At 37.9% G+C, this 72,089-nt stretch overlaps 2 protein-coding genes across 2 annotated transcripts in view; both read right to left on the bottom strand.

Annotated features, from left to right (window-relative positions):
* LOC101141448 (membrane-spanning 4-domains subfamily A member 6A) overlaps positions 1 to 3,975 on the bottom strand; it is a 10,699-nt gene extending 6,724 nt beyond the window's left edge. The window contains exons 1-2 of the mRNA XM_031015974.3: positions 3,821 to 3,975; positions 1,754 to 1,888 (exon numbers count right to left, since the gene is read on the bottom strand). Coding sequence (XP_030871834.3) covers positions 1,754 to 1,888; positions 3,821 to 3,967 — 282 coding nt within the window. The 5' untranslated portion in view covers positions 3,968 to 3,975. The remainder of the gene's footprint in view (positions 1 to 1,753; positions 1,889 to 3,820) is intronic.
* A 28,241-nt stretch (positions 3,976 to 32,216) lies between these two features.
* On the bottom strand, positions 32,217 to 60,622 carry MS4A4A (membrane spanning 4-domains A4A). Its single transcript, XM_004051267.5, has 7 exons — positions 60,444 to 60,622; positions 48,789 to 48,948; positions 43,858 to 43,986; positions 40,133 to 40,189; positions 38,465 to 38,623; positions 34,954 to 35,055; positions 32,217 to 33,067 (listed from the first exon to the last, which is right to left on the bottom strand). The coding sequence occupies exons 1-7, from the start codon at positions 60,482 to 60,484 to the stop codon at positions 32,996 to 32,998; spliced, it is 720 nt and encodes a 239-aa protein (XP_004051315.1). The 5' UTR covers positions 60,485 to 60,622; the 3' UTR covers positions 32,217 to 32,995.
* Between the last annotated feature and the right edge of the window lie 11,467 nt (positions 60,623 to 72,089).

Genomic DNA, 72,089 nt, shown 5'->3' with positions numbered 1-72,089 from the left:
AAAATGAGTTTGGAAGTATTCCCTCCTCTTCCATTTTTTGGAAGGGCAGAAAAGTGTTGTTACTAGATTTTCTTTAAAAAGAAAATAAAAGATGGGAAAAGCTGAGACGTGGATCTTACATTGCTGGCTCCCCAGGCTACGGTAAAATGGTCAATGAGAACAGAAGGAAAGACAAGAAGGGATGGCAGAAAACTTTCAAGGGTGTGTTTACAAAATGAAAGAAATTTTTTTCATCCTCTAGAGTATTCATGACCTACAGATTTGGAGCCATTAAGGAAAGAAAATTATTTGACAGTTAGAAGAAAGGGGGACAAATACCAAAGAAAAACTGTGATTCCTGTAACCCAGGCATTTAGTTATTTGTCTGTATAAACAAATGCGAAGTCTGTAAACATATGGACTAGATGTCCCTTCAAAGGTTGACTGTGCTTAGTGACTTGCTTTTAAAGAATAGATTATAGAAACAGGAGGGAAAGAAGTAGTAACTTTACAGAGGAGAAAGACGAAGTAACTTTAGTAGTTAGTAGTAGTAACTTTACAGAGGAGAAACCAACAGTGGTCTGTTGACTGTCTTTCCTCCCACAACCTTCCTTTCTTTTCCATTTTGGATTCAGTAAGCTCTAAACACACTACCCCAAACACATGATCAAGGTAAATTGTGTCAGTGACAGTATGTTGGTAGCATCACCCTTGATATGACTTGATGAAAATGTTGCTTTACCTCTGTTATCATCAGCCAAAAATTCCCCCAAATCTAAACATCAGAAAAATATGAGACAAACCCCAATTTAGGAACATTCTATAAAAATCTCAGCCAGTACTACTTCAAAGTACTGAAGTCCTCAAGGAAAAGGAAAATCTGAGAAAGTCTAGAGGAGCCTGAGACATCATGACCAAATGTAATGTAGTGTAATGTAGTAGCCTTGCATGGATCTTGACACAGAAAAAGGTCATTTGGGGAAAACCAGTGAGATCCAAAATCAGATGAAACTTTAGTTAATAAAAGAAGAAAAATGGACATGATAGACAAATCGGTGAACTTCTTGATGCATCAAATAAACAAATGTAAAACAAGAGCTAATAACAGGTACTGAGGTGCAGGAAGTTGAAGGAAAAACATCTATAAAAGAGAAGCTTAATTATGAGAAAGCTCAATCTAAGAGACAGCAGTTCTTTGGGAAAAGGACTGCTAAGTCCTTTTGAAACCCCAGAGCTGCAGCTATTTCAGAGGAATTTCTAGTCCATCACTGGGACATAGACATCTGCTCAGCCTTCCCTGGCAATCCATCAATGCAGTAAAAGCATTTTCAAAAAAGCTCAGAGGTATAAGTTCCCCTTCCTCCATGATCCCCACAAGCATCTGTGTGGTTTCTCTGTGAGTTTATGATGTTTTCCATTGATGCTCATTTTTTTAATATTCTTCCCAACCTTATCCTAACTCATGGATGTTTTGCCTAAACCCGGAAAGAAGTCAGTAGCTTCATCATAGCTCAAGATGACAAGGTGAAAAATAAGATGATCTTCAAAAGAAATGCATATTTGAGTCTGATGAGAAATTGATCTAAAATCAGGAACCCCCTGCCATCCTACCCCACTCAATCCTCCCTGAACTACACACACAAGAGAAAAAGTTTCACCATTGACTCATTGCTGCTGGCAGATCAAACATAGCAAGGTGGCAGGTGGAAAGTTTAAGCTATTGGCATCTCCCTCCCCTTATCGCCCCATGCTTCCCTCCTCAGAAACTACTCACCAACAAGGGTCCTATGAATGGGTAAGCAGACTTCAACAGCATAGAAATCACTTGGGTAAAATTTGGAGAGAAGGAAGCAGATGCGAAAATGATTCCCATGCTCAATACCTTCACACCACACAAGATCTGGATAATCTGTGGGAAGAGAAAGGAAGATTGAGGATTAAAACCAGCATTTGTAAACACAGGGCCAGGCTGGGCATGGTGGCTCACACCTGTAATCCCAGCACTTTGGGAGGCCAAGGTGGGTGGATCACCTGAGGTCAGGAGTTCCAGACCAGCCTGGCCAACATGGTGAAACCCCATCTCTACTAAAAATACAAAAAATCAGCTGGGCGTGGTGGTGTGCACCTGTAATCTCAGCTACTCTGGAGCCTGAGACAGGAGAATTGCTTGAACTCGGGAGATGGAGGTTGCAGTGAGCCGAGATTGTGGCATTGCACTCCAGCCTGGGTGACAGAGCAAGACTCCATGTCAAAAACAAACAAGCAAATAAACAAACAAAAAAAACCCAGGGCCTTTTTTGCCTCTCCCATGGTGCTAATGCATTATCGCCTTCTGCAAGATCCCAGTGAGGATAAAAACCCTGTGGAAACTCTAGAGTGAGAAATATGAAAAGAAATCCTGGAGGGTGTGTGGCTCTGCCACAGAAGCCACAGTCTCGGGTGTCTGGCAGGTGCTCAGGAAGGCTTCTGCATTTCTGCCTCTCAGGCCCTGGTCTGCTCATGGCCCCTGCTTCCAGCTCACAGTGGCTGCTGGGATCTGCTTTCCCAACTCTCAGGACTCCTGAGTCCATGACTAGTAACTCTCTTTCTACCTCTCTGAGAACGGGGGCACCTGGAAGCCCTCACTTTCTCTGGAGGATTGGTGGTGTAGAAATCCCTCCCCTCATCTCCCAGATTCCAGTGGACACAGCTTGGCCTTCTCTGTTCAGCTCCTTGGAAACTGCAGCCCACAATCCTATAGCTAAGGTTCTGGAAGCTCATTTTATTAACTTTCATTTTAAGTTCAAGGGTACAAGTGCATGTCTGTTACATAGGTAAACTTGTGTCATGGGGGTTTGCTGTACAGATTATTTCATCACCCAGGTATTAAGCCTAGTATCCGTTAGTTATTTTTCCTGATCCTCTCCCTCCTCCCACCCTCCACCCTCCGAAAGGCCCCAGTGTGCATTGTTCCCTTCTACGTGTCCATGTGTTCTCATCATTTAGAGGCCACCACCCTTAGCAAACTAACAAAACCAAATACTGCATGTTCTCATGTATAACTGAAGCTCTGTCTTAGGAGGTAGTTTTCCTTCCTGACATCCACCTCAAAGATTCACAGCTCTATTATCATTTACCAAGAAGTTTTCTAGACCTTATGTCACCTGAGCCTCATAGAAACCCATGTGATTGTACATGAGGCAAGGAAACCAGTCCCACCAGGTCCTGAAATCCAGTCAAACAGAGTGCCTCACCTCAGATCACATAAGTGCAGAGGCAAGTCTAGAAACCAAAACTCTGTGTTTCCCTCCCAATCCAAGATAGATCCCTTATTTCTCTCCTCCCTTCATGCAATACAGCTTCTTTAATAAACTCTGGATGAGAGGAGAAACAGACAAACAAAAGGTAAATATCATTTCCATTCTCAAAAAGGTAAGAAGAAAACAGGGAGAGGAGGTATATTTTTTCTGTAATTTGCAGTAAGGGAAAAATTCCTTGCAAAGAATCAGTGTGGATTATTAAGCATGCAGTTGTGAAATACAGAAAAATGTATATACAATATGTAATTATTTACCACCATTACTTTTGTAAAAGAAAATATAGAGAAGTACTGTATTGCAAAAATACAAAGATAACAACAGAAAATCAACTCCTCGTATTCAGAATAAGGGAAAAAACATTTCTAAGACAATCTCTTGTGGAAAAGTTCTGGAACAGTTTTCTCCAAGTGGCTTCTACCCCAAAGTCCCTCCAGCAAAACTTAAGGGTCTCCACACTCACAACGGATGACCAGTCCCAAAACATACATCATCTCTTCCCACTTCCCCTAACCCCTCTCCAACATGTTCTGAATTAGATTTACCCCAATAACTTTGACTTTTGCCTGTAGACGCTTCTTCAGGCTATCCTGCCCCTGGTTGGTGGGTTCAGGTTTCTCTGCTTGGGAGAAGTTGATGACATTTGATGGGAGCATTATGATGGTCTCATTGGGAACATGTTGTGATGTCATAATGGTGTTGCCAACTACGGAAGAAAAAATAGATTTAGCTCTTAAAAAGTACAGAGCTCCCAAGTTCTGGCTGCAAAACTGGTAAGTCAGTTTCTGCCAATTAGTCCAGACTTGGCCTGTGTGTTAGAGAAAGAAACTGATATTATGGAGCAGTGAAAACCACACAACCTTGGTATCATGAGGATTTTTCCATAATGTTTGACACAGTCCATTATAGATAATAAACACATCACAGGGTGGCAGCAGCATGAATCTTGAGAGGTCCCAATATCCAGAGGCAAAGGGTCACACAAAATTTGCAATATGCAGCAATGTCCCTTTGCCCAGTCCTACTGACAACAACTGTATTGCCATATATTTGATGAATTTTTTAGACAAATGCACTCTAATCATTTATTTTTTGTCTATTAGCATGCATCTTAGATATGTTTATCATATTTTACTAGACATGCTCTTAGTTTTTATCCTGCAGTGCTTTTAATATTTGAAAAATACACCCAACCTCCTCCAGTCATTGCAGATTGGCTTCATACATTGGAAGACCTTTATTGGTTAGCATAGCTAGAGATTCTAGGGGCCCTTCAAGCTTTTTATGGGCTTGTGTGTGTAATTTCCCAGTTAAAGAGGTTTGCTTGTTTCTTGTCTGGAGCCTGTAACCTCTTTCTCCCCCTGGTGTCCGCCTTCAGTACTACAATCTCCCTAGTGCTGAAACAGGGTGCTTGCCTTTGTTCTCAGAAGCCCCCAACATGGCATCCAAACTCTGCACTCTGAGTCATGTAAGACAGAAACCAGTGCCTTGGGCAACCCCGCTGGAAACCCAGAATGCTGGACTCATGGCCCACTCCTCTTGCTTCCCTAAGGGAGAAGCTGGGACTTCAGGGTTTTCTCCAGATCGAGTCTCACTGTATCAGGGTGAGAGAGGCCAGGACGAGTAAAATGCCACGACTTTTTCTACTCATTTTGATGCATCTTTTCCTGGCTCTGCACTCACCTGAAGTGCTCCCAAGTTCCCGTGGCAGAGCTCAGAAACAGATATTTATGTTTGACAACAAAGGAGTTGGAGATAAATTTTGGTGTTTCTCTAACAATATATACAACTCTCTGTGCACATTCTCCATAAAATATCTCTTGTTCCTGCAGGTCCGTGGGCAAAACTGTCTCCCTGGCATTTCTAGTTCTAGGGATCCCTCCTTAGAGAATAAGAAGGCCTTAACTCTTTGGACCCAAAACAACTACCTGAGTTTTTGTTTCTCAGCTAGCCCTGTTTCCCAGGTCCCATCTGCATCTCAGCTTTCATTTCCCACTCTCCAACCCTCTCCTTCAGGACCAGGGGAATCTTCTATTCCCTAAGGACATGTGTCCTTCTCTTATTTATCGTGTTTCCCCCTCCATTCCATGATACCTCTCATACCCTGTACTCTAGGAACTCTTCTCTTTTGATATATCTTTCTGAAGCATGTATCATAAACTTTTTAGTGAGATATTGTTCTTTGGATTGCTGGAAAACAAAAGCTAGAAACTAGTAAGCAAAATCTCCTTCTCCTTCCTCCATTACTATATTCCTCTAACTCCTCCACTTATCTCTCCCTTTGCGTATATTATCTTAAGAAAAGTACTAAGAAAGTCTTAAATGCTTGGGATAGAAAGAAAAAATATTCGTGTGTTTGCAAGGCTTTTAATCTTTCTTGTAATCTCCATTGGATACATTAGTATTGGGCAACAGGAAGTCCTCAATTGAAAACACAGCCTGGCAACTATTCCAGCATTCAAGGGATCCGGAGAAGGAAGGGCTAATGTTCAGCATAAGCTATTTCACAGAAGTGACTGTGATTTCTCATATGTAAGTGAGAAGTTTCTTCCTATAATGAAGGAAAAGAGGGAAGTGTGAAGGAAAGAAAGGAAGAAACATTTTCCCCAAAGTGATAATTAAGCAAAATGAAGCGTGTGGGCTCTTTGTGAGGAGGAGGAATCAACAGCTAGAAAGAGTCATCTGGTTCTGACTGATTTCTGCGGGCATGCGGGTGTTTTAACAAGATAAAATCTTATTTGTTATATACATAGTAGCCTCAGATCAATTGCTTTCTCTTTGTGTCTTACATATATTATTTGGTATATTTGTTTTATCGTTTATATCTGAAAATGTCTTGAAATATCTCTGTCCAAATTATGACTTTGGGTCAACTAATAAAGAGCAGTTTTATGGTTTTGACAAGGTTGATAGTTCTCTGAATCAGTTAATATTTGCACTTAGCACCTTAGCTACATGGGAAAACATTGACTTAAACCATGCCATGTCAAACTGACATAAGATCAAATAAGAGAAGGACAGATGTCCTTAGGGAATAGAAGAGTCCCCTGGTCGTGAAGGAGAGAGTTGGAGAGTGGGAAATGAAAGCTGAGATGCAGATGGGACCTGGGAAACAGGACTAGCTGAGAAACAAAAACTCAGATAGTTGTTTTGGGTCCAAAGAGTTAAGGCCTTCTTATTCTCTAACTTCCTCATGAATAATGAGCATTGACACATAATTAGGATCAATTTATCTAAGAGTTTACTACAATTATGTGTTCCCAGGAAATGCAAAACTTTTATACCTTGATATCCGAGTTTCCGTCTTTCAGTTGTAACTTGAGTAATAAAGTAGACTAATACATTTAGGCTGAGAATAGAGGATGAGATGACAAATTTAATGGATGCTAACACCATTCAGTGAAAATATTTTTTGAAACATAATATTCACTTTGTCTTAAAAGCATAAGCCTACTGATTCCTTTTTAGTTACGAAGTTAAAAATATACCTTTAAAATGAAAATAGCATGTGAATACCACCTGTCTTTGTCTGTTCAGACTGTTATAACAAAAATACAATAATCTAGGTGGCTGAAAAAACAAACATTTATTTCTCACGATTTTGGAGGCCAGGACATCTGATGTCAAATTGCTGGCTATCCTCAAGTGTGATGAAGGCCAACTTTCTGGTTCAAGGATGTCTGTCTTCTTGCTGTGTCCTCTCATGGTCGAAAGGAGCAAGAGAGCTCTGTGGGGTCTCTTTTATAAGAGCACCAATCCCATTCATGAGGACTCCACCTTTGTTACCTTATCGCCTTGCAAAGGCCCCACTTTTTAATACCATCACTTTAGGGGTTGGAATTTTAACATATGAATTTTGGGAAGACATAAACATTCAATTGATAACACCACCCGAATCAATTGATTAAAGTAACCACCACCAAAATTGAAATAAACTGTTATTATGTTCATCCTTGTGTGATGCAACGAAAAGTTGGTAAGTCACATCATCTATGTTGTGTTTTTATTAAAATTATTAACTTGAACTCATGGAAAACAAGAAGAAATGTCCAAGATATGGGGCATTATATGAAACAAATACTCCAGACTAAAAAAACAAAAACAAAAGTCAGTGTCATAAAAGACTAAAATAAATGCAAAATCAAACAAACAAAAAATGGTGAGAAACTGCTCTATGAGTAGATTATGAAAGACTGAAAGGACAAGAGAACCAAATGTATGAGTGGACCATAATTTATGTGTTTATTTGTATATAAACACATAAGCCCCTCCATTATCCTCATATTTTTATAAATATAATTAGGGAATAATGGAGGAAATTGTAATAAGAACTATATATTGGATTATTATATTAATAAATTTTGGGATGTAATAATTGTATTAAAGCTATATAGTAGAATATTATTCTTAGGGGACATGTCTTTAAGTATTTAGACATTAAGTATCAGGATATCAAGCACTTACATTTTGTAAAATAAATTTCATTGTACATATTTAAAGTATACAACATGATATTATGAGATACATATAGAGAATAAAATGGTTACTACTGACTTCAAACTATATTACAAGGCTACAGTAACCAAAACAGCATGGTACTGGTACCAAAAAAGATATATAGACCAATGGAACAGAACAGAGTCCTCAGAAATAACACCACACATTTACTGCCATCTGATCTTTGACAAACCTGACAAAGACAAGCAATCAGGAAAGTGTTCCATATTTAATAAATGACGTTGGGAAAACTGACTAGCCATATGCAGAAAACTAAAACTGGGCCACTTCCTTACAGCTTATTCAAAAATTAACTCAAGATGGATTAAAGATTTAAACATAAGACCTAAAACCATAAAAACCATAGAAGAAAACCTAGGCAATACCATTCAGGACATAGGCATAGGCAAAGACTTCATGAATAAAACCAAAAGCAATTGCAACAAAAGCCAAAATTGGCCAGGCGCGGTGGCTTATGCCTGTAATCCCAGCACTTTTGGGAGGCCGAGGCAGGCGGATCACGAGGTCAGATCGAGACCATCCTGGCTAACACGGTGAAACCCCGTCTCTACTAAAAATACAAAAGAAATTAGCTGGGCGTGGTGGCGGGTGCCTGTAGTCCCAGCTACTCGGGAGGCTGAGGCAGGAGAATGGTGTCAACCCGGGAGGCAGAGCTTGCAGTGAGCCGAGATCACGCCACTGCACTCCAGCCTGGGTGAAAGAGTGAGACTCCGCCTAAAAAAAAAAAAAAAAAAAAGAGCCAAAATTAACAAATGGGATCTAATTAAACAAAACAGCTTCTACACAGCAAAAGAAACTATCATCAGAGTGAACAGGTGACCTACAGAATGGGAGAAAATTTTTGCAATCTATCCATCTGACAAAGGGCTAATATCCAGAATCTACAAGGAACTTAAACAAACTTAACAAGAAAAAAACAAACAACCCCATCAAAAAGTGGGCGAAGGAGGCTGGGCGTGGTGGCTCATGCCTGTAATCCCAGCACTTTGGGAGGCCAAGACGGATGGATCATGAGGTCAGGAGATCAAAACCAGCCTGGCTAACACGGTGAAACCCCATCTCTACTAAAAATACAACAAATTAGCCAGGCGTGGTGGTATGCACCTGTAGTCTCAGCTACTCAGGAGGCTGAGGCAGGAGAATCACTTGAACCCAGCAGGCAGAGGTAGCAATGAGCTGAGATTGCGCCACAGCAGTCCAGCCTGGGTGACTGAACGATATTCTATCTCAAAAAAAAAAAAAAAGTGGGTGAAGGATATGAACAGACAATTCTCATAAGAAGAAATTTATATGGCTAACAAACATAGGAAAAAAAGCTCATCATCACTGGTCATTAGAGAAATGCAAATCAAAACCACAATAGATACCATCTCATGCCAATTAGAATAGTGATCATTAAAAAGTCAGGAAACAGCAGGTGCTGGAGAGGATGTGGAGAAATAGGAATAGTTTTACACTGTTGGTGGGAGTGTAAATTAATTCAACCATTGTGGAAGACAGTGTGGTGATTCCTCAAGGATCTAGAACTTGAAATACCATTTGACCCAGCAATCCCATTACTGGGTATATACCGAAAGGATTATAAATCATTCTACTATATAGACACATACACACATATGTTTATTGCAGCACTATTCACAATAGCAAAGACTTCAACCAACCCAAATGCCCATCAATGATAGACTGGATAAAGAAAATGTGGCACATATATACTATGGAATACTATGCAGCCATAAAAAAGAATGAGTTCATGTCCTTTTCAGGGACATGGATGAAGCTGGAAACCATCATTCTCAGCAAACTAACACAGGAACAGAAAACCAAACACTGCATGGTCTCACTCATAAGTGGGAGTTGAACAACGAGAATATATGGGCACAGGGAGGGGAACATCACACACCGAGGCCTGTCGGGGGGTTGGGGGGGCAAGGGGAGGGATAGCATTAGGAGAAATACCTAATGTAGACGACGGGTTGATGGGTGCAGCAAACCACCATGGCACGCGTATACCTGTGTAACAAACCTGCACGTTCTGCACATGTATCCCAGAACTTAAAGTATAATAATAAACATTTAAAAATTAACATATCTATTATTTCAAATAGTCACTCGTTTGTATTTCTATGTGTGGCAAGAGCAGCTAAAATCTAGTCATTTAGCAAAAATGCCAAGTACAATACCTTGTTATTAACTATGGTCTTTGTACTGTACATTAGAACTCTAGATTTGCTCATCCTACTTATCTTTCACTTTGTATCTTTTGACCTGCTGCTCTCCCCTACCAGTTTTCTCTCTCTCTCTTCTTCTACCCCTGGTAACCACAGTTTCACTCTGTATCTCTCTGAATTCTATATTGTTAGTTGTTTTGTTGTTATTTTAGATTCCACATATAAATGAGATTGTGCAATATGTCTCTGTGTCTGGGTAAGTTTACTTAGCATAAGTTTCTCCAGTTTTTTCCATGTTGTGGCAAATGGCAAGATCTCCTTTTTTAAGTCTGAATTATATGAGTGTGTGTGTGTGTGTGTGTGTGTATCTCACAGTTTATCCATTCATCTGTCAATAAAAACTTAGCACTTGGCACCTGTAATGGGAGTGGGAGCCACAAAGATCTTCCAAATATCACTTGGATCATCCCTCCACTGTTCTAGTGAATAGTATCTGGCTTCTACCTACACATATATATTTCTTATTTAAACAGTAGCTTGGCCATACCTTTAATTTTCTTTCTTGAACAGCCTTTTATCTTCACATGGCCAAGCTGATAATTTTCTAAATCTTTAAATTTCACTTACTTTTTGATTATTCATTTTTTCTTTTAATTCATTTCTCTCTTCCCATATTTTATTATAAGCAGTCAGTTCCCTGAACACTTCACTTAGATATTTATTTCACCAAACATCCTAGTTCATTGCCTTTAAGTTCTGCCTTCCACAAAACCCTGGGACATAGACACAATTCAGCCACATTCTTTGCCACTTGATAACAAGGATGGCCTTTGATCCACTTTTTTTTTTTTTTTTTTTTTTGAGATGGAGTCTCACTTTGTCACCCAGGCTGGAGTGTAGTGATGCGATCTTGGCTCATGGCAACTTCCGCCTCCCAGGTTCAAGCAATTCTACAGCCTCAGCCTCCCGAGTAGCTGGGATTATAGGTGTTCACCACCATGACCGGCTAATTTTTGTATTTTTGGTAGAGACGGGTTTCACCATGTCAGCCAAGCTGGTCTTGGACTCCTGACCTCCAGTGATCTGCCCACCTCAGCCTCCCAAAGTGAATGGGATTACAGGCATTGAACCACTGCGCCTGGCCCCCTCCAGTTTTTAATTATTTCTCATTTTCATCTGACACCACATCAGAATGGCACTCACTGCCCACATTTTAATCAATATTGTAATTACAACCACTTAAATAATCTCTAAGACTGAGGTTCTGTCTACAGCTCTCTTCTTCTTAGTCCTTACCAGAATCGTCTGTTAGAGACTAGCCTCTACCCATTACCCAGTTCCAATGCCACTTCCACATTTTTAGGTATTCAATACAGCAGTACTGCACTTATTGGTACCAGTTTCTTTCTTAGTCCATTTGTGCTGCTATAACAGAATACCACAAACTGGGTAATTATAAAAAATAGAAAATTATTTCTCACAGTTTTGGAACTGAGAAGTCCACGATCAAGGTGCCACAGGTTCAGCATCTACTTAGGGTCACATTGCTTGCTTCCAAGATGGTATCTTGTTACTGCATCTTCCAGATAGGACAAACTGTGTCCTCACATGGTGGAATGAATGGAAGGGTGAAATAGTCCAAATGTCTTGTGAAGCCTCTTTTATAAGGACCTTAATTCCATCCATGAGGGAGGAGTCATCATGACCTAACTTCCTCCTAAAGGCCCAAACTATTGCATTTGAGATTAAGTTTCAACATGCATTTTGGACAGGACACAAACATTCAAGCCTTCAAACCATAGAAACCATATATATCTGGGCTTATTTCTGGGTTGTATATTTTTGTCCCACTGGTTTATATGTCTGCTTTTATGCCAGTATCATACTGTTTTGATTACTATAACTTTATAATATACTTTTAAATAAAGACGCATAATGCTTCCAACTTTGTTCTTGTTTCTCAGAATTACTTTGGCTATTCAGGGTCTTCTGTGATTACACGTGGATTTTAGCATTTCATTTTATATTTCTGTGAAGATGGATTGTGTTGAATCCTTATACTGCTTTTAGTAGCATTGATAAGTATAGGAGGCAGGGAAATTCTGTGCAGAAGAAGGCAGGTCCCCAGCAAGGGCCCCACCGTCAAGCCAAAAATCCTGATAACTCAGCCCAAAGTGAGAACATACATCCCTGTTTTCCTACTTGAATGTCGCCTTTTCCAAAACCACCCATATCCGGCCCCACCCTCCATCCTATGCTCATAAACACCCCAGGCTCAGCCAGCAGAGAGAGGAGATGCAGCTGGATGTTGAAGACTATGGTTGTACGGCAGACAGAAGCAGCTTGACATGAGAGGGACAGCTTGATGGTGTAGCATCTAGTCCTCGGCCTGACTCCAGGGGAAGATTACCTTCCTGCTCCATCCCCTTTACATATCCCCTTACCACTGAAAGCCACTTTCACCAGCACTAAAATCTCTTGCATTTACCGTCTTCAGTTCGTTCATGCAACCTCATTCCTCCTGGATGCTGAACAAGAACTTGGGTGCCATGAGTGTAGGTGCAAAATGCTGTCACACTGACCCTCCACTGAGCTATTAACACTTAAGCTATCCTTGGATGGCAAAGCTAAAATGGGCAGTGTAACACTTCTGGGTCTTCAGAGATCACGGTCACCCTCTCCGTAGATGCTGCCATGGGACTGGTATGGAGTTCGCTCTTGCCGGCACCCAAAAGTGCTTGCCCTGAGTCCTGCACCTGCTCACCTGTGCTCCCCCTCCAGCAAAGGGTGGAGCAGCAAGTGAGTTAAATTTGCCTCTGCTGGCACTCGTGGAGTGCAGTTCCCACCTGTGTAGGTGTCAGGGAAACTTCAGCATAGTCATTTTAACAATATTTCTTCTAATGTGTGTACACAGGATATCTGTCCATTTATTTGTGTCTTCAATTTCTTTCATCAATGTTTTATAGTTTTTACTATACAGATCTTTCAATTCCTTGGTTAAAATTATTCCTATATATTTTTGATGCTAATATAAATAGGATTGTTTTCTTTATTTCTTTTCAGCTAAGTTTTTAATCGTGTGCAAACATTTAGCTAATTTTTGTTTGTTGATTTTGTATCCTGCAACTTTAGTCAACTAATTTATTATTTCTAACAGTGCTAGTGGGTGGAGGGTGGTTTTTGAGGTTTTCTACATATAGGATCATGCCATAGGCAAATAGAAATAATTTTACTTCTTTTCTGATTTGGATAGCTTTTAATTTTTCTCTTTTCTGATTACATTGACTAGAACTTCTAATACAATATTGAATAGAAATGGTGAAAGTGGTTATGCTTGCCCTGAACTAAATATTAGAGAAAAATATTTCAGTTTTTCTATATTAATTATAATGATAGCTGTGGGTTTTTATAGTCTTTACTATATTGAGGAAGTTTCTTTTTATACATAAACTGCTGAGTATTTTTAACAAAAAAGGACGTTGAACTTTGTCAAATGCTTTTTCAGTATCTGTTGTAATGATCATGTGGTTTTATCTTTCATTCTGTTAATGTGATATATCACACTGATTGATTTGCATACATTAAACCAGCTCTGCATGCCAGGGATAAATCCTACTTGGTCATGATATATAACATTTTTGATGTGTTGTTGAATTTAGTTTTCTAATATTTTGAGGATTTCTGCATCAATATTCTTCAGATATACTGGTCTCAACTTTCATTTTTTATGGTGTCTTTGTCTAGTTTGGAATAGTTTAAGAAGTATTAACTCTTTATTTATTTATTTATTTATTTATTTTAGAATTTAGCAATAAAGCCATCTGGTCCTGAGATTTTCTTTGTTGAGAAATTTTAAATTACTACTTCCATCTTTTTATTTGTTATCAGTCTGCACAGTCTTTCTATTTCTTCCTCATTCTATCTTGGTAGATCGTATGTTCCAAAGATTTATCAATTTCCACTAGGTTATCTCATTATTGGCCTGTAATTATTCATTATAGTCCCTTATTATCCTTTTTATTTCTGAGGCATCTGTTGTAATGTCTCTACCTTCATTTCCGATTTTATTTATTTGAGTCTTCTCTCTTTTTTTATTAGTTCTGCTAAAGATTTGTCAGTTGTGTTTATTTTTTAAAAATCAAATCCTAGTTTACTAATTTTTTCTTTGTATTTTTTAATCATCTCTTTATTTCTCATCTTTGTTTTCTCTTTTTGTTTCCTGCTAACATTGTGTTCATTTTGACCTTTTTAAATCTGTTTTCCTGAGGCATAATGTTAGACTATTTATTTTGAATCTTTCTTTTTTAAATACTGGCATTTATTGCTATAAAATTTCCTCTTAGAACTTTCTTTTTTTTTGCATTCCATAGGTTTTAATTGTGTTTTCATTGCCATTAATCTCAAGATATTTTTAAATTTCTCTTTTAATTTCTTCTTTGGTTGTTCAGGAGCATGTTGTTTAATTTCTACATATTTGTGAATTTGTGGAGGAGGAATATTCCTCCAGTTATTGCTTTCTAGTTAAGTATCAGTATAGTCAGAAATTATACTGGATAGAATTTCAATCTTTTTAATGATGAACACTTATTTTGTGGCCTAACATATAATCTGTCTTAGTGAATGTTTCATATGCACCTGAAAAGAATGAATATTCTGTTGCTTTAGGATGGAATGTTCTATATATGTCCATTAGGTCCATTTGGTGGACAATTCAAGTTCTGAATTTCCTGATTAATTTTCTGTCTGGTTAATCTATCTATTTTTAAGGTATTGAAGATGCCTATATTATTGTATTGCTATCTGTTTCTCCCTTCATGTCCGTTAATATGTGCTTTATATATTTAGTTGCTCCAAAGTTTGGTGCATATATATTTATAATTGTTATGTCCTCCTGATTAATTGAACTCTTTATCACTAAATAATAACATTCTTTGTCTTGTGACAATTTTTGACATAAAGTCTATTTTATCTGATAAAAGCATAACCACCTCTGACCTCCTTTGGTTTCTATTTGCATAAAATATCTTTTTCCATTCCTCCACTTTTAGCCTTGTGTGTCTTTAAAGCTAAAGTAGGTCTCTTGCCAGAAACACATACTTGGATCTTGTTTCTTATTGATTCAGCCATGCTGACTTTTAAGTGAAAAATTTAATTTACTTAAATTCAAGGATATTAGTGATAAACAAAGACTTGTGATTGTCATATTGCTAATTGTTTTCTGGTTCTCTTGCAAATCCAATTTTCTTTTCTTCTCTTGTCTGCCTTTGTTATTTGGTTATTTTCTTTAGTACTAAGGTTTGATTCTTTTTTATTTCTTTCTGTTTTTTATTATACTTTAAGTTCTGGGATACATGTGCAGAACGTGCAGGTTTGTTACATAGGTATACACATGCCATGGTGGTTTGCTGCACCCTTCAACTCGTCATCTACATTAGGTATTTCTCATAATGCTATCCTTCCCCTAGCCCCCCACCCCCAAACAGGCCCTGGTGTGTGATGTTCTGAACATGCAGTGTTTGGTTTTCTGTTCCTGTGTTAGTTTGCTGAGAATGATGGTTTCCAGCTTTATCGTCCCTGCATAGGATATGAACTAATCCTTTTTTATGGCTGCATAGTATTCCATGGTGTGTATGTGTCACATTTTTTTTATCCAGTCTATCATTGATGGTCATTTGGGTTGGTTCCAAGTCTTTGCTATTGTGAATAGTGCTGCAATAAACATATGTGTGCATGTGTCTTTATAGTAGAATAATTTATAATCCTTTGGGTATATATCCAGTAATGGGATTGCTGGGTCAAATGGTATTTCTGGTTCTAGATCCTTGAGGAATCATCACGTTGTCTTTCACAATGGTTTTCTCTGTATCATTTGTGTATCTTCAATAGCTTTGTGTTATGTAGTTACCATAATCTTACATAAAACATCTTAAAGCTGGAATACTTTATTTTAAGCTACGATATAGTTTCAGTGTGTTCCCACCCAAATCTCATCTTGAATTGTAGCTCCCATAATTCCCACGTGTTGTGGGAGGGACCTGTTGAGAGATAATTGAATCACTGGGGCAGTTTCTCTTATACTATTCTCATGGTAGTAAATAAGTCTCACAAGATCTGATGGTTTTATAAGGGGTTTCCCCTTTCACTGGGCTCTCATTCTTTCTTGCCTGATACCATGTAAGACATGATTTTCACCTTCCACCATGATTGTGAGACTTTCACAGCTAGTTCTCCCAGCATTTATTTATTAAACAGGGAATCATTTCCCCATTGCTTGTTTTTGTCAAGTTTGTCAAAGATCAGATGGTTGTAGGTGTGAGGGCTTATTTCTGAGTTCTCCATTCTGTTCCATTCATCTGTGTTCCTGTTTTCATATCAGTATCATGCGTTTCTGGTTACTGAAGCCTTGTAGTATAGTTTGAAGTCAGGTAGCATGATGCCTCCAGCTGTGTTCTTTTTGCTTAGGATTGTCTTGGCCATACAGGCTCTTTTTTATTCCATATGAATTTTAAAATAGTTTTTTCTAAATATGTGAAGAATGTCAATGGTAATTTGATGGAAATAGCATTGACTCTATAAATTACTTTGGGTAGTATGGTAATTTTCATGATATTGATTCTTCCTATCCCTGAGCATGGAATGTTTTTCCATTTGTTTGGCTTCTCACAGATTTTCTTGAGCAGTGGCTTGTAGTTCTCCTTGAAGAGGTCCTTTACTTCCCTTGTTAGCTGTATTCCTAGGTACTTTATTCCTTTTGTAGCAATTGTAAATGGGAGTTCATTCATGATTTGGCTGTCTGCCTGTCTATTGTTGTTGTATAGGGATGCTGTTGATTTTTGCCATTGATTTTGCATCCTGAGACTTTGCTGAAGTTGCTTATCAGCTTAAGAAGCTTTTGGATGACCCATTTCTTATACCTTATACAAATATTAACTCAAGAAGAATTAAAGACTTAAATATAAAACTGAAAACTACAAAAACCCTCTTAGAAAATCTAGGCAATACCATTCAGGACATAGGCATGGGCAAAGATATCATGACGAAAATGTCAAAAGCAATTGCAACAAAAGCAAAAATTGACAAATGGGATCTAATTAAATTAAAGATTTTCTGCACAGCAGAAGAAACTATCATCAGAGTGAACAGACAACCTACAGAATGGGAGATAATTTTTGCAACTATCTATCTGACTAAGATCTAATATCCAGTGTCTATAAGGAACTTACACAAATTTATAAGAAAAAAAAACCAAACAACCCCATTAAAAAGTGGACAAAGGGCACAAACAGACACTTCTCAAAAGAAGACATCTATGCAGGCAACAAATGTATGAAAAAAAGCTAAACTTCACTGATCATTAGAGAAATGCAAATCAAAGCCACAGTGAGATACCATCTCACACCAGTCAGAATGGTGATTATTAAAAAGTCAAGAAACAACAGATGCTGGCAATGCTGCATAGAGATAGGAATGCTTTTACACTGTTGGTAGAAATGTAAATTAGTTCAATCATTTTGAAAGACAGTGTGGTGATTTCTCAAAGACCTAGAACAAGAAATGCCATTTGATCCAGTAATCCTATTACTGGGTAAACACCCCAAAGAATGTAAATCATTCTATTTTAAAGACACATACAAGCTTATGTTCATTGCAGCACTATGCACAATAACAAAGACGTGTAATCAACCCAAATACCCATCAATGATAGACTGGATAAAGGCAATGTAGTACATATACACCATAGAATACAATGTAGCCATAAAAAGGAATGAGATCATGTCCTTTGCAGGATATGAATAGAGCTGGAAGCCATTATCCTTAGCAAACTAATGAAGGAACAGAAAACCAAACACTGCAGCATGTTCTCACTCATAAGTAGGAACTGAACTGTAGGGGTGGGTTGCCCCTACACACCTGTGGGTCTCTCTCGTAAGGTGGAACGAGAGACTTAGGAAAGAAAAAGACACAGAGACAAAGTATAGAGAAAGAAATAAGGGGACCCGGGGGACCAGCGTTCAGCATAGGGAGGATCCCGCCAGCCTCTGAGTTCCCTTAGTATTTATTGATCATTCGTGGGTGCTTCTCGAAAAGGGGGTTGTGTCAGGGTCCCAAGACAATAGTGGGGAGAGGGTCAGCAGACAAACACGTGAACAAAGGTCTTTGCATCATAGACAATGTAAAGGATTAAGTGCTGTGCTTTTAGATATGCATACACATAAACATCTCAATGCTTTACAAAGCAGTATTGCTGCCCGCAGGTCCCACCTCCAGCCCTAAGGCGGTTTTTCCCTATCTCAGTAGATGGAGCATACAATCGGGTTTTATACCGAGACATTCCATTGCCCAGGGACAGGCAGGAGACAGATGCCTTCCTCTTGTCTCAACTGCAAGAGGCATGCCTTCCTCTTATACTAATCCTCCTCAGCACAGACCCTTTACGGGTGTCGGGCTGGGGGACAGTCAGGTCTTTCCCTTCCCACGAGGCCATATTTCAGACTATCACATGGGGAGAAACCTTGGACAATACCTGGCTTTCCTAGGCAGAGGTCCCTGCGGCCTTCCGCAGTTTTTGTGTCCCTGGGTACTTGAGATTAGGGAGTGGTGATGACTCTTAAGGAGCATGCTGCCTTCAAGCATCTGTTTAACAAAGCACATCTTGCACCGCCCTTAATCCATTTAACTCTGAGTTGACACAGCACATGTTTCAGAGAGCAGGGGGTTGGGGGTAAGGTTATAGATTAACAGAATCTCAAGGCAGAGGAATTTTTCTTAGTACAGAACAAAATGGAGTCTCCTATGTCTACATCTTTCTGTACAGACACAGCAACAATCTGATCTCTCTTGCTTTTCCCCACACTGAACAATGAGAAAATACGGACCCAGGGAGGGGAACAACACACACTGGGGTCTGCTGGTGGGCATAGGGGGGTGGGGGAAGGGAGAACATCAGGAAAAATAGCTAATGCATGTGGGGCTTAATACTTAGTTGATGGGTTGATAGGTGCAGCAAACCACCATGTCACACATTTACCTATGTGACAAACCTGCACATGTACCCTGGGACCAAAAAAAAAAAAAAAAAAGATTGCCATGTTGGGTAAAATATTCTTTGCTGGCAAGTCTTGGTTTTTCTTCAATTTCTTTTTATATAGCATCCCATTCTCCCCTACCCTGCAACTTTCTATTAAAAAATCCTCTGATAGCATAATAGAAATCCCCTTGTATTTAAAAATCTCACTTTTTTCTTGCTACTTTCAAAATTCTCTTTGATATTGACTTTTGACAATTTGATTATAATGTGAGAACCTATAAGATTTAAACCTTATTGGTCATCTTTGAGCTTCATGGATCTGGATGTCTATATCTCTTCCAAGAGCTATAAAGTTTTCAGCAGTTATTTCATTAAGTATGCTTTTTGGTCCTTTCTCTGTTTTATCTCCTTTTGGAACTTTCAAATGCAAAAATTTATTTGATTAATAGTGTCTCATTGGTCCTGTAGGTTTTCTTCACTTTTTTTCACTGCTTTTTCCTTTTTTCCCCTTTGCCTGGGTAATTTTAAATGACCTCCTTTTAAGTTACTGGATTCTTTTTTCTGTTTGATCTAATCTCCTTTCAAGTTCTGTTGTATTTTTTATTTTACTCATTGAATTCTTCAGCTTCATGATTTCTGTTTAATTATTTTCAATAATTTCTATTTCTGAATCTCATTCATATAATATTTTTTTCTGATTTTGTTGAATCGCCTATATATATTCTCTTGTATCTTACTGAGTTTTCTTAGATTGTTAATTTGAATTTCTTTTCAGGCAATTTGTATATATCCATTTCATTGAGGCCAGTTGCTTGAGAATTATTGTATTTCTTTGGTGGTTTTATATTTTCTTGCCTTTTCACATTTCTTGGATGCCGGTGGTCATGTCAATACATCTGATGGAGCAATCACCTCTTTCAAACTTTACAGGTTCGATTTTATAGGGAGAGACTCACTTGCAAATGCGTCCAAGGCTGCCAGTTGGGCAGGATGTGGTGGCTCTGGTTCCAGTTGTGCACAGGGGTGCAGGCATCATGCAGCTTCTTCATCTGTGATCCATGTCAGTGATGACTGCAGGTGTCAAAGTGGCCTAAGCTTCAGGAGTTGGTGGCAGCTATGGTGACAGCATTGGTTATTTGGGTCCTCAGTGACAGGGCTTTTGGTGTCCTCTTTTACTCATTTTCCTCACACTAGAGAATCTTAGCTGAGGGGATCTCTTTCAGTATTGGGTCTAACACAGCCCACAGGTGGCCACACGGCGTTGGGATATGAGGTACAGCCTCTTAGAGTGGCTTTGGAGCCAGGGTCCTGGACCCATAGTCTATGAAAGTACTTCCACCTAAGTCTTGGGGCACTCGTTCACTCTCCAGGTCATGGTGAATGTAGATTACCCACAAAGCTGAGGTCTGTGACTCTGGAGTACCGCAGCAGCTCAGGCGCAAGAGCCGGGGATGGAGCTATGACTATGACTTTCGGGGGTAGAGTGAAGTATCACCATACTTCTGGAGAATGATGGGTGGTCCAGAGGCTCAGGCCCTGGATAACAGGAGGATGTATCTGCAATTCAGGTCCTGGAGTCAACAATGTGCAATACCAACTCAGACCTCATGGGATGAGGCACCATTTAATTATGACTCTGTACTCTGGGTTTATGGAACATGGCAGTAGCCCAGGCTCAGTGAAGGGAAGTGCAGTGGCAGCAAAGATACAAGAATGGTGAGATGCATCTGTGGCTTGGGTCCTGGTAGGCAGAGAGTAGTGCAGCAATGGCTGCATTCTCTAGGAGGCAGCATACCTCAGCAGCTCAAATTCCAAGTGACTAGTTCCAGGGAGGCAGAGAACTGTAGATATTTGGCCGTTTGTGTGGGGTGGCACAGCTCAGTGAAGGTTTTGGTTTCCTAGGAGGTGAGGCACCACGTCAGCTTAGGCCTTGCAGGCATGGCTGCTTGAAATGACTAATATTCTATTTCTTCTGAAAGGAGGGCCTTGCATTAGCTCAGGTGTCAGGAGGCATGACTGTTTGGCTAGGTCAAGACAATAGTAACCCAGAAGTGGGACACTGCATTAGCTCAGGCCCTGAGAGGTGGGACTGCTTGACTCAACCATTATTTTATTTCCCATAGAAGCCACTGTTTCAGCTCAAGTACCCTCTGTGGCTATTTGGCTTGGCTAAAATGTTGTGTTTCCAGGACACAAAATGTAGCCATCTGGATTTCTGTGCTCTATAGGATTTTTGCTATTGTTTCCTTTTACTCCTGGGCTTTTGTTTGGTTATTTTTTTTCAAAATGTAGTCGTTTTTTCATTGTTTTGGTTAATAGTGGTGGGGATGAGCACTAAGAACTTCTTTTGGTCATCTTGCTGATGTCGCTGCACTTACTTTCAAAATGTCAGGAATATATGCATGTGGGCTGTGTGTGTGTGTGTTTGTGTGTGTATGTATGTTTAGCAAAACAAAATATTATCTACATATGATAATGTCCATCTAATAAACACCACTAGAGACAAACATGTAGTCGAACACAATAGATTTATTGACTTGTTTTCATAAGTGATAACGCACCCTAGGAGAACCAAGAGGCATCTAATCAACCAAAAGAAGAGATGAAGTTATTTCATTATTTGGGAGAAGGGTGGAGTTTGGGTAACATTAAATTTGTAGTGTTTTATTGGCTCCAAGAAAAGCAGACCTGTCTATAAAGGGCTTAACAGCAAGCCTCATACGGAGTCCTGTTTCCTTGGAACTACAAAGTAAAGAAAAAACTGTGTAATGTTGAATTTTGAAATCTATCATGTAAAGCTCTGCATTGGAAATTTCTCTCTTTCCTTCCTTCCTTCTTTCTTTCCTTCTCTTCTCTTCTCTTTCTTTCTTTTTCTTTCTTTCTCCTTTCTTTCTTTTCTTCTTTCTTTCTTTCTTTCTCTTGAAACGAAAACTTGAATGCTGGCATAATGTTTTATTTTCCCCTGCATAGATAGCATGGCAAAAATGATTAATGCGTAGATAAATCTCTATATATACTACACATAAATAAATGTCTTCATGTATAATCTATTTACATAAGAATGTGGAAAACCTTTTTCTAAATTAATTTTCATTGTGTTAGCCTGGGTTCACTAGAAAATAGAGCCTGAGACAGGGATTTAGTGCCAGTGTTTTTATTGGGAGAACACATAAAGTACATAAATCATAAATGTCCAGCTCGATAAATAATTATCATAAAATAAAGACACGTGTGTTCTTACCTCCCAATTAAAAATTAGAAAATAGCTTGTATGAAGAAGGTACAGAGCCCTTTTGCTCCTTTCCAGCCAATACACCCCCAAGAGTAATTACTGTCTCTGTTTGTAATGCCCATGATTAGTTTTGTTGGTTTTGGCGTTTTAATTAATGGAATCATATGGCATGTATTTTCGTGTGTGTTTGACTTCTCTTCAGTATTATTGTATTACATTGCTGGGCAACACACAACCAAAAAACTCAGGGATTAAATTAAATCTGTATTATTCCTCTTAAGTTTGTAGGTCAGTGAGGTTTCATTATGGTGAAAAGAGGCTAACAATAAGGAAAAAAAATAAAGTTTAGGGACTATGCCAACTTTTCATTTTCACTATTAACTCAAAACTCACATTGAATGTGCCAAAACTGCCTCCTAAATGGCAACTCTAGAATGAAGCTAGAATGTCAGCTCCATGAGGTCACAGATAGCCCAATTAGTTCACTCTATACTTCCAGTAGTGCCTGGAATATAGTAGATGTCAGCTCAAGCACCCTCTGTCTGGGTTCACTAGAAAACAGAATCTGAGACAGGGATTTAGTGCCAATGTTTTAGTTGGAAGAGCACATAAAGGGCATAAATCATAAATGTACAGCTCAATGAATTATCAAAAAGTAAAGACGTGTGTTCCTATTTCCTAATTAAAAATTGGAAAATAGCAAGTACTAAGAAGGTATACAGCCCCTTTGCTCCCTTCCAGCCACTATACCCCAAAAGTAATCACCATCTCGACCTCTAATACCTGTGATTAGTTTCATTGGCATGATCTTTTAATTAATGAAATCATATGGCATGCATTTTTTGTAAGTTTGACTTCTCTTCAGTTTTGTGTTATTTTGCTAATTAACACACAACCAAAAAACTCAGAGATTAAATTAAATGTGTATATTTCCTCTCAAGTTTGCAAGTCAGTGAGGTTTCAGTATGATGAGAAGAGGCTAATTATAAAAAAATTAAAGTTTAGAAACTATGCCAAGTTTTCATTTTCACTTTTAACTGAGAACTCACATTGAATGTGCTAAAACTGCCTCCTAAAGGATAACTGTAGAACGAAACTAGAATGTCCGCTCCATGAGGTCATAGACAGTTCAGTTAGTTCACCCTATATTCCCAGTAGTACCTGGAATGTAGTAGATGCTCAATAAATATTTGTTGAATGAAGATATTGTGAGATAGAGTTAATTTACAGAGGTACTTAAGAGCTCTGTCTTAATCCTGGGGATGCCTGAATGTGTGAATTTTGGCTCTTGGTCAAGATAAGACCATTAGAATTTATAATGTGCAGTTTAGAATAATTTTAAACTCTCTTGGCAAGCCCCAAGGTCAGTTTCTTTGCTAATGACTTGCAAATAGCCTAATGAGTTTGACAAGCTTGACTACTACTTAATGGGATATATAGAGTTTCTTGCATAGATCTGGGCAGTTCAAGTCAGAAACTGGCATGGTTTATGTGTCTGGTTAGGTCTATGGGGAGCTTGTACTATCTGGAATGTCTTGTACTGCTTGGAATGTCTCCAGTGCTTGCCCTCTCTCTCTTGCTGCATTGTACTCTCTGCCTTTAGATAAAAGCCTTATGTGAGTACCTTCTGTGGTATTTGTTAAGTCCTTTCAAATATCTGCCTGTGGAAAATAATAGACTCTAACTTGGGCAATACAATTGGGAAAAGAGAATATATCAGATTTACAAAGACTTCGAACTGATTTTCTTCTTAAATCAAATATCTTTTATATAGAAAAATAAAAAGGGAAATATAAGCCCTCCATTTTCTAGGTCAGCTAAAACAAATTTATGCATATGATACATTTCTAAGAAAAATTTGCAGAATTTGCAGGCTAATTTCTGTTCCAAAATAAATTAAATCAAAATATTGAAATAATAACAACCAAATACTAAATAACTAAATTTTCTAATCCAGATTCTGGGAAAGATAATCTTTGTCAGCAAAACAAATAAAGACTCATATGTTACATGCAGATGTTGCCAGAGTTTTATAATGTATGAGAAAAAGTATATGCATATATGGATATGAAATATATATAAATTTATATGTAATATACAAGTTATTTAAATATATTTTCAAATAATATACAAACTTATATATATTCCATACACATGTGTGTTTGTGTATATATATTTGCATATATGTCATTTAGGCCATTTAGTGACCCTGTTATGGGCACAGTTTCTGTGGCTTCAGAGTTGGAGGTAAAACGGGAATGCTTTCAGTATTCTCTAAATATGGGAGAGAATACTAAGTAGAAAAAAAACAAGACAAAAGAATCAGTTACTGAAAGTAATTGACAAGGGTTGAAGCATTTTGCTGCCGGCTTAAGGGGAAAAGAACCCCCCTAGATGATAGCTGGCTTATACAGCAGTGTGAGGTTCCTGAGCCCCATCCAGACTGTGACTCTCCTCCTTTTGATGTCCAGCTCCTCCTGGCCAAGCTGAAAGCATGCATTCAAGAGATGGGAGCAAGTTACAGGCTATATCTGGTTAAGCTGTACCTGGAGTCTGAGAAGGATTAAAACAAGCGGTCTTGACCTTTTCTTAAAAGAAAAATACCACCTTTTGCTGAAATTGATGATAAAAAGATCCAGAGGGGAAACCACAAAGAACTTTCTGAACTGCTTCCTCTGCTGGAAAGAGTGTACTTACTGAAGATGAATTTTTTTAAATCTAGTGTTATCAGCCTCACACAGTTACTCGAAAGTACTTAAGTTCCTGGGAATCATATGAGCAGTAGCAATCTGAACAAACCTTAGTCAGTAAAAAAACAAATTGCTGATCTTGAGGAGATTCAAACAGGAAAACAAATGCATCATCAGCTCTGTTCAAACCATATCTCAAATTTAGTTGTTTTTTGTTTTTCTATCCACCAGGCAATCAAAAGGAAGTTACTTTACACATCATTTCTGTGTTTTCCTACAGTAAACTCAAAATTCAAACTGAGAGGCATATTTTAATAAATTCAAAGATTTAAATATTTTCCCTGGAATTTGTATAGCTTTGTCTCATTGTGTTTCCTATATTTATGTTGTGTGAAAACAAAACTTTTGAGTGTATATTAAAACTATCTGGATATTACTATATAAAACATTGCAAAATAACACGAATTAATTTAAATAAAAAATAATTGCAATATGCTAGTGTCTTTTAATAGTTGCTTCTTATGAAACCCAATTAAGGTGACTAAAATATCAGCATATGAAAAGGACAATACTTCAATTTTCTGCTTGAATATTTTAAATTATAAGTATTAATTTTATTGTTACATATGTTGACATGCTTAAATCGATTTTAAATATAAACAAATGAAATAAAAATGCTGACATCTGTGTTCATGAGCTTTTTTTTTTGAGATGGAGTCTCACTCTGTGGCCCAGGCTGGAATGCAGTGGCATAATCTTGGCTCGCTACAACCTCCTCCTCCCGGGTTCAAGCAATTCTCCTGCCAAGCCTCCCAAGTAGCTGGGATTACAGGCGCGCACCACCATGCTCAACTAAGTTTTGTATTTTTTAGTAGAGACGAGGTTTCACCATGTTGGGCAGGCTGGTCTTGAACTCCTGACCTCAAGTGATCCGCCCCCCTCGACTTCCCAAAGTGCTGGGATTACAGGCGTGAGCCACCATGCCCAGCCTATGATCATCTTTTTAAAGTTGAAACTCAGCTCTTCCAATTATGATAGAACCAGACTTAATCTTCCACTCTGTTCAGTTAGAAAACTGCGTTGGTCACAGTGGCTCATACCTTTAATCCCAGCACTTTGGGAGGCTGAAGTCGGAGAATCTCTTGAGCTCAGTATTTTGAGGCTGCAGTGAGCTATGATTGCACCATTGCACTCAAACCTGGGTGTCAGAGTTAGAGCTTGTCTCAAAAATTTTTTTATATGATAAATAAAACCGGAAAAAAATTAAGCACAACTGCTTCCAGACATTGGGAAACAGTTAGTGCCGGACTTTCAACACTGAAAAAATGAAAACAAATGTGAATATAATAATTGCTCTGGTTTTCTGCATGAAGAAACTTTCCAGACCATGGTCAGGGAGAGGGATCCATTCTGATATTGCCAAATTCAGAAGACAAAAACCAGAATTTGAGGGCAGTGAGACAGCTATAATTAGTGAGAAGAGAACCATAAAGGGGATAGCTATGCAGAGACAGAGGTCCAGAAATCTGCAGGGAAGTATTCTAAATTTGTTTTCTAACACTAGGCTGTGCATTTACGGAGTTCAAGACTAGCCTGGTTAACATGGTGAAACCCCATCTCTACTAAAAGAATGCAAAAAAATTAGCCTAGCGTGGTGGCGCGTGCCTGTAATCCCAGGTACCTGGAGGCTGAGGTGAGAGAATCACTGGAACCCAGGAGGTAGGGGTTGTAGTAAGCCAAGATTACACCATTGCACTACAGCCTGGGTGACAGAGCGAGACTCCATCTCAAAAAAATATAAATAAATAAAAATAATAAATAAATAAAGGAAAAGGTATATTCTGTTAATGGATTAGAAAACTCAATATTGTTAAGTTGGCAATTTTCCCTTATAGACCTGTAGACTCAATACCTTCTTAGTCAAAATCCAAGAAGGTCTTTTTGGATTGCATAAAGTTGATGAAGTAATTCCAAAATTTACATGAAATAATTAAAGACTTTGACTAAATCAATTTTGTTAATGAAGAAAAATAATATGAGACATATGCTACCTGATTTCAAGACCTACCATAGAGCTATCATACATTTTAATGATGAAGATTCATAATAAGATACAAAATGAAGATACAGGAAATTTGTAGTCAAGTATTAAGATAAAATGCATCTATTACTTCAGCAGCCACAGCAGTGGCCTTCAACTCTTTATTTCCTTCCTGCTGGTTTAATTCATGGTTTTATTAAAGATAAAAGTATGTCTCTCTTGAAATCCTTTCCATAGAGTATTGCAAGTTTGTGGGATCAGGACTCAGAATCAGGAAAAGTAAGAGTTGTGGAAAATGGCAGATTTTAAAAATAGTTAATTTAAGATAAACTACAGATTTCTAATGGTCAGTGGGAACACCCGAGATGATTCTTCCCCAAACTGTTCCATGCTCTATAATCCAATTTACTGAGTAATGTAAGCGTAACACATCACTGTTAGAACTGTTGATTTGCCTCTAACTTTGCATACAGTATTATCATTTTACAACCTCAAATGTAAAAGTACCTGTTATAACTGTTATAACAATGAGCCCTTTGAGACTTCTCTTACATTTACGAGTGGGTTTAATTTGATTTTATAAATATAAATTGCTTTTAATAGTTGGATGCATGTTTTCTCAATAGATAGCAGTTTTTGTAGCAATGCTGATTATAGTACACTTACCAGTTGCTTATTATTGATTGCCCATTTCTTTATCATTGACTGAAAAAATACACAAGCCTCAATATTCTTTAATCCTTAATTATCCTTACTTTTCTTATAATCTTTGATATTTAGGACTGGTAGAGAAGAAAAATTAGATTTTAGAGGAGAAAGGGGACAGAAATATATGATAACACAAATTTAACTTAGCGTGAAGCCTTCATTTTGCCTCAGTGAGTCTAAGACAAAAAAACCCCAAAAATACTGGATTCAAATTTTTTTAAAAAAAATCATTTTTAGTCACAAATATCTTGCATCTACCTGAAGAGCTTGGACTACTTATAGTTAGAAGTTATCAATAATATCACTTTATATACTCAAGACCTTATAACTTTGTTTTCCCAATTATTTACAAGGCGAAGTGCGGTCCCAAGATGCTTCCCTCAACAATGAGTTCAACTTTAACCATACCATCCCAACCGTACCAACCACTACAAAGGCAATTCTTGGCCCAACTTTAACCCAGCAGGGGAGCCTCTTGCAATCATTAAGCAGACAGGGAATCGACTGGGCAACATGGTGAAACACTGTCTCTACAAAAAATAGAAAAAGTAGCTGGTGTGGTGGTGCACACCTGTAGTCCCATTTACTTAGGAGGCTGAGGTGGGAGGATGGCTTGAGTCCAGGAGGCAGAGGTTCTAATGCACTCCAGCCTGTGCAACAGAGCCAGACCCTCTCTCAAAAAAAAAAAAAAAAAAAAAAAACAACCTATGAAACAACAATTATTTTTATTGTAAAAGTAGCAAAAGGAGACAAAGTCTCATGGACATTTTCCTACTGCTTTCTAATCACATGTAGATAAAACCAAGAATAACCAAATGAAGAATAAATTTCAAATCACATGACATGAAACAAGTGCAGGTAGTCTTGTCTAAAAGTTGGAATCATAATATCTTGCACTAATAGCACAAAATATTTGCATGAACTTTTTACAACTAAAAATGCACTAATCTTAGGTTGCTTATATAAGTGTTAAACTTAAAAAAATTATGTATGCACTAATTATCACCAAGAGAAGGCACTCTCTGACCATTTTAAACAATCTCAAAGCAATATATCAGGATATAAGTCAGGATATTTTAAAAATCCAAGAAACAACAAAGAATCACGTGATGTAAGGACTATGTAGGATTTATATGAGCTTTGGCTTTTATTCTGAATTAGAGAGGAAGCCATTGAAGGATTTTGCCCAGTTATTGCACTATCTGAATAAATCTCTTTCCTTGTCTTTATATGTTTAAAACCCCAGGGGTTGGGCCAACTCCAGGTAAAACTTGACTTGGAGACTCAAAAGAATTACATTAGGGTCTGATCTTTCACTTGGAACTTCTCAGTTCTGCTTTTGTCTGTGAGCATCTGTCTGTCACGGGGCTGCTGATGGCAGCAAACTTACCTCCTCACAGCTCCAAACCCAACAGGAAAGAGGAAAGATGGGGAGACCATTTCTTGGTCTGTGAAGTGAAAATGATGAGATTAATTTTGATTGGAAACGTGTCAGTCATTCACACAATTGTTTTTTCTAGGTCACAAGGCTACCAAAGAACTTCACTGTAGCTGAGTTGATGCAATTCTGCCATTTCCCAGATGTAGGACACAGGTCAACTCCTGAAATTGGGGGTTGGGTGAGCTCCACCCTTGTACATAAATTAAGAGTTAGATAATGGTGATTTTTTGGAGGAAATCAGGCCATCATTGTCAGAACAAATGGGGAATAAATGCCGAGTACAAAATCTGCCAAGTATTAATACAATATTGGAGAAATAAAACAAGTAGGATATCAGTACGTACACAATAATTAAAAGATTGGAATTAGGTACATACATAGACCAATATCTCTTTATGATACGGTAAAATATTAACAGTTGGCCGGGCGCGGTGGCTCACGCCTGTAATCCCAGCACTTTGGGAGGCCAAGGCGGGTGGATCACGAGGTCAGGAGATCGAGACACCATCCTGGCTAACACGGTGAAACCCCGTCTCTACTAAAAATACAAAAAATTAGCCGGGCGTGGTGGCGGGCGCCTGTAGTCCCAGCTACTCTGGAGACTGAGGCAGGAGAATGGCGTGAACCCGGGAGGCGGAGCTTGCAGTGAGCCGAGATAGCGCCACTGCACTCCAACCTGGGCGACAGAGCGAGACTCCATCTCAAAAAAAAACCAAAAAAAAACAAAAAAAAAAACAAATATTAACAGTTAATGTCAGTGAGGTGATGAGGGGCTCTGCATTAAGTACTATAGGCTTAATTGCCAAGAATATGAAAAATATGTTCGATGTACAATATTAAACAATACTAATAAAAATAAATGCCAGAGACAAAATTGTTAAGCAAGGGAAGAAAATACAAAATAATATGTTTAAAAGTTGGAATAAGAAAAACTTTTCCAAGCAATTAAAAATATGATGTCATAAATACAGTTATGAGATGACATTAAAATAAAACATAATTTTATAGCAAGAAACACCAAAAATAAATCTAAATAAAAAAATAGGTGACTGAAAAAAATTTAATTGTGCTATATAGCATGTAGATTATGGTTTAGTATTCCTAATATGAACATACCTATACATAATAAGTAAAAGGGGCCTGGTGTGGTGGCTCATGCCTGTAATCTCATCACTTTGGGAGGCTGAGGCAGGTAGATCATGTAAGGTCAGGAGTTCGAGACCAGCCTGGCCAACACAGTGAAATCCCATCTGTACTAAAAATACAAAAATTACCCAGGCATGGTGGCACATGCCTGTAATCCCAGCTATTTGGGAGGCTGAGGCAGGAGAATCACTTGAACATGGGAGGCGGAAGTTGCAGTGAACTGAGATCACATCACTGCACTCCAGCCTTGGCAACAAGAGTAAAACTCCGTCAAAAAAAAAAAAAAAAAAGGAAAAGGAAAATAGCTAAAGAATAGGAACAGTTAAACAACTCACAGAAAATGAAAATGGGAAAACTATGTGCTTTAATTATAAGAAACTCAACTGAAATAGCTCATACCATGATATTTATTAAATATCAGAGTTAGGACAAGTTTCAGGACCTACCTTCTCATGGAATCAAGGATTCATTTTATTTCCATTTATTGCTATTTCTGCTTATTTGATTTTCTCCTAAAGCTACTTCCTTTATAGATATACACATATGCCAGTAATAAAGCAGGCTACATGTATTCTTACTGATGTCCAATAAGAGCTATAGAACACCTACATTGAAATAAAAGCAATAGGCCAGGCGCGGTGGCTCACGCCTGTAATCCCAGCACTTTGGGAGGCCAAGGCGGGTGGATCACGAGGTCAGGAGATCGAGACACCAATCTGGCTAACACAGTGAAACCCGGTCTCTACTAAAAATACAAAAAATTAGCCGGGCGTAGTGGCGGGCGCCTGTATACAGTCCCAGCTACTCCGGAGGCTGAGGCAGGAGAATGGCGTGAACCCGGGAGGCGGAGCTTGCAGTGAGCCGAGATAGCGCCACTGCACTCCAGCCTGGGCGACAGAGCGAGACTCCGTCTCAAAAAAAAAAAAAAAAAAAAAATTAAAAAAAAAGAAAGAAAGAAAAGCAATAGTATTAAGTTCTATTTGGTGGTTCTTGCTAATTACCTTCTAACTTTCAACCAAGAAGATAGAATGTCTTAACTGACTTTTACCACACCTTGTCCATCCCTGGAGCTGGAGAAAGTAGACAGGTTAGCACTGATAGAAGGAGGGCCCTACATTCCCATGAAAAGTGTGCATGGAGAAAGGTGGATATAATAGATATGTGAGTGTAGGGCAGAATGAGAAATCTAGAAATACTATATACTGAATTGGAAAATATGAATGTCCATGCAAATTTAGTAATTTTTATCTTATCATAATGAAAATATCACTTCCTCAAAAAAAAACTTTCCTGGGTACATTCTAATGACTTATCTCTCACCACCACTACAGCAGCCACTCTCTAGCACATTAATTCTTCCAGTTAGCTTCTAACAACATATAAAAAGGTTTTGATTGTTTGTATGTTAATCTATGTCCTGTCCCATAAAAGTTTTAACCTACAAGAGAGGAAGGATGTTATCTCTCTGATTCACCACTATTATCTTATATATATAAGATATTATCTCTCTTACCACTATTTTCTTATATGCTTAAAACAATGTCTGCCTCATTATAGATACTTTACAGATAATGCTGAATAAAATGATAAATTGATATATATATCTAATACATATCTATTTACATATATACATGTATATATATTAATTAAAACTTTCATGGCTCCATATGTACCAGTCAGAGTCCTGGTTTTTCTACCTTTGTTATACCAAGTAATTATCATAGTTGTATGGGCCAGACAATATTATTACTACCTTCCTAAAAAGAAATATGAAGCACAGAGAAATTTTGTGGCATCTTCATAGCTACATAAGTAGTAAACAACAAAGATGGGATAGCAAGATGAAAACCCAGGGTTGTCTGTTTAGAAAACCCACATTATTTACCACCATACTGTATTTTTGACATCAACACTTAGTCTCTTTCCACCATATTGCATCTGAAAAGGAAGTAGGTAGCACATGAAAGTATTGCTTCTAATTTGATTTATTTTTGCTCTGCAATAAAAACAAATGTATTTAACAAATACCATATGTTGCACAGTTCCACATATGATTAAGATATAATTATGCCCAGTAGAAGGTGGGAGAAGGGAAAGGAAGAAGATGAAATAGAAAATATAAGTTGAATCTGATGCTTAATATGATTTTTACTCCATGTATACTTTTACTCAAATGATAGCTTGTGCACATGCAAGGACGGACTGTGCTATTTCAAGGTACTTTCTATGGGGAAAGAAAAGCAGGAGAAGGAAAAAAGGGAGGGGGAGATGGCCACGCATCTCCACTTCCTGAAGGAAAAAGCACTTTGGTCCCCATAGGTAAGAGAAAAAACAGTTAAATAAATGGGAGGGAAGTATGTGTTTTGCATGGAGGCCTCATTTTAACAATACCTTTTTTTTTGCTCTTCTGCTTCCAAATCTTATTTGCCAATGTAATGCCTTTATATAAAGTTCTTATGATGAATGAAAAACTTTCAAGTGCTGTTGCCTCATTAAATGCATTATTTATTAATTTAACTTCTAGTACTCTCGATAAAGAGCCAGTGAAATGAGTTATTGAGTTCCAGGGAAAAAATGAGAACATAATTTTGAATTTATTATCACAGTTCATAATTGGATTACATATAATAATAATATCAACAAGTCTATCAGTATCGAAGTTGGATTCTGGTACTTTCTCATGTGAGGCTCTTGTGTCACAGTCAGCATAGATTTCTGGAGCATTTGTCTGTTGATCTTTTGGTGGCCTCAAACCTCATTAAGTGGTGTGGGAGATGCTGTTTCTGCCATGTGAGAATTTGATGGCAGAATTAACACAACCTGTGAAACAATCAGAATGCCATAAGTGAGTCACCCAAACCACCTCAGAGTGCCCCTTTCCTGCCCACATAAAGTAATCATTATCAGAGTTTACTCTTTTCTTCTCTGATTCACTCTCAAGATCAAGTATGTGGGGTTTCTCAGTCACTCTCTTGATCAGGCCTGATTTAGGACACAACATTCAGTGATAGCTCTTGACCTGAGCTGCTGATGACCACTGCCCTGGTCTCACAAGTGGATCAATATTACATGTGGATGACAGTGCACAATACGCTGGGTAAACCAAGGTGTTATGAAAAATATGGGGCTCTTCTTCCAAACCAGGTTGTTCATGCTGATGACATCAACATACCCAAATCATGATTTGCTAGTTATGAATAACGCATTGCAAAAACCACACTGGCCCACACATCACAAAACTAAGAAGAGTTCTGGTTATTCTTCCACAAAGTCAGTGTGACATAGGGTTGGTGGAAGAACAGGAAGAGATAGAGACCTAGCTATCATATGCCCCAAAACCACTGCTTTTCTGAATTCACATCAGGAGATTAGAAAACAACATTCCCCAGCTCGTATGCTAAGAGCTGAAGGGAACACAAGCTTAAATATTATGACATGAAAACTTATGAAAGAGTTTGCCTCCATGTCCAAATGTTTCACTCAATGAAAATAAAAAGCTTTACTCAATGAAATTATAAAATCATTGGTAATTGCTGAGAATCTCTCCCTTCTCAGGTTTTACAATGCAAAAACCCACTATTAGAGTTAATGTGCTATAGTCAATCTCTCTTCTGTGAGGAAGGGCTGTGGGGGAGTGGGATGTGGTGTTGCCTGGGAACCTCAAAAGAAGACAAAGAGGTGCAAAATGATGGAGAAGGGCACCAGAAGAACCGTCTCATCAAACTATGATTATTTTATTATTTGGCTGTTGGTTTTGTCTGCCTGTGGGGCTTTGGGTAATGAAGCTAATGAGTAGCTGTTGGGGTTTTACTATCCATTTCCTCATTCTGGAACCTTCAACCCTTGGAGGATATCCCTCCCCATTCTTCCTAGAGCTTCTTTCTTGGTCTCTTCTTTCCTTCCATTCCCTGCTTTCCTCTCTCTGTGTGACATTCTTTGGGTTTAGCTGCCAGGAGCAGCATCAGCTGCAGGTCTCAGGGTAAAAGAGTGGGCAGGTGGGCACAGACCGATAGAGAAGTCTGAGATCATGATATTTCATGGAAATATACCAGGAAAAGTTGTTGTAATAGGATAATGGAATAAAATAAAATACTTTTTGGGGACCTCTTCATTGTGAAACATCCTCATATTTGGATTCAGAGGTTATGCACTTCGAGGGAGAAAGGAAGGGGAAAAAGAGCTTTTATGTAGCTATTGTGCGAGGCAGAGTTCTAAGGTGACACTCACTGACCCCTTGTGATTCCCTTCTCTCGAGGGTGGATGGAACCTGTGTATAGGATGAGATACAAGTCCTGTGTGTAGGTACTAACTAGTTGACTTTCAGTTTATCAAGAAAGGCATTATTCTGAATGGACCTCATCCGTTCATGTGAACCCTTTATGAGAGGATTAAAGCATTAGCAACCTGCTGATTTCAAAGATAAAATACATTGTCATGAGTTCTCCAACTGAGAGGAAATGAATTCCACCACATTAGTATGGAAGAGAATCAGAAGCTCCAAGCAAGGCCACAGCCCCAGCCAACTCCCTGATGACAGCCTTGTAAGATCCTGAGTCAAGGACATACTTCAGCTGGGCTCAGACTCTTGAACCATGGAAACTGAGAGATAATGAATGTGTTCTGTGTTAAGACTCTAAGTGTGTGTAATCGATTACACAGCAATAGAAAACTAATACAGACATCTTCAAATGAAGGCCAGTACTCACCCCACCGGGCGTACAACAGAGCACTTTACATCCAAAGGCAGAGAGGGACACAGCAATGCAGAATTCCAGCACACTTAAGAGGAGCACCATGCCATCCAGACCCTAGGAGAAAACTCATAACAAAGGAATGTGAGAAATGGAGATGACAAGTGAAAACATTTACCAGTAACCACAATGTCATAAGAGAAAAAGCACTGGCTGGGAGTCAGGAAACCTGCCTCCCAGTGGCAGCCATACCCTTGACCAATTCTTGATCTGCTGAAGTAGCTTCTCACTTTTTTCACTGATAAAATAATCACAAACATTTATTCCCTAGTTCAGTACCTCCCAGTGCTATTGTGTGCATGGAAAATGAAAGTGCTTTAAAAAGTTAGGAAGGTAGTATAAAGTCAATTGTCATCATATCCTGTTGAGTACTAGAAACTCACATCATTGAGAAAATATTATGATTCCCTATCTTAGTAATTGTAAGCAGAGTAATGGTCCCCCAGGGAGGTCTGCATCCTAGTCCCCTAATCCTCAGCTTCTGGAGATTAGAATGCAGACCTCCCTGGGGGACCATTGTTCTTTTTGAACAGCGAAAAGGATTAAATTTGCAGATGAAATTAAGACAGCTTATTAGCTGATATAAGAGAATGTTCCTGGATTATTCAGGTGGGTTCAAAATAATGATAGAATCCATATAAGTGGAAGCAAGAGCCAGAATAGAGTTCAAGAGAGATTTGAAGATGCTACATCGCTTGATTTGAAGGTAGAGGATGGGATGACAAACCAAGCAACATAGGCAGCCTAAAGAAGCCAGAAAAGGCAATAAAACTTATTGTTGCCTAAGCCTTCAGAAACGAGTATGGCCTTGCCAACACTCTGATTTTAGCCTAGTGAGACCCACTTGGAACTTCTAACCTCCAGAAACATAAGATAACCAAACTGTGTTGTCTTAAGACACTAAATTTGTAGTAGTTTGTTACAGTAACAATAAGAAGCTAATACAACAATGAACATCAGGTAGGTCAGTCTTTAATCCATCTGCCCAGAGCACTGGCTTTAGGGCTAGTCTTCAGCCAAGAAACGTGGTCAAAATTTGGAAAACATTGGGCAGTACACTTATTTCTATTAATTTTCCCCCGGATTGATGCAGGGATTATCTGGTTTAAATATTCTCTCTTTTTCTCCCCATGGTTAGGGATAGTCCGTCTGTTGCAGAAGAGCCAATAGACCAAGAGCTCAGGATATGACTGAGGCAGACTTAAGGAGACCTTGAATATTTGCATTCATTGCTTATTTTCTTGTGCCTTCAATGGCTGTAGTGGCCTCTGTGTTTCCAACATTGTTGTAGGCACAGAATATAGAACAGCAAACAAAACAGACAATTCCCCTGTCTTCAAGGATTTTACCATCTAGAAGTGTAGACTAGAAGACGGCAAGCTTTCTGTAAAGGCCAGATAATGTACATTTTAGATTTTGCCGACCATAAGGTCTCTGTCACACATACTCAAACCTGCTGTTATAACACGAAAGCAGCACTCCACAATATGTAAACAAATGGATTTCATTATATTTCAATTAAACTTTATTTATGAAACTTTATTTACAAAAACAGGTACAGGGCTGGGCCTCCAAAAAAAGTAGCATGTATATAGACCTGTGGACTGATTGTGCAGGTGCCCAGGCAAGAATAGAACCATTACTTCAAATCCCAGGAAGCCCTTATGGAGGTCCTCTGCTATAAGAACAGGCATAAAAATGTTCACACAATTAACAGGAATTCATCATGGACTCTGGGAAAGGTGATTGAGATGAACGCAGGACCAGCTATGTAATTTAGATTCTCTTGTTTAAAATTTTTAAAAACAATTTTAAGATAGCAACAGCAGAGCATTAGATCAAGCACAGGGCTCTTTTAACTGTGAAGTCCTGAGTAACTGCACAGGTCCCATGCCCACGAAATCAGCCCTATCAAGTTGGCCAGTTCCAGATTTTGTCTCTATCATTGTGCCCTTAAAATCTACCAATGAAGAGACCTTCGTAAACTAAAAGTAAGGTCCTTCTGCAGGATACCAATAGCAAATAATAGGGGAATTAGAGACAAGAAATTGTAGAATCTAATCTTCCTTTTGCCAATTTCTAACTGAATGACCTTGAAAGAATTTGTCAAATTCTCTATAGAAGCTTTTTCTTATTTTGAGCGAGTGGCAAGAAGTAAAATTGCTTACTATAAAAAGCAATAGAAATCTCAAGGGAAGTAAATTAGTTTAGCAAAGACACCTCAAGGGGTTATTTTGGTGTGATTATATAGCCCACAAAACTATGTAGAATTAGCTAGGAATGAAGTAAACAGAATGCAACTGATTCTGCCTAGTAAGTTAGGAAGAATGTTGGGTTTCCACGTTTACATAAGCGAAGAACATGGTAAGGAAGAGAACTAAGCAGCAAGGTGAAAGGCTGAAAGTTCATATAGAGGGAAAGTAACAAAAAATTTGCAGGTGTTCAAAATGACCAATAGGCTTTCTCTTTTTTTTTGAGATGCAGTCTCGCTCTGTTGCCCAGGCTGGAGTGCAATGTGTCCATCTCGGCTCACTGCAACCTCCGCCTCCCAGCTTCAAGCAATTCTCCTGCCTCAGCCCCCCGAGTAGCTGGGATCACAGGCACGTGCCATCATGCCTGGCTAATTTTTGTATTTTTAGTAGAGACGGGGCTTCATCATGTTGGCCAGGCTGGTCTTGAACTCCTGACCTCAGGTGACCCACCCACCTCATCTTCCCAAAGTGCTGGGATTACAGGCGTGAGCCACTGCGCCCTGCCAGGCTTTTTAATAATAAAGATTTAATTGTGCATTTTAGTCTGCTGTGATGTGCTGCAAGAACTTTTCCTCCCCACAATTACCCAATGGCCCAAAATGTCAAGAAGTTTTACTACCTACAAAATATTGTGTAGGTGGCATTTTCAGAATAAAGCAATTAGGATAGCATTAAGATAAGAACAATTGGTACAAAAAAGTAGTAAAAGTCATAATGAAGACTGAGAATTTATCAGGAGCTAGATGTTGAGGATAAAAGTGGTTAACCTTGCAAGAACATCCAAAGATGTTGGAAAGGATACTGAGCTACTCACCACTTGTAAAATACTGTTCAAGACAATTTTACTTCATTATTAGAGAATAGGTACTGACATCAGGGCCCCATTTTTAGAGGGGATAACAGTACGTACTGCATCAATGTTTTAAAATTAAACAGAAAAATGTATACAAAATACCCAGCACAGTAACTATTAATGAGTAGGTGTTCTATAATTATAAGCTTTCTTCCCATTTTGTCTCATCATATATAGAAAAATAAAGACAGAGATGAGACATGTACCTAACTCCTAAATGAAAGATTATTCTATTTCTCAATCACTCCAACTTCCCAAAGTCATTCATCAATTAGGGAATATTAATTATTGTCTTTGCCAGAGCCAGCACTCCCCAAATTTGCTTCTATAATAATATCCCCTGAAAAGAGGCAGTACCAACCATTAAGATGGACATAGTCCCATGACAATTATTTGAGTTGCCATAGTAGTTACAGTAAGGGTGATGGAATGAATAAAACGCCAAGCTAAATGTGTTGATTAAGATCCCTGATGCAGCCAGTACGGAGCTGGTGATATTCATTCCTAGACTACCTCGGACCTAGAAAGGAATGAAAATCAATTAAACAATCCAACAACATCCTCAGATATATCTCCATGAATCACTTTACACCCACCATCTCTTTCTTACTGCCATCTATCATTATCTTGATTATTTCAATAGGCTTCTAACTTGTCTTGTGGTTTCAACTCTAATCTCTTGGCAAAACACAAACATGATCTCATTATTCCCCAGCTTCAGTTCTTCAGATGATTCCCGTGGGCACATAATATAATCTCCAAATCTCTTTAGCAGGGTTTTCAATGTCCTTCACACTTTAGCTGGACAGCCCTGTCTGTGTCCTTCCCTGCCACTCCTTGCTTCTGATGCCTGATTTCTTATCATTTTTCTAAATGCTGTTTGCCTGTCATGCCTCTATACCTTTTGTATATTATCTCTCTCAGCAGTATATTCTTTTCTGTATGTTCTCTTCTCATGGATAAAGGTAAGGAGGCTTTTAATAAGAACTAAAATTGCTGACTGGGCACAGTGGCTCATGCCTGTAATCCCAGCATTTTGGGAGGCCAAAGCGGGATGGGGTGGATAATCTGAGGTCAGGAGTTTGAGATCAGTCTGACCAACATGGAGAAACCCTATCTCTACTAAAAATACAAAAATTAGCCAGGCATGGTGGCGCATGCCTGTGATCCCAGCTACTCGGGAGGCTGAGGCAGGAGAATCACTTGAACCTGAGAAGCGGAGGTTGCAGTGAGCCGAGATCACGCCATTGCACTCCAGCCTGGGTAATAAGAGCGAAACTCTGTCTCAAAAAACCAAAAACCAAAAACCAGAAAAAAATAAACAAACAAAAAAAAAGAACTAAACTTGCACAGCAAAGTGTGAGGAATATGTGTAATGTGGCTGCAGCCGGAGGGGACACTAGGGAGTTGAGTTAGGCCAGATTTGGAAAACCCATATTGATCATGCTCCAGAATTTGATATTTATCTTTTGAACAAAGAAAACTCAAATATGGACTTTAACTAGAAAAAAACATTTATTGAGATACGGACTTTCGCATTGTATTGGCTTTATGAAAGGCATCTTGGCATGAGAATTACATTTTAAATTTGATTCTTATGTAATAACCTTATTGTGAATTTCTTTTATTGAAAACTCAAAATCCTTTCTGGACACAGTTGGAGTCTACATTATAATCAATGGGTCGGTAAATATTACACAACACCAATGCTTGGAGTCACTGTCATGGGCTGACTCATGCTGCAGGGTTTTGTTGGAGCGGTCCCACTTGATATTTCTTCTCAATAATTCTCTATATCTTCAAAAAGATTCCCTCCGCAAGCGTAAGATTCCCTACCTTGCCAAAATATCCAGTCCTATGTCAGCAATTAGCCTGACTGCAGTTTTTGAAAGACAGATTCTAGTAGGTAAAATGCACAATCGCTCCTGATTTTTTACAAAGAAACAAAACCTGCTTTACACCCTGGCAGAATACATTTTTTATTAATCCTTCCTTTTTTTGATACCAAAAAAAAGAAAATATTACTCACCAGGCCTTTTGTAGTTCTAATTCCTGCTGCAATTGACAAGGATCCTGAAATAATAAACTAAAAATGAGAGAAAAAGTGAAGGTAAAAAACTTCAAGCCAGTATTGGGAGTCATAACTTACTAAACTTAATTCTAAATTAGATAGATATGTTAATCAGACCAATTATCTTAGAGAAAACCACAAAGGTTTGCACATTATTTTCCCTTTTCCCAGAAAGAACAGAGAAATTATACCAGATAAATCCATGGGAGAATTTATCAAGTTTTTCAAATAATGTCTAACTGAAATGATATTAAAACTGTTTGAGGGCACTAAAAGATAACAGTTTCCAAACTCCTGATACAAAGTAATTCTTACATGGTACCAAAATTGATGACGATATTTAAACAAAAAATACACTAAAATTATTCTCATTTAGAATTTTTTTTTTTTTTTTTTTTTTGAGACGGAGTCTCGCTCTGTCGCCCAGGCTGGAGTGTAGTGGCGCGATCTCAGCTCACTGCAAGCTCCGCCTCCCAGGTTCACGCCATTCTCCTGCCTCAGCCTCCCGAGTAGCTGGGACTACAGGCGCCCGCCACTATGCTGGGCTAATTTTTTGTATTTTTAGTAGAGATAGGGTTTCACCGTGTTAGCCAGGATGGTCTTGATCTCCTGACCTCATGATCCGCCCGCCTCGGCCTCCCAAAGTGCTGGGATTACAGGCGTGAGCCACTGTGCCCGGCCAATATTTTTAAACTTATAAGTAAAATAGTAGCAAAAAAATGTAAATTCCCAATTAGATGATGACTAGAATATAGTAGTTCATTTGATTCCATCAATAGGCAATTATTTTTCATTTAGCTAAAATAGCTAGTCAAGTTGGTTAGACTCTCTATCTTATAATATTCAATTGTTGGAGTTTTTAATTTGCTTTTCAAATTTGATTTCAGATGATTCAAAAATTATATCATAATATAAAAAATATAGAACTAATAAAAAAGCTCAATAAATTTATTTAACTAACTTCCAAATACCCAGACATAGAGATGATTCATGATATCTAAATCACCACTGGAATAAAACCACTAGAGGGAATCACCCATCTTATGATATAAAATACATCATGAACATTTGGGATGTTCCTTCAGCTCTACAAACATTTTTTAATATTGAAATATTCTAATTTACACAGTTAACGAATTTAAGAAAAAAATTACATGCTTATTGCTATTCGTGTTTACAGTGTTGATAGGATAGGACATTTAATACAATTCAACATTATTAGTAACTGCAACATTACTGGTAAAATATAAAGAATTATTGGCCGGGCGTGGTGGCACACGCTTGTAATCCCAGCACTTTGGGAGGCTGAGGCGGGTGGATCACGAGATCAGGAGATTGAGACCACAGTGAAACCCCGCCTCTACTAAAAATACAAAAAAATTAGCCGGGTATGGTGGCAGGTGCCTGTAGTTCCAGCTACTTGGGAGGCTGAGGCAGGAGAATGGTGAGAACCCGGGAGGCGGAGGTTGCAGTGAGCCGAGATCGTGCCATTGCACTCCAGCCTGGGTAATAAGAGCGAAACTCTGTCTCAAAAAACCAGAAACCAAAAACCGAAAAAAAAAAGAATTGTAATTTCTGTAACATGATAGAAATCTGTCTCAGTCTAAAAGTCTTTATTATGTTTAATGATAAAAATGTAGGATCATTTCATTAAAGTCAAAATCAAGATAAAGATGCTGACTATTATGTAATACTATTCTGGGTATATTTACCAAAATAATTATATAAGAAAAATAGTTGGAACAAGTGGTTTAACTATTCTTATTTAAGTATGAACAATATATATTGCAAACATTCAAGAACGTGAACTAAAAATTACCATAAAGTACTCTAAAAATTCAATAAGGCACCTTGGAAAAACATTCTATACAGAAATTATATATACACATTACAAGTGTGTATGTATGTCTGTGTATTTGAAGATAGGATTGAATAAGAGGACTTCATTTGCCACAGGAAAAAGTATGTAGGTACTATCTCAGAGGAAAAAACAAGGAATGTGAAACATATACAGAAACAGAACTGAAGAGGCCAAAAATAAGAGGAACTTGTGACTGGTTCTTGGTATTGGTACTCATACTGTATAAAAGAGAAAAAGGAGGCACTTCATAGATGAGGTTTGGAAAAGAAGGTTGAAAGAATAATGGAAGGTAGCCGCAGAAAAGAGTTCACCAATTGAGTAAAGGCTCATCTAATGGAACACCTACGAAAGTCTCAGTGATGTCTCAGCGGACAAATGGCTCCTGCAGTTCCTGGTAATCTACTGAACATGTGTGGAAGGCTTGCACCATGTAAGCTGGTTTTTAATGTGATCTTGAAAAGGAAACAGAAATAAAAACAGAAAACTAAGTAGTTAGATGTATGCAATTCTGAAAATACATTGACCCTATTTGAATCTTCATGCCTGTACCAAACAGTTGTGATGTTGGGTTAGTTACTTAACCTCTCTTCATCCGTAAAATGATTATAATGAAAAATCAGAAGTTCGTGGTGATTGTTTGAAATGAAATTGCACATATAAAGCACTAAGTAGAGTGTCCACATGATAGTAAGAGTTTAATAAGAGCTGTTATTGGCATTAGTATTTTTGGATATATGAAGTATTGTGCAGCTTTCTAGAAGTAAAACACAGCTTTACTGTTCTTCCAGTCTTGCACTTCTGCTGTAAACAGGTGAAGGGGATCAAAAAGCAAGCTCTTCTATAAAACTCTAAACTATCTCATTCTCAGTTTTAGAAACAAATGGAAACCCTGCAATGCTAGAATAGATTCCCTGATTCTAACATAAACCCAACTTATAAATTTTATTTTTCTCCAATGGATAAAACTTGGTATTTTATTCTCAATTTTACTGTCAATTTGCATTAAAACTATCTTGTGTTTTCTCTTGGGAGAAGGTTTTTAAATTTAAATTCCAATTCTAATTTTAATGTAATATTAATAATAGTTATAATTAATTAATATTAATTATAATAATTATAGTTATTTTATTGAATTTATGAAACAAAATATATCAAATAACATTTTCATTTTCTAAGGTAACAATTTCCTGAGTTTCGATAGTCAGTAGACTAGATATTAGAAACTGCTTGTGTACCAGCCACATCTCCTCTTCTTCCTTGCTAACTAAACCATCATTTTGTTCAGTTTCTCATGAGCTAAAGGTAGGGTAGACTCCTCCCAGCTACAGAGGTAAATCTTGATTAGTCCAAGCCAATAACGGCAAGTCCGTTATCCTTACTGACAGTTGATTTGGGAATATGTATATGAAATATTTACCAAAAGTTGGATGTGTCAGCCATCTCCCCTCTGATATGGTCTGCTAGCAATCCTTGATGAAATCCTTGCACCACTGAATGAAGCCATCCTAGAAATGACAAGCCACTAGTCTTGTTGTGAAATAATCAGTGCTTCCAATGTTTAAGCCATTCTGGTTTGGGTCTTTGGCAGTGCGCTGCTGTAATATATCTAACTGACATATATAAATATTTAATCTGCCTAGATTTAATATAATACTGTATTATTAGTAGTACTTTAAATATGAGAAAATTGAATAAGAAATGGTTAGATACCACTCTCAGATTTACAGAATTACAAGATACAGTTAGAATAGGATTCCAAAGATCAGGGTATTGACAACTGCTTTATGTTATCTTCAATTATATCAAAAGATACTCTACTCACCATCACTGACCCCCAAATTGTGTACCCGATATACACGGAAATAGGGTTGCTTCCATAAGTATTAGATGCCATACACATCATTGTTATTCCCATGCTAAGGCTCATCAGGGCAATCAGAATCTGCACAACCTAAAAATGGTGAAGAAAGCAAAAACTGATTGTCCACCACAAAAATGGTGCTTCCACCACCCCCTTTCCAATCACTAAGCTATCCTTATTCTCCTTCATTTGATAGTCATATGACCTTCTTTGTATTCTCTTATCACTCTTTTTTTCACATAAATAACCGTGAATGTAATCTTACCAATATTATCTCTCGCGACGTCTATCATTGCCAATAATTTCAAGGTTAAAAGGAGTATGCCAGAACCAGCCCAGAGGTGCTTTTCTGATACCTACGATGTTACTTTTACCACAGTTATTTCTCTCTTTTTCTCATGAGCTCAGAGAAGTGGCCTAGGAATTATAAAGCAATTATTGTAGCAAGGAGAAGTAACCTGAAGAAAGGAGAGTATATACAGGGGAAGAAAACAAGAAAAGCAAATATGATATTTTCTTGAAGTCTGGGGTATGAGGACATGAGTATGAGTACACAAGGATCTAAACATAGCAGAGTAAGAGTACCATTATCCCATGGCGTTCCAAAGGATCAAAAACATTTCAACAACTTAACAAAATTTATGGGATGTAGTGAAAGCAATGCTTAGAGGAAGATTTATAGCATTGAATGAATATATTAGAAAATCATGATCTAAAATCAATCTCCTGAGAGTCTACCTTAAGAAACTAGAAAAAGAAATGCAAATTAAACTCCAAATAAACAGAAGAAGAACTATAATAGAAATTAGAGCAGAAATAATAAAATTGAAAACAGAACATGAATAGACAAAATCAATAAAATCCAAAGCAGTTTTTAAAAATATATGTATGTATAAATAAAATAAAAAAAGCCTCTAGCCAGCCTAAGAAAAAGAGAGAGGACAAAAATTACTAACGTAAATGAAAGAAGGAACATCAATACAGTTCCCATAGAAATTAAAAGGATAATAAAATAATGGTATGAACAATTCTAAGCCCACAGTTTGATAGCCTTGATAAAATGGATAAGTCCTTAAAGACAATTTGTCAAAACTCACACAAGAAGAGACACTCTGAATAAGCCTGTAATTATTAAATAAATTGAATCAATAATTAATAAATTTCCAAAACAGAAAGCACCAGACCTAGAAGGGCTCAGTGGTGAATTCTACCAGACACTTAAGAAAAAAGTTATACCATTATTTACAGAAAATAGAAACAGAGGACATACTCCTTAACTAATTCTCTGAAGCTAGCACTACCATCTACCAAAAACCATGCAAAAACATTACAAGAAAAGAAAACTACAGACCAACATCTCTGATGAACAAATATGCAAAAATCCTCAACAAAATATCTGCAAACTAAATCTAACAATGCGTCAAAAAAATTGTGTACCATGACCACTTGGGATTTATCCCAGGTATGCAAGGCTGACTATACATTCAAAAAACCAGTTAATGTCTTCATCACATCAACAGGCTAAAGAAGAAAAATCACATGATTATATTAACAGATGCAGAAAAAACATTGAACAAAATCCATTGCCTGTTTATTATAAAAACTCTTGAAAAACCTATTAATAGAGGAGAAGTTCTTCAGGTTGATAAAGAATATTTGTGAAAAACCTACAGCTAACTTCATACTTAATGGAGAAACTCAAAGCTTTCTCACTAAGATCAGGAACAAGGCAGGGATGAGCCCTGTCACTACTCCTTTCAACATTGTACTGGAAGTCATAGCAGAAACAGTAAGACAAGAAAAGGAAATAAAGATATACAGACTGGTCAGGGAAAAATAAAACTGCCTTTGTTCCCAGACGACATGATGTCTGTGTAGAAAATCTGAAAGAATCAACCAAAAATTCCTGGAACTAACAAACAATTATATTAGGTTTACAAGATTTATGCAAGATTAATACACAAGAGACAATTACTTTCTTATGTACTTATAATGAATAAGTGAAATTTGGAATTAAAAACATAATGCCATTTAAATTAGCACCTCTGAAAATAAAATATTTAGGTATTGGTATTTGGTATTTGTTAGGTATAAATCTAACAAAATGTGTACAAAATCTATAAGAAACTACAAACTTTGATAAAATAAATGGAGAGATATTCCATGTCCATGGATAGGAAGACTCAACATTGTCAAGATGTCAGTTCTTCCCAACTTGATCAGTAGATTTAATACAATCTCCATTAAAATCCCAGCAAGTTATTTTGTATATATTGATAAACTGACTCTAAAATTTATAAGGAATGGCAAAAAACTTAGAATAGCAAACACAATCTTGAAGAAGAAGAAGGAGAAGAAGAAGAAGAAGAAGAAGAAAAAGGAGTTGTAGGACTAACACTACCCAATTTTAGGACATACTATAAAGTGATAGTAATCAGGACTGTGTGGTATTAGCAAAGAAATACACAAATAGATCAATGGAATAGAGTAGAAAGCCTGGAGAGAGCCACACAAATATAGTCAAGTGATCTTTGGTAATGAGCTAAAGTAATACAATGAAAAAAAAAGTATTTTAAAAAATAGCACTTAAAACTTGATATCCATAAGTAAGAATAAAACTTAGACACATACCTTATATCTTTCACAAAAATTAACTCAAAATGAATCACAGACATAAATATTAAACTAAAAACTATAAAACTGCTAACAGATAACATAGGCCAAAATCTAGATGACCTTGGGTTTGGTGATGAATTTGTCAATACGATACCAAAGGCACAAACCATGAAATACAGAATAAATCATCTTAATTTTCTTAAAATTAAAAAGTTCTGCTCTGCAGAAGACATTGTCAAGAGATGAAAAGACAAACCACAGACAGGGGAGAAGATATCTGCAAGAGTCATATCTGACAAAGGATCGTTATCCAAAATATACAACAAATTTAAAACTTAACAATAAGAACATAAACGTCCTCGTTAAAAATGTGCCAAAGAATTTAACAAGACACCTTACGAAAGAAGATATAGAGATGGTAAAGAAACGCATGAAAAGATGGTCCACATCTTATGTCACAAGGGAAATGCAAATTAAAATGATAGTGAGATTCCACTAGCACCTGTTAGAATGGTAAAAATCCAGAACACTGGCACTACCAATTGCTGGAGATTTTGCAGAACAGCAGGAACTCATTGACTGTTGATTGAAATCTTCAAAATGACAAGGCCACGTGGAAGACAGTATGGCAGTTTCTTACAAAACTAAACATACTCTTACTTACAATACAGTAATCATACTTAACCAAATGAGTTGAAAAACTTATGTCCACACATAACCTGCACACAGATATTTATAGCAATGTTGCTCCTAATTGCCAAAGTTGGGAAGCCATCAAGATGTCCTTCAGTAGGTGAATGCATAAATAAACTGTGGTACCTCTATACAATGAAATATTATTCAGTACTAAAAATAAATGAGCTATCAAGCCATAAGAAAACATGGAGGAAATTTAAATGCATGTATTTAGGTGAAAGAACGCAATCTAAAAAAACCACCTATTGTACAATTCCAACTGTATGACTTTCTGGAAAAGGCAAACTATGAAGACAATAAAAGATTTGTGGTTGCCAGGGATTGGTGGGATACTATATGATACTACAAAGGTAGATTCATATCACTATACTTGTGTTAAAACCCACAGAACACACCACACAGACAATGAACCCCATTGTGATTTGTGTACTTTTAGTAATGATGTGTCAATGTAGTTCATCAATTGGTACAAAGGTTACACTCTGGTGGAGGAGGTTGATAATTAAAAAGCTATGCATTTGTGGGGGCAAGGGGCATATGGGATAGAACTGTACTTTGCTCTCAATTTTTCTTTAAGCCTAAAACTGCTCTAAAACATACAGTATATTTTAAAATAATTATTCATACATTAAAAAATAAACCCACTTTGGGAGGCCGAAGCAGGCAGATCACGAGGTCAGGAGTTCAAGACCAGCCTGACCAACATGCTGAAACCCCGTCTCTACTAAAAATACAAAAATTAGCCGGGCGTGATGGCTCATGCCTGTAATCCCAACTACTCAGGAGGCTGAGGCAGGAGAATCACTTGAACCTGGAAGACGGAGGTTGCAGTGAGCCGAGATTGCGCCACTGCACTCCAGCCTGGATGACGGAGCGAGACTCCATCTCAAAAAATAAAATTAAAAATAAATAAACAAATAAACCTAGTATGTGCCAACATAAATAACATATTTTATGAGAAATAACTATATTTCCCCCCCTCCAAAAAATGAATAATGTGAAAAAAGGATCCAGAGTATCCACAGTGACATTTTCCCAGTGGTTTGAAGCTTGGGCTAGTGATAAACCTATATTTAATATCATTTCACCTGCCCTGTTCTGTCATTCTTTTAATCCTTCATTTCTTTTAGGCATGCTCATCTGAGACTCCAGATGGAAATGCTCAGAGAATAGATTTTTCATCCTCTGAGCAGGGGGCTAAGAAAAGGTGCCAGAAAGAAATAGTAGCAATATGTGCCTGTCAGCTATCAGGAAGTCCTGTAAAGGGGGCATCAGCTAGTAGTGCATAGGTGGCCTTTTATTTCGCTGCTCTTCCACACTGAGTTTAAATACAATTATCATGGATGACCCACAACCCTAGCATAGATCTGAAGTCAATATATTTTAAATATAACTCAACTGGAAGCATGTTGTGACAGAATACGATATAGTTTTTCAGATGAAGAGCCTGAAAAGTAATTACTGATGTCATGAGGGTTGGCTGTTGTATTATGAGGCTAGTGGGACAGTGTATTTGGCATTAGGTCTTATGAAATATGAGTTTGCAACACCATTGGTCTTCCCCTAGGTTTGCAACTTACCCCAAGAACTTTGGGTTCTCCCTTCAAGAACTTCTCTTGCAATCCTTTCCACAGATGTGAATGTATGACAGCCATGTTTCCCAGCTGGGGCACACCAGGGCCAGCCCCTGGCATGGCCTGTTCCATTCCTTGCATGGTTGTCATGGCAGCAGAAAAGGTGCTACAATAAGAAATGTAATTTAGTATGATGTCCTGGAAATGGCAAAAGAGGACATGACACTTTGGGGCAGGTTCCTCCCTAAGGACAAAATCTGGTCTACATTCTCTTCCCATATCATAATAGCTGTTAGAGCTGGGGAAGTGGAATAGGCAACACATTAAGTGTGTGTGGGGGGCAGGGGCAGGCGGTGGGAGAGAAACTAAATGTCATATGATATCAAGATGCTAGAAAATCCTGCAGAGAGGGACATGTTGACAGAAGCGAGGTAAACCTGTTGGACCTCTAAAATTAGAGAAATTTCTTTAAGTTCCAATTCCAAGTCGGCTCAGATTTTATTTCTATCCCTCTTACTGCCTAATCCCTTGATTACAGCCACTTACCCACCAAGGATTACTTTGTTTTTTAGTTTTGGTTTTTTGTTTTTTTTTTTTTGAGATGGAGTCTCGCTCTGTCACCAGGCTGCAATGCAGTGGCGCGATCTCGGCACACTGCAACCTCTGCCTCCTGGGTTCAAACGATTCTCCTGCCTCAGCCTCCCGAGTAGCTGTTACTACAGGTGCGTGCCACCATGCTGAGCCAATTTTTGTATTTTTAGTAGAGACAGAGTTTCACCATGTTGGCCAGTATGGTCTCGATCTCCTGACCTCGTGATCCGCCTGCCTCGGCCTCCCAAAGTGCTGGAATTTCAGGTGTGAGCCACCGCGTCCAGCTGAAGGATTACTTTTATAATAGTAATAAACTACACAAACTAATCTGCCTTCCAATTTATTGTATAGTATTGCATAGTTCCTCCTTTTCTAATCAGAGCACAGTTAAATTCACAGGGCTGAAAATCTTCCCATGTTCCTCCTTGCTGAGTGTGATTTATGTAACCTTGTATTTTGTGCCACAAACTCTGAACTTTGGGAATGAAACTTATGGCTCTCAGTCATATTCTTGGCACCACAAATCGAAATCTCTTGTCCTATTACATTGCTTTAAATCCTAACTTGCTGGTGCATAGCAAGGATCCATCAAATCGTTTTTTGAGAATCTAAGCACAAACATATTACTCTTATGCCTCTTTCTGTCCTCAGTATAATAACTTCAACCAAGTCATGTAGAGATAGGCCAAAGTCACATGGAAATTTTTATCTATGTAGTTGAATTCATATTCAGGTGTTTCATGATCAACTTCCATAAATTTTTAGGGAAATGAACCTTGCTAATATCCTTCAAGTAATAGTTAATTTTGATACCACTTATTCTCCATTGAGCCCCTATAAAAGTCTCGTTTTGAGATGTGTGCCCTTTTATTGGTACCATAAATGAAAAAAAAATTGTTGTACTCCAAATTTGCTATGTTGAGAAAAAAATTAAGATTTCTCTGAAAAAATTATCATCCTGTATTTATTTTTGATACATCAATGGAAAGAAATTATTAGCTATCTAACAATAAAACTGAAAAAAGTCAGAAGAAGGAGGGTGAATTTCAGAGAAAGATAGAGGAGAAACGTTAAAATGAAAAGATTAATTATTTAGAACATTAATTTTAAACTTTAGTAATGTATATACTTAAAATTATGAAAAACAGTAAAATAAAAAGTACAAAATTACAAATTATAAAATAACTTAAGTATTTCTTTTAAAAAAGAAAGACAAATATAATAAATAAGAAATATATAATGTAAATGTGACTGAAGTAGTTAAGATAAGGAATTATATATAAGAATGTAACCAAAAAATCAATGTTCTTATTCTTTTAACTTTTAGAAAAGTTCCGAAAACAATTTGGACAAACAGAATTAGAACTCCATTTTTTTATGAAAGTGGGAAACAACTAACATTTCTATAAATCAGGTGAAATGAGTGTTAGAAACAAAGATTACATGACAATAAATTTGGGGAGAAGTGTAGCGAGAGTATGAAAGAAACAGGACACCATGGCCACAGATTTCAGAGTATACTTATCAAGGATGAGAGGCCCCCCCTGAGGTGTACAACATAAATTATTGTTTATAATCCTGGGAATTAAATACATCAGTTGATAACTGTCACTTCCCTGGAAAAGTATAGTTCTGAGAATCATCATAGTTAGTAGTAAAGGAGAAATCACCAAAAAGACACATATTTAGAAGGCAATCAGTCTCTGAATAAGTACTCCATTGGAGTCCATAAAGAAGGAAGTAGATATCCTTGATACACGCCTCCAAGAAGTCCCACAGATTAGGAGCATCTGGATATATATCACATATAGAATATGTAAAGAGTATAGATAACTTATTTAAATGAAAATTAAATCACAAAAAAGAAGTCAAAGATAAAGCACATAGAGTGACAGGACATATTTGGAACATAATCTCAAATTTCAAATACAAAATAGTGTTGACAGAAAACAATTGGCCAATGTGTTAAATAACAAGGAATAGCTGAAAATAGAATTAGTCAACTGGAAGAAAAATTTGAAGAAATCACCAAGAATTCTATAGAGAAACAAGAAAATGGTCATAATAGAAGAGAGGTTAAAAGATTAGAAGTGTAGAATTAAAAGGTCTACAATATGTCTGATTAGAATTCTAAAGAATGTCACCAAGAAGGCCAACTAGAAGTTCCTAACCCTCATCATCATCAACACACACACACACACACACACACACACTCCCCAAAACAATGAATAAACAAATGCATTCCAACTAAAGTAACTAAAGAAGAGCACCTGAAAACAGCAAAGGAGTAGCAGAAATCTTGTAGATCATAGAAACCCAGGATGGCTACATGAAGAAGGAGATAAAAAACCTTTCTTCCACCACCCCTTCCCCCAGTTAGGACCAGCTCTGAGTCAGCAGGGCCTTCTTCCTGCAGGGAGAAGGTAAGCGAGAGGACCCCAGCAGCTCCCATCACCACCATGGATACCTGTAATCTTACTACTGGAGACACTTAGAGTCTTCACAGGCTCTGAGCTCAGCTGATGGAGCTACCTGAAGTCTGCATGTCTGTCCTTTCCCAGAGGTGGTGCTGACACTATGCCCTGGCCTCCATGGCCTGAGCTGCTACTGTGTTGCCCCTTCTTGGAAATGAATCACTGCTACAGTGGATTCTGCTTCAGAAGTGAGTAGCTATTGCACGCCTCTATCTCTGAGGCTTAACCACCACTACACCACACACACCTGGTAGCCATACCTGAGCCAAACTGCTGCTGTCTACTCTCTACCTGCCGAGGCCAGGCTGCCATGGAACTGCTCCATGCCCCCATCTTAGTTGCTGGTGCACATTGCCCCTCCAAATTCAAGCTGAAACTGTGTCCCACTCTCTGAGGACACATAGCTTTGATTGAGCTGTGTCACCCAACAATCCAGGCAAAATAACTGCAGTGCCCCACCTCCCTAGAACTGACTAGTTCCCTGGAGTCCAAGCTTCTGAGAAACCCTGGCTCCCCAGGGGGTCATTTCTATACTGCTTCAAGAAACCCAAGGACCAAGCCACAGACACACTTAGTCATTCCTGAGGCCTTGCTGCTGCTACATCCAGCCTTACACAGCCTGGGATATTGCCATGCCCTACCATCCCAGGGTCTAGAGTTACCACTATGTGGCACTCCATCACCCAGGGATGGAGTTGCTGCAGTGTCCTATTGGCTCTGGGACCAAAATTTCAGCTGTAACCTGCTCCCCAGAGCTCAAGCCTCCAGAGCACCCTTCTTTCCCTGGAGCCATGCTGGTGTTGTGCACTGACCCCAGAATCAGTAACTCTTCCATCCCTGCCCCGTGGGCTTGAGTTACTGAGGTGTGCTTCAAAGTTACAGCCTCAGCTTTGTGGGTAATCTGCATCCATCCATGCCTTGGTGAGTGAACCTGTGCCACAGTAGTTTTGCAAGACTCTGAGCCTAGGACCCCAGCTCCACAGCCACTATAATAGTTGTGCCTAAAAAGTACAAGCTGTCAATCTCGATGGCAACCATGTGGTGTTAACTCTATAGGCTCACAGACTGCAAGAGTTGTAGGGGCATGGCTTTTGCCACCTAGTTTCAAAGGATGTCACAAATAGCTATGGAAGTGGAGCCACTTCAAAGAGCCTCCATCAGGGCAATGCTGAGTGGAAATATGGGGTCAGAGCCAACACAGAGTCCCAGTTAGGGATATGCCTAGTGTAGCCATGGTAGTGAGGCTACCTTTGAGATCTCGGAACTATAGGGCCACTAGCATGCAACGCCAACCTAACAGAGCTGAAGCACGGACTGAGCCCAGCAAAGATATGGGAGCAGGATTGTCTGAGGGCCCCAGTCAGTGTCCCCAGGATTCAGGACATAGAGTCAAAGGAAATTATTCTCCAGATTTAAAGCTTAATGCTGTTTTCTTGGTTGGGTTTTGGACTCACTTGAAACCACTTACACCTTTTTCTTGCCTAGTTATTTCTTTTGAACTGAGAAAGTCTATTCTGCACCTGTTCCACCATTATATTTTGAAGACAAATCACTTGTTTTGATTTCACAGGCTCACAGCTGGAAACATTTGCCTCCAGATAAATCATACCTTGAGTCTCATCCATATCTGCTTCTGATGTGACTCTGGACTTAGAACTTTAGAGTCAATGCTGGAATGGGTAAAAATTTTGAGGCAATTGAGACAGAAGTATTGTATTTTGTATGTGAGAAGAACATGAGTTTTGGAGGGTTGTAGATGAGATGCTATGGTTTCAATGTCCCCTCTAAAACTCATTTGAAAACTTAATTGCCATTTTAACAGTATTAAGAGGTGGGACCTTCAAGAGGTAATTACATCAGGAGACCTCTACCTGCATGAATGGATGAATGTCATTATCCTTGGAGAAGGTTAGTTATCACAGGAGTGGACTCCTGATAAAAGAATAAATTTGGCCCCATCTCTCTCTCTGCTTTGTACGCTCACTTCCACTTTCCTTCATGGGATTATCCTCACTAGAGGTTTACACCATGCATGCCTTTAGACTTCCCAGCCTCTGGAGCTATAAGCAAAATACAATTTTATAATAAATTACCCAGTCTTCAATGGTTTTTTACAGCAGCAGGAAACAAAGATATCAAAAATTTAGTTTTGTGGGAGGACAGTACAAGTCTAGAGTTCTTGTTTCAACAAACATTGTTATTGTCACCTTAAAATAGTCAATTTATAAAACTACGTGATATTTTATGTAAGCCTAATGATGACTACAAGGCAAAGAACTACAGCAGATACACAAATGTTAAAGAATTCAAAGCTTAGCAATTCATAAAATTACTAAATCACAAAGGTAGACCAGAGCACAAGAAAGAAACAAATATCTACAAAAACAACCCCCCCCAAAATAATAAGATGTCACTAGTAAATCCTTATCCATTAATGCTAACCTTAAATATAAATGAATTAAATCTTTGAACAAAAGTCAAAGAGCGGCTGGAAAATTTTTAAAAAACAAGATCTAACCAGATGCTGTAAGAGACTCACTTTAGCCTTAAGAAGAAACATAGTTGAAAGTTAAGGGATGGACTGTTCCATGCAAATAGTAGCCTAAAGAGAATAATTACCTGTACTTAGATCATGTAAAATAAACTTCAAGTCAAAAACTGTCAAAAGAGGCAAAGAAGGTCATCATTTAATGATTGACTGAGCATAGAGGGTGGGTAATAGAAGTCATTAATAACAAACTACTGTTGCGGGAAGTCAGGGACCCCGAACGGAGGGACCGGCTGAAGCCATGGCAGAAGAACATAAATTGTGAAGATTTCATGGACATTTATTAGTTCCCCAAATTAATACTTTTATAATATCTTATGCCTGTCTTTACTGCAATCTCTGAATATAAATTGTGAAGATTTCATGGACATTTATCACTTCCCCAATCAATACTTTTATAATTTCCTATGCCTGTCTTTACTTTAATTTCTTAATCCCGTTATCTTCGTAAGCTGAAGATGTATGTTGCCTCACGACCCTGTGATGATTGCGTTAACTGCACAAATTGTAAAACATGTGTGTTTGAACAATATGAAATCTGGGCACCCTGAAAAAGAACAGGATAACAGCGATGTTCAGGAAACAAGGGAGATAACCATAAGGTCTGACTGCCTGCGGGGCCGGGCAGAACAAAGTCATATTTTTCTTATTGCAGAAAACAAGTAGGAGAAATATCACTGAATTCTTTTCCCAGTAAGGAATAACCCTGGGAAGGGAATGCATTCCCAGGGGGTGCCTATGGACAGCCACTCTGGGGGTGTCTGCCTTATGCGATTGAAGATAAGGGATGAAATACGCCCTGGTCTCCTGCAGCACCCTCAGGCTTGCTAGGATTAGGAAATTCCAGCCTGGTGAATTGTAGTCAGACTGGTTCTCTGCTCTTGAACCCTGTTTCCTGTTAAGATGTTTATCAATGACAATGTGTGCACAGCGGGACTCGGAACCTCATTAGTGATTCTAATTTCACCCTGGCCTTGTGACCTTGCTCTGCCCTTCTGCCCTTGTGATCTTTTATTGCCATTTGAAGCATGTGATCTCTGTGACCCACTCCCTATTCGTACATTCCTCCTCTTTTGAAATCCCTAATAAAAACTTGCTGGTTTTGCAGCTCGGGGGCATCACGGTGCCTGCTGATATGTGATGTCACCCCCGGAGGCCTAGCTGTAAAATTTCTCTCTTTTGTACTCTTTCTCTTTATTTCTCAGACTGGCTGACACTTAGGGAAAATAGAAAAGAACCTATGTTGAAATATTGGGGACTGGTTCCTCCAATAAACTACCAGACTTTTTTGAGACAGGGTCTCATTCTGTTGCCCAGGCTGGAGTACACTGGCACTATCGTGACTCACTGCAGCCTTGACCTCAGCCACCCAAGTAGCTGGGATTACAGGCCTGTGCCACCACACCCAGCTAATTTTTGTATTTTTTGTAGAGATGGGGTTTCGCCATGTTACCCAGGCTGGTCTCAAACTCCAGGGCTCAAGTGATCCTCCCGTCTCAGCATCCAGTAGTGCTGGGATTACAAGAGTGAGCCACCATGCCCAAACTTAAACTTACAGATTTTTAACACAGACAATGTAGTTAATTGCTGGGCCTTCCACCAAGAAAGGACACTTGCAGTCCCATAGCCCTCTTAGGGTTTCTGTTACGTTTAGTTCTTGCCACTCTTGATTAGAGGCTGCTTGTAGGGTTCTGAAATAATTTCCACATACTTTTCCTGCACCACCTTACTTTTTTGAAAGAGAAATTTTGAGGAAGGCCGAATATCTTCTATTTAGGTCTTCTAATGTTTGAAATAAAAATTACCTCTTCTCCCTTCTGGGGCAGTTGGTAAATTGTTAATTTATGGGCTTTATTAGAATTACTTTAAATTAAGCCCAGAGGGGGACAGTTCTCTGATGTTTAACAAAATTTGAGAGTACAAATTAAATTTAAGACAAAAAATAAGGCCTGCTATTTTATTTTACCCCTTTGATCCATATCTAAATTTTGTGTTCTGCTCAGAGGATGCTAAAGTGTCAATATAGGTCTGAATGTACCTACTCCATAGCATGTAAATGTAACCCACCTCATAAAGTCCATTATCATTAGAACAGAGACTGCAAGAGGAAGAGGAGAGCCTCTAGGCCCGCCTCTGCATAGTCTTGTATCTAACTTACTGAGAGCAAAAAAGGAGGACAGTCCTGACTCTTCTGACCAATCTTTGAGACAAACTGCAAAAGAGAGGAAGAGTCAACCTCTGACCACATGGTACCATGAAAAACATGCTCTCACCAATTATATAGACCCCTCTTATCTGCTTTTCCACTTTCCCCAAGACCGGAGAAGGTTGGAGCAGGGTCATGACAGGAGTAAAGTCCCTGTCTAGCATGTCCTTGAGTGGCAGGAAGTGTTAAAGGAAGTTTATGTTTTATACTTCAAGCCAGAAATGAGTAAGTGATAGTAGGAATACCAGTAATAATAGTCAATATGTATTTAGCATTTATTAAGTGACACGCACTGGTTTAAATGTTTTATATGTGTTATTTCATCATTAAATTCCCCTGAGAGATATACTCTATTATTCACAGGACAGAATTATAGAAACACAAGATTAAGTAACTTGAGTAAACAGTGGCAGGGCCAAAATTTAAATCCAGGTGATGTAATTCCAGAACTCCTTTGCTTAAGGGGATCCACTAAACTAGTCTGGTGAATGGAAGATCTCTTGTTTGCACAAAAACTTGTACAATTAATTTTCTTAGCAGCATTATCTATAATAGCTAAAAGGTAGAAACCACCCAATTTGGAATAAGTTAGATAACAAGACTACGTAGAGGTGGGCCAAGAGGCCCTCGTCTTCCTCTTGCAGTCTCTGTTCCAATGATAATGGAATTTGTGAGGCGGTTTACATTTATATGCGATGGAGTAGGTATTCAGACCTATATATACACTTTAGCACTCCCTGGACAGAACACAAAATTTAGATTTGGAGCATATGGCTAAAATAAAATAGGTCTTATTTTTGGCCTTACATTTAATCCACATCCTCAAATTGTGTTACACTTAAGGGAATTGTCCTTCTCTGGGCTTAATTTAAAGTCATTCTAATAAAGCCCATAAATTGACAATTTACCTACTTGTCCCAGAAGGGAGAAGAGGTTATTTTTATTTCAAACCTTAGAAGACCTAAATAGAAGACATCCAGTCTTCCTCAGAATTTCCTTTTCAAAAAAGTAAGGTGGTGCAAATCTTCCTATGTGGAGATTATTTCAGAGCCCTGCAAGTAGTTGCTAATCAAGAGTGGCAAGAGCTAAAGGGAACAGGAACCCTAAGAGGGCTATGAAATTACAAGTGTCCTTTCTTGGTGGAAGGTCCAGCAATTAACTACACTATCCATGTTAAAAATCTGGAAGTTTAAAGCTGGGCATTTTGACTCAATCCTGTAATCCCGGCAGTATGGGAGGCCAAGGTGGGAGGACCGCTGGAGCCCAGGAGTTTGAGATCAGACTGGGGAACATGGTGAAACCCCATCTCTACACAAAACGCAAAAATTAGCTGGGTGTGGTGGTGGGCGCCTGTAATCCCAGCTACTCAGGAGGCTGAGGTCAAGGCTGCAGTAAGCCACAATGGCATCAGGGTACTCCAGCCTGGGCAACACAGTGAGACCCTGTCTCAAAAATATCTGATAGTTTGTCATTGGTTCCTTCCGTTGCCTACCCTCTATGCTCAATCAATCTCATTCTAATCCTACACAACCATTTTTCAACTCTGTGTATTTCTCCCATCTTCTCAAGGCAAGCCATTATTCTATTTTTATCAGAAGTATTCATTATAGCCTCTGAATGTTCCCTGTGTCCATTTGTGGCTTTGGATATTCAATCCACCACTGATGTTGTAGCCAGAATGATCAAATACAAAAACAATTGAGTCACCATCCCCTTTAAAAGCCTTCTTTTATATTTCACCACCCTTAGCATAAAGTTAAAATTTTTAATGTTGATAACAAAAGCTCTGCTACTTCAGCACAAATCTATTGTAGTCTTACCTCGAATCTCTCTCCTTTTAATTTTTAAAGCTCCAAGTATATTTGACTTATTTAAGTTGTTCCAAAGAAGTAATTTCATTCCTATATTGAGACATCTGCATATATTGAAACCATTTGCAGGAATGTTCCACCCCTCTTGTGACCACCTTGTAAGAACAAAAACAAACCCACCACATCATCTAATCTTCTCACACATGAACAGCATTTTATAGTCTCTATCTTCTCGCAGACACTATTCCTCCACTTCCCCACCATTGCCCACATGTGGATTAGTCAGCCTATGACGGTAAATAAGGGTTTAAGAAATCTGTTATGTTCCTTCTACATTGCAAAAGTCAAACTTATTTGGAAAGTGACTAAAGATGATTCTTCTTAGTCCATCTAAATGTGTACTTTATTCTTCTTTAATGTAAAAGAACCTCTGCCTCAATCTCTCAGGCACACCTTCAGACTGAGAATTTAGGACATGTTGGGTCTGTCTTATCAAACGCACTGGTGGTTCTCTCTCTGTGTTTAGTGCCTCTCTGGTAAGACTGTAAGCTTCCTCGAGGGCAGAGCAATTATATCAAAATAAAGCTTGTAACTGACTCCTATGCTTCCCCATAATTCTTTGGTAACATAGGTCAGGTTCTGGTCATTCAAGGCTGGTGCTTTGTCATTCTAAGAAACTCTGGCCATAAATTCATATAACTGCCTCCTCTTTTTCCACCACAGAAATCCTTGTGTTAATTACCTACGGCACATGAAGTCCCCAAGAACAAAAACGTGTTTACCATCCAGGGCTTGACTTCTCTATATTCAATTTTTTTTTAACTGCTGAGAATATTGGATGCATATGAGGGACATTTCTTCCAGGTTGGAGAAGAATTTAAACCTTGGTTTTGCCACATCACCTATATGCATCAGGCTCTTAAGAAATACAATGTCTTTCCCCCACACCCCTGATAAAGAGGTGGGGAAACCCAGACCACCCTTCCCTCTTCTATTGGCCCCAGTCACCTTGTGGATCAGCAGCACCACCAGTCTCTTATTTCCTCATTTTTATGTCACCATCCTCCTCATGGGTCACAATTGCAAGGAGAGAGCATGAGGAGAGTGGTACAAACAGCCATCCCTTTTTCTTGGCAAAGTTGTGAAATAGACTAGAAACCCAAAATGAGGCCTGAATCTGGATGGTTTTAGAAGGATGATGGGGATGCAGAAGTGGTGGCATGGGAAGGGAAAAGGGGAAAAGGCCTGGGCTAGGAACCAAGAATTCTGTTTTTGTTTTTGTTTTTGTTTTTCTCCCAGCCCTTTTGTTAACTTGTGTGATTCTGGGTACATTATTTCCCTTTTATAGGCTTCTTTTACTTCATCTGGGGAAAGATTACAATGGCCACGACCACTTACAAGCTTCTTTCTTATCCTAAGAATGCTAAAAGTCTACAGGGTGTTTTTCATTAGCAGATTTTATCATGAGCAGCCTCAGTTTACTGCCTGGGTGCCCCATGAATAGTGCCAAAGACCGCTGGAGAACTAGGTCAGGCCACAGCCCATCTAAATGTACAAGGCTGGGGACCCTGCCTGTGCCCTACTCCATGTACACCAAATTCTGCATGTGATACATCTGTTCTTAAATCCTGAGTTATAAAAATAACCAGTCAGACACAGAGAATAAAGACCACAGAAGAAGGGCATTAACAGTAGATGAGGTAACTAGTCAAAGGTTTAAAATGTTGCTTTCAGTGTTTTGATATCCTGAGGACTCAGGGGACAAAAGTAACTAAACAACCTTATCCAGCCTCCAATGTCAGCCTTTAGGAGGCTTTTCTAACTCCTATCGACTGTAGCAAAAACTGTTCCTCATCCCCCCACCGAATGCACATTTAAAGGTGCACTCAACCCACCCCAACCCTGAATACCAGCTTGGGTCATGGGAAGTGGCATCATTATTTTTCTCATTCCCCTCCCAGAAATTCTTAACCCAGGAAGTGAAACAAGCCATCAGCCCGAAAGCCTAGGAAGGCAAGTCCCTGGACCTACCTTTCTTCAGGCCTGCAATGTCTGCTGTAGGTCTGATGCATGCAGGGCTCTGGGCAAGTTCCTCAAAGTTCTTTGGTCTAGACCCAATCAACTTCCCCCACTCCACACCTCACTCAGTTTAAATCTGCATTCCTCTTCTAGCAGATGTTTGGAACCTTAAAGGCTGTGCTGAGAATTTCTGAGACGCACAGCTAGTTCCTCTTTTATATCGGAAGCATTAACTGATTTTGTGTTCCCAATATGGGTGTGGATGTCTATTTTGAAATTTGCTGAAAAAGCAGGGGCTGCCTGATACAGTCTTTCCTATGAAAATAATACTGCTAATTACTGTGGATATCAGTGGTAGAGGATTTACTGTATGCCAGACTCTCTTCAAAGGTCGTTATATAAACAAGTAAATGGTATTTTGTAAATACCCCCTTTCACAGGGTCACACATTTCCACAGTACTCTTGTCTTCCTGGAGCACTACTATTACTATTTTATTAGGTTGGTGCAAAAGTAATTGCAGTTTTTGCCATTATTTTATGGCCAAAATCACAATTAACTTTTGCACCAACCTTAATATACACAACTTAAATGTTTTATTTACATGAAATTCCACCTTTAGAAATTCATCAGGAGTGGCCATAAAATGGCAACAAGTTGGTTGTATGGCAATAAAACAACACCTTTCTAAGTGAAGGAAGCAGCTGGTATCATAGAACGAGCTGGTCTTTGACTAAGACCAGCTAATGGCCCTGTTAATCTCCTGAACCTAAGATTCATTTGTAAAATAAAATAATGCCTACTTTACATGGAGGAGGAAAGCAAAGTGGTGTGCAGTTTTCATTCATTCAGCATTTTCTTTAGAAAAACTACTATAAGCCAAGCAGTGTGCCATGTGCTTCTGAAAAAATGGTAAAAAATAATTTTCACTCAAAGAGTTTATAGACTACTTGGAAAAACAGACCAGTAAATAAATCACTACAATCCATTACTATCAGTTATCTGCAAGGTAAAGTGGCAATACAGATGAGTAAATACATCATTACAACCCATTGTAATCAGTGATCTGCAAGGTAAAGTAGGGTATCCTAAGAAAGCTCATAGGAGGATCAATGAACCCAACATTGGGTAGGCAGAGGAGACTTCCTAGATAAGGGGACGTCTAATTGGAGACCTGATGAATGAGCAAAAGACACACAAATGGAAAGGGAATGAAGGAAGGTAATATTATTATTTCTATTTTTCGGAAGAAGAAACTGAAACTCGGAGATATTCGTATAGCTGGTATAGATGAGATTGAAATCCAGTTTTACTTAATTCCAAAAACTATGTGGTCTATAATCTGAAATTATGATTCTCAAAATTAAAATAGATTATATTTCAGAAATATTGTCCTGGTTTCAAACAACAGGAATAAATAATAATAAAATCAGAGAATTAGGCTCAAGGTAGAGGCTGTTCTCTAGGGAAGGGATGATGGTTATTGAACTACCTGTGATGCTAGTGAAGTTGGAGAGAATTAATGGATTTGAAAGATGTTTAGGAACAAGAAATGACGATACTTGTTGGTATAATGGATGTGTAAATCAGGAGAAAAAACAGGAAAGGATGACACTCAGATTCTGGGTTAGGAAACTGAATGAGTGATAGAGCCATTCAGTAAGGCAATAGACATGGACCAGGACAGAACTGCAGGAACAAAGGGTAAAATTTTGAACGTATTTGATCAGAGTTGTGTAGGGACCTTCAAATAAAGTTGACAAGAAGTGGATAACTGGCAGGAGCTAGGGAATGAGAACATGGCTATAGAGGTAAACCCAACAGCTCTTCGCCCAGAGGGATGAGGTCACCCAGGCTTGTGGGTGGAGGCAGAAAACGTCAAACTCTTTTTCTAGAGGATAGAGACAGTATAATCAGAAATAAGATTTCCCAGAGGATTATGAAAAAGAGGGTAAGGAAGATAGCAGGCAAACTCGGAAAATGTGGCATTGCAGAAGACAAGGGTACAGAGTTTCATGACTTCCTAAGAGAGGTTGAAATTCTGGACTAAGGACAGGCATCAGTCTCTCCTCCCACTCCATATGGTATGAAATGAGACAGTATCAGGTTATTATTAGCAGATAACAATTTCAAGAGAACAATAACATGAAATTTGACAGAGAAATATATATATTCTATATATATAGAATATATATCCTAATATATATATTAGAATATCTATATATTATATATAATTATATATTATATAGAGATATATTATATAATAGATATAATATATTATATATTATATAATAGATATAATATATTATATATTATATAATAGAATATATATTATATTATAATAGAATATATTATATATATAATAGAATATATCTCTATATAATATGTTATATTATATATTAACAGAGACTGGGTTTCACCATTTTGGCCAGGCTGTTCTCGAACTCCAGATCTCAAGTAATATACCCTCCTCGGCCTCCCAAAGTGCTGGGATTACAGGTGTGAGCCACTGCACCCGGCCTTGAGCTGGATTTTGAATCCTATGCCCTATGTGAGCTGGAGCAAGTTGCTTAGGCTTTCTGCACCTCAGTTTACTCATCTGTAAAATATAGATAGTAATATGTCATAGCGTTGTTGAAAGGGTTATATTAGGTAATATAAATAAATTACTTATCATTTTTTGAGCACAGAAATATTTCAGTAGGAAGAAATCATTCAATTATTATTAAATACTTCAGAGAGACAAGCTAACAACAGTAAAATGTTCACTGGATTTAGCCTGAAAGAAATCATTAGTGCCCCCTTCCCCAGTTCCCAATCAATTTTCTTTCTCCAGAAGCAAGTATTTAAATTTTAATTGTTTCTTTTTGTGTTGACTCCATATTTCTAAGTGAATGATTTTAAATACTGTTCTAATTTTTGGTTTTATATATTATGCACTAACCTCCTACTACTGAAGACAATAGACTAACCCCTATATCCTTCATTTTTACCCTGGACACACCTTCCCACCATAACACTTCCTTTTCCCTCATTCTCCCATATAGTTTTATCATGATTTTTTAGTTAACTCAATTTATAGTATTTAAATCATTAATGGCTAATTCATTATGAGTGTTATGATTACGCTTCCTTTTGACCATTTTTCTCTCTGAAGTTAGTAACTGCCTCATGTTTCATATGCTGTTTTCTACATACCTGAAAATAAGTTGTTTTAAATACTCCACCATAAATGTAAATCTCAGTGTCTATAGACCCACAGGGTAATTGATCTGTTTCATTAGCATTTTTCTGTATACACTCTCCCTTCCTGGAGCCTTATATTCTCCTATTCCAGTTAGGACTGGTTACACTCTAGGCCTTCAGGGATCTTAATTCACTATTCTCAGGGAATTCACTTACTTAAGTATTCACTATTGATATGGTTTGGCAGTGTCCCCACCAAATTTCATCTTGAATTGTAGCTACCATCATTCCCACATGTTGTGGGAGGGAACCACTGGGAGATAATTGAATCATGGGGGCGTGTTCCCCCATACTTTGCTTGTGGTAATGAATAAGTCTCACCAGATCTGATGATTTTATAAGTGGTTTTCCCTTTTGCTTGGCTCTCAATCTCTTGTCTGCCGCCATGTAAGATGTGCATTTTGCCTTCCACCATGATTCTGAGGCCTCCCCAACCATGTGGAACTGTGAGTCCATTAAACCTCTTTTTCTTCATAAATTACTCAGTCTTGGTTATGTCTTTTTTAGCAATGTGAGAACATACTAATACAACTACCTTCTCAGACAATTAGCTGTGTCCCCAGACATGTTCAGCTGAAAGCACTTATAATTCTTGAGACTTACTGGGGTTCTACAAAGAGAATCAAATTTTTTCTAAGCTTCCAATTCCGTCAGTCAGGTTTTCACTTTCCGGAGGCTGCTAAGTCATTTATTGCTTGTCTAGCTGGTTTCTAACATTTAAAAAAAGATCCAATTTCTCTCATATTATTTTTGAATTTTTGGATTTATGACTTTCTCCCAGACCCTTTATAGTCATTTAGTTGGGTTTCATGAGGAAATAGATGTGTTTAATCCACCAAGATTAGCCATTATTTGAAAATTATATTTTTATAAGTGTTTTTCTTACCAGTTCATTGTATCTCTGAGGACAGATAATGTATCTTATTTATCTTTTTGATTTCAACATTTCTCGATGTCTGACACCAGGTAGGAACATTTCTGTTGAATGCTATTGGGTGGGTAAAATAGAAACAATGCAGAGAATGGATGTAGGTGGCACATCAGTCAGCAGTGAACTGAGATACAGTATCAGAGAAAATTATATTCCAATCTCAGCTAAAGAGATTGGTAAAAGCCTTAGAGATATCTGGAATAAAAGATTAGAACAGAGGGAAAATGTGAAAACAAATATATTAGGAAGTAGGAGTCATGTAAAGTTGAGGTGATAGATCTAAGCACTGTAATTCCTCATTTTGAATCTAGAAAAAATATTATTTTGTATCCTTTTAATAAAAATATTTTTCCAGTGCCTATATAATTCTAAATTAAAAGCACAAAATGTTTTTTTTTTCCCATATGGGTTTCCTTTGTGCTTAAGAAATGGTTCTTCAAATAGTACATATGTAGCAAAGAAAGGTATTATTCTTAAGAAAACACTCTTAAAATTCTTAACACTTAACCTCAGATACTGGTGCCTATGTATATTAATATGCAAAATAAATGCCAGTGTCCCCTAAGGACAGGGTCTGTTTAATGACAATAGCCCAACTCGTCTATGCTGACACCAAAGTAGTGTATACAAATCACATTCTTCTCTTCTTTATCATTACAAGATCTCTTAGCTCTGACCGATTTACTGCTCTGCAACCATTTTTGCCAACTAATGAAATTAAGTTTTAATCTGAAACTCTTAGAAAATGACTTACAGCCAATCAAGTCAGTCAAATTGAACAAATATATAAGTTATCAAAGGAAACAAAAGCTTTCTTTTTTTTATTTCATCACATGCCTTCTAAAGGCCCACAATTATAGAGATGTCTAATCTCACTTCCCTTGAACATTGAGTTTCACAGAGGATAATAATCACCAACTATCTCTGACAAGTAATTTCCCCAACATTTTCATTTTATCAAGTGTCCTAAAGTCATGTTTCTAATACACTGGATTTTATCTTGTGAATTTGACGCAGTTAAAATAAATTCCACAAAAAGCTAAAAAAATGCCAGTAGTTATTCAAAACCAACTTTAGTGTTTTGATATATTTTTTACAGTCTCTCCTTTGAATTATGAACACAGATTCCTTAGCTATTCCAGGCTACCTGTACTATATTCAGAAATCCAAGCAAATACTATTCTCCAGCAGTCACTCATTATAATTTGCTTTAATGAAACAGTGGATGAATTAAAACTATGTTATAAACATTTTGATAGGCCAACGGACTTTGATTCAACAAGATTATGGCTCTTGTTATGGTTTCTAGGAAAAAAGTATTAAAACCATAAGATTAAGAGCTAAGAGGGAGCACAGATGATCAATGATACTAAGGGAAAACCAGGACACAGAGAATACATGAAGTCTCCTCACATGTGCAAGAAATATTTACTGTGAAGAATGTCTGAGAAAGAAAGTGGCTGAAGACAGTAAGGTACATCGCTGGGAGTGAGATGATCCAAGTTTTAATCTCAACTCAGAAACTAAACTCAATGTGATGTAGAGTAATATTTGTTTCTTCATCCTCAGAGTTAGAATAGGTACGTTCTAAGGACCAGCCGGCCTGATCTCCAGTGATTCTACACCTGGTTCGTTCTTCCCATCTGATTATCTCATTGCCAATATGAACCAGCTTTTTTAAGCACCACCCTTGCCATAAATACTGCCTACCATGTGTATCTCATCACTACCACATCTCATGAGTATTTTTCTTCCAATATGAGGATATTAATTCACAAATCCCAGGCCTTGAGATATACTGAGCTCTATGGAACATGCTGGCACTCTTAAAATGGAAGAGTTTGAGTTGACCTGTGTACAGCATAGCAACACACATAGGCAGAACTCCAGGGCTGAAAGACCTAACATCTCAACCAGTGTCTACTGTAACAAGGGAGTGTGACTGGTGCCTGAACCTTTAACCTCCAACATTTTAAATACTTCATTTCACCCCCTTCTTGTTTGCATAGTTTCTGAAAAGAAGACTAATGTAATATTTATCCTTGTTCCTCTCTAGTTAAGTTTCCTTTTCTCCTTTATTGCTTCTTTCAAGATTTTCTCTTTGATTTTCTGTTTTTGAATATTATATACCCATGTATAGATGTTTTACTCTTTACTATGCATGGTATTTTCTGAGCTTCCTGGATTTGTGATTTGGCATCTGTTACTAATTTTGGAAAAATCTCAGTCATTATTTAAACTTCAAATATTTCTTCTCTTCCTTTCTTTCTTGTTTCTTTTTATGGTATTTCCATTATGTGTAATGTTATTCTTTTTGTAGTTGTCCTGCACTTTGGGGTTATTCTGTTCTTTTTTTTTCCATTTTTTTTCCCTTTGCTCTTCAGTTTCGGAAGTTTTTATTGACGTATCTTCAAGCTCACTGACTCTTTCCTCTGACATGCCTAGTATACTGATGAAATTATCAAAAACATTTTTAAAATTTTTATTACTGTATTTTACATTTCTAGCATTACCTTTTCATTCTTTCCTAGAAATTTCTTCTCTCTGCTTATCATATCTATTTATTCATGTATGTTGTATGCTTTTCCTGTTATAGTCCTTATAATATTAATAATGGTTATTTTACATTTCTGATCCGATAATTCCAAAATCTCTGCCGCATTTAAATCTTGTTCTGTTGCTTGCTTTGTTTCTTCACACTTTGTCTTTTACCTTTTAACATACATTGTAATTTTTTTTTGATAGCTGGACATAAAAGGAAGTAAAGTAAATAGGCCTTTTATGTAAGGTATTATGTTTATCTGGCTAGAAGTTAGGCTGCATTTATTGTTTGTTGTAGCTATTTGGGTCAAAGGCTGAAATGTCCTGTAATGTCCTTGTTTTGGTCTCCCCTATTATTATTGGATCTCCCTAGACACCACTTCTTAAATAGGGTCTGAGGTTTACAGTTCATTCACTGTAATCTCCTGTTATCATACAGGATCCTGATTCATCTGATGGTAGTGTAGAGTGAGGGGAAACATCCTCTAGTATCACAATTAGGTCTCAGCCTTTTAGCAACTTGTGCTCCTCAGTTATCAACTTCACAAATGCTTCTTAGCCCCTACCTGAACTTAAGTCAGGCAGGATACGAGAGAGAGAGATGTAGCTGAATATTCAATTTCCCCACGTGGAAGGATAGAGGAAGGTGGAGTTGTGTATTGACCTTTTCCAAGACTGATTAGGTTTTGGTATTATCCAAATCAATCAGAATCAATCAGAATCTGAAAAAATAGTTTCCCTTGAGGGAAGACTTTTTTTGTTAAAGACAACAGAATGCCCTGGAGTATTTAAAAAATGGTTATATTACCTTCCTTAATCAGAAGCACAAGATTTTTCTCTGTTCTTTACACTAAATACCTGCTAGGACACTTTGAGGTAAAAGCCATGCAAGTGTTTGACCTCTCCCTAGGACTGGGCCTCATGGAGTTTCAGCTCCCAAGTTAGTCCACATTGAACATCCAGCAGTTCATTGGTTATAATTGATGTGTTCCTATTGTGGTTCTGCTCCTGGTAAGCTGGGAAGCTCTGTTTGGGCCTTCCTGTCCAAATTTTGGGACAAAAATTCAAGTCTGCATAATAACCAACTGACAACATGATGGCAAGATCAAACCTGCACATATCAATATTAACCTTGAATATGAATGGGATAAATGCACCAATTAAAAGGTACAAAGTGGCAAATTGGATAAAGAGGCAAGACCCAACTATATGTTGTCCACAGAAGATCCATTTCACACGAAATGACACCCATCAACTTAAAGTAAAGGGATGGAGAAAAATCTACCAAGCAAAAGAAAACAGAAAAATGAAGCAGTTGCTATTCTAATTTCAAACAAAACAGATTTTAACAATGATTTTAAAAGATAAAGAAGGGCATTATATAATGGTAAAAGTTCAATTCAACAAGAAGACCTAACTGTCATAAATACATATGCATCAAACCCCGGAGCACCCAGATTCACAAAGGAAATTCTTAGATACATATGAAGAGATTTAGATAACCACACAATAATAGCAGGAGACTTTGACACCCCACTGGTAGTATTAGACAGATCATAGAGGCAAAAAAACTAATAAAGATATTCAGGATCTGAACTCAACATTTCACCAAATGGGTTTAGCAGACTACTACAGAACTCTCCACCCCCAAACAGCAGAATAAACATTCTTCTCATGTGCACATGGTACATACTCTAAAATCAACCATGCAACCGGGCATAAAACAATCCTCAGCAGTTAAAAAAAATCATACCAAACACACTGTCAGACCACAGTGCAATAAAAACTGAAATAAATACCAAGAATATCTTTCAAAACTACATAGTTAAATGGAAATTAAACAATCTGTTCCTGAATGACTGTTGCGTAAACAATGAAATTCAGTCAGAAATCAAGAAATTCTTTGAAACTAATGAGAACAAAGATATAACATACGAGAATCTCTGGGACATAGCTAGAGCAGCATTAAGAGGAAAATGTATAGTGCTAAATGCCCAAATCAAAAAGTTAGAAAGATCTCAAATTAATAACCTAACATCACACACAGAGGACCTACAGAAACAAAAGCCAACAAACCCCAAAGCTAGCAGAAGACAAGAAGTAACCAGTACCAGAGCTAAACTAAACAATATTGAAATGTGAAAAACCATAAAAAGATTAAAAAATCCAGGAGGAGATTCCTCGAAAGAATAAATAAGATTGATAGACCAGTAGCTAGACTAATAAAGAAAAAAAGAGAAAATCCACATAAACACAGTCAGAAATGACAAAGGCAACATTATCACTAATCCCACAGAAATACAAAAAATGTTCAGAGACAACTATGAACACCTCTATGAACACAAGCTAGAAAACATAGAAGAAATAGATAAATTCCTGGAAACATACAACCTCCCAAGAGTAAACCAGTGAGAAACTGAAACCTTGAACAAACCAATAACAAGTTCTGAAATTGAATCACAACAAAAAGCCTACCAACCAAAAAAAGCTCAGGACCAGGTGCATTTATAGCCCAATTCTACCAAATGTATAAAGAAGAGTTGACACTGTCCTACTGAAACTATTCCAAAAATTCAGGAGGAAAGGATTTTCTCTAACTCATTCTGTGAGGCCAACATCATTCTGATACCAAAATCTGGCAGACACACACACACACACACACACACACGAAAACTTTAGGCCACTTATCCTTGAAGAACAGAGGTTCAAAAACACTCAAAAAAAATACTAGCAAACCAAATCCAGCAGCACATAAAAAATCTAATCCACCATAATCAAGTAGGCTTTATCTCTTGGATGCAAGGTTGGTTTAACGTAAGGTGAGTCAATAAATGTAATTCACCACGTAAACAGAACTAAAAACATGATCATCTCAATAGATGCAAAAAGGGCTTTTGATAAAATTCTACATGTCTTCATGTTAAGAAACCCTCAACAAACTAGGCATTGAAGGGATATACCTCAAAATAATAAAATAATAAGAGCCATCTATGGCAAACCAACAGCCAACACCATATTGAATGGGCAAAAACTGGAAAGTTCTCCTGGATGACTGAAACAAGACAAGGATGCCCACTCTCACCACGCCTTTTCATAGTACTGGAAGTTCTAAACAAAGCAATCAGGCAAGAGAAAGAACTAAAATGCATCCAAATAGGAAAAGAAGAAGTCAAACTATCTCTGATTGCAGATGATATGATTCTATACCTGGAAAACCCCATAGTCTGCCCCAAACCTCTTACATCTGATAGACAACTTCAGCAAAGTTTCAGGATACAAAATTAATGTATATAACTCAGTAGCATTTTTATACACCAACAGCATCAAAGCTGAGAGCCAAATCATTCACAATAGGCAAAAAATAAATAAATAAATAAATAAAATAAAATATCTAGGAATTTAGTTAGAGAGGTGAAAGGTCTCTACAATGAGGATTAGAAAACAGTGTTCAAAGTAATCAGAGATGACACAGACAAATAAAAAAGCATTCCATGCTCATGGATAGGAAGAATCAATATTAAAATAGTCATAGTGCTAACAGCAATCTACAGATTCAATGCTGTTCCTATCAAACTACCAATGACATTCTTCACAGAATTAGAAAAAAAACTATTTTATAATTCATACGGAACCGAAAAGAGCCTGAATAGCCATGGAAATCCTAAGCAAAAAGAACAAAGCTGGAGGCATCATGGTACCTGACTTCAAACTATACTACAAAGCTACTGTAATCAAAACAGCATGGTAATGGTACAAAAACAGACACATTGACCAATGGAACAGAATAAAGATCCCAGAAAGAAAGTGACATGCCTACAGCCATCTGATACTTAACAAAGTCAGCAAAAACAAGCAATGTGGAAAGGATCCCTATTTAATAAATGGTGGTGGGATAACTGGCTAGCCATCTACAGAAGATTGAAGCTGGATCCCTAACTTACACTATATACGAAAATCAACTAATGATGGATTAAAGATTTAAATGTAAAATCTAAGCCTATAAAAACCATGAAAGATAACCTAGGAAATACCATTCTGGACATAGACCCTGGAAAAGATTTCATGTCAAAGATGTCAAAAGCAATTGCACAAAATAAAAAAAAATGGACAAGTGGGACCTAATTAAAGAGCTTCCCCACAGCAAAAGAAACTATCAACAGAGTAAACAGACAACCTACAGAATGGGAGAAAGTATTTGCAAACTATGCATCTGACAAAGGTCTAATATCAAGAATCTATAAGGAAATTAAATTAGCAAGTGAAAAACAACCCCATTAAAAGGTGGGCAAAGGACATGAACAGACACTTTTTAAAAGAAGACATACACACAGCCAACAAGTGTATTTAAAAAACTCTCAACATCACTAATCATTAGAGAATCACAAATCAAAACTACAAGGAGACTGTGGCCATCTCATGCCAGTCAGAGTGGCTATTATTAAAATGTCACAAAATAACAGATGCTAAAAAGGTTGCAGAGGAAAAGGAACACCATACACTGCTTGTGGGAATGTAAATTAGTTCAGCCTTGTGCAAAGTAGTGTGGCAATTTCTCAAAGAACTTAAAACAGGAGGTCCATTCAACCCAGCTATCCCATTATTAGGTATATATACCTAAAGGAACATAAATTATTAGGTATATACCCAAGGGACATAAAGATACATGTCCACATATGTTCATAGCAGAGACATGAAATCAAACTGAATGCCCATCAATGGTAGATTGGAAAAAACGGTACGTATACACCATGGAAAACTACACAGCCATAAAAAAGAATGAGTTCATGTTCTTTGAAGAAACACGGATGGAGCTGGATTCCTTCATCCTAAACACACTTATGCAGAAACAGAAAACTAAATATCACACGTTCTCACTTATGAGTAAGAGCTAAACACTGAGTACACATGGACACAAAGAAGGGAAAAACAGACACTGGGTCC

The sequence above is a fragment of the Gorilla gorilla genome, chromosome 9 (assembly GCF_029281585.2).
Source record: "Gorilla gorilla gorilla isolate KB3781 chromosome 9, NHGRI_mGorGor1-v2.1_pri, whole genome shotgun sequence".
Classification (NCBI taxonomy): domain Eukaryota; kingdom Metazoa; phylum Chordata; class Mammalia; order Primates; family Hominidae; genus Gorilla; species Gorilla gorilla.
This window is presented reverse-complemented; position numbering and strand designations above follow the sequence as displayed.

Bases quoted from the DNA above. Each gene is read 5' to 3' on its own strand.
- MS4A4A (XM_004051267.5), bottom strand. From the start codon at position 60,484: ATGCATCAGACCTACAGCAGACATTGCAGGCCTGAAGAAAG. The intron at 48,949-60,443 runs GTAGGTCCAGGG...TTCTTATTGTAG, and splicing joins CATTGCAGGCCTGAAGAAAG to CACCTTTTCTGCTGCCATGA. The intron at 40,190-43,857 runs GTGAGTAGAGTA...TCTCATTTTTAG, and splicing joins CAATTTGGGGGTCAGTGATG to TTTATTATTTCAGGATCCTT.